We start from the raw sequence: 72,089 nt of genomic DNA, 5'->3' as shown, positions 1-72,089 counted from the left end.
TACAAAGAAAATTAATACTCTTTTATATATTTATCAGAGCCATTTATTTCAGGAACAGGAAACATTTTCTTTTCTGGCATGTATATGACAATTATATTACATCCTGTATGAATAGAATAGCCCACTTAAATGCAGAGCCAAGGCAACAAAACACAAAGTTTTATTTTAAAAGAAAAAAAAAAGACTATTGATTTTCTGAGAACCCACTGGAAATAATGGAATAAAAAGAGATACTTGGCTTCCAGCTTCCCGGCGTCGCTGGTCTCTGCTAACACAATGTTCCAACTGCTATAAAAGAAAAAAGAGCCATTGATTAGAGACCTGATGGATGAGCCCCTCAATTTAGTTCTTAAAAGACAAAAATTCCCTATCTTACAGCCAGAGACACATGAATTGCTGAAATCCAGATGACTAGGAGGATTCTTTATTGAAATGACAATGAAAGTAATTACATTCTTATCAGGGGCAACTTATTATTTTTTAAAACTCTTTTGGCGATGCAGACACACTGCGTTGACATCAGCAACAAAGAAAACGAACACTTTCATAAACAATGTCTCAAAACTCCACTGGAACATCCTTAAATGGCCATTTTGATGTGATTACTCAACAACAAAGACTGGATCTTGTTTGACAAATCAGGTAGTGTAAGGACACACGGACCGTTAGTACTTGTAGATTTAAAGTAAGGGAAAGTATTTCAATTGCTTGGAGGGCTTTCCCCCTCATTTTCAACATTCAGGTCATGAAAAGAATGATTAATATATGCTAAGAAGGATATTGGACAAAAGCACTATTGTTGGATAAATCTTCCTTTTGTTCATGCTTTTCACTTTTATTTTAAATATTAAAAAGGAAATAGAAAAATAGAGTGAAGATTGCAAATTATTACTTTTATTTGAATATGTCTCTGAGTCTTTCATGCTTGATGTCTGTTTTCTGGAGTGTAAGCCTGGAGGATATGCTAACCACAGTGTGAGAAGAACAGTTTCAGGTCAAAACACTAAAGTCAGGATACTCTTGTTGCATTTCTCTGGTACAAAGTCAGATAGGCATTTCGCATTTGAAGTTATATCCTTCATTTCTACATCTTGTGTTGGTAAATACATCCAGCATTAAAATATAATTGTTTATGACCAAATTCTGGGCTTTATCTGTCCTAACTGTGGGTGATTTATAAGCTTGGAACATAGATACTCTTAATTCACTTTAAATAGAAAAATCTTACTTTCAAAGGAAAAAAGTAAATAAAATATCGTTTCATGGAATGAAAGGAAGTATAAACTAGCAATTTCACATGTCAAGACCCAAGTTTTGCTGCAACTTTTAGTATTTCAAATGCATCTTTGTCAGTTAAAAAAACTAAATATAAAGTTTTCCTCTATGTAATCTTCATATCAAAGATCAAAAACTGGATGCGATAAACTTTTTTTAAATCTCCTTTTTCTATGTCTTAGGAGGATAAAGGACAGACTTTGATTTCCTTTTCTTTATGTCTATCTTGATGGTCATAATCTTTATTCATAGTTTCCCTCCTTGATTGGTCAGAAATTATTATGGATTATAAATTTCAAAGTCTCTCTGCTTCCTTAGGACAGATTTTTTTTTTAATTTACATTTTTATGGGAACTATGATTTGAATTGGTTCTCGACCCATCCTGTGAAAAATATGTAACTCATATTGTAATCTAGTAAAATAAATGTTGATTAACTATTTGACTCAGTAGTATATTTACCTACTAAAAATTCAGTGGCTAAATAGAAACCTCTTGCTACCCTAAAGTGCATCAAAACCAGGGCTGGGGCTGAACTAAGCCTGGGATCCCCTCCGCTCTTCCCCCATAGGGCCCATTTCCCCTGTGGTCAGCCACGCCCCTGTGGACACAGGCAGAGGTGCCTTCTTCTCTGGAAACCCAGGGAGCTCTCGTGGTGTCTCCAAGATCTTCTATTTTCTTGATACCAAAGAGGAAAGAGCAGTTGGCTGGGAGTCAAGTGGCTTGGTTTCTCCTCTAGTCTGTCACCAGTACTCCTAGAAATTTGGTCAAACCCTCTAATCCATCTCTTTCTCTACCTAGGTGTCTGTATTTGTGAAATGGGAGTGTTAGGCTTTAAGGTATTTCCAGATTGATCGAAAATTCAAAGTTGTGACTCTGTAAGAGTCTTCCCTATAACTCTCCTAGCCATCTTGAAAAATAACAGAAGCCTCTTCTTGCAAGCTGCTATGGAGTTCTTCTGACTGGCTAGACCTAAAGATTAATCTTCTGGATGATCCCAGTGATTACAATGCACTTAGTCTAATTAGGTGGCTCGCTTCTAAGATGAAAAAATCCCATTATAACCTTTAATGCTGGCAGGTATCTATGATTCAAAGAATATCATTCAATTTTCCTTGGAAGAGCAGAACGTTCTCTAATTACTCTAATTTAGGCCTATTACCTCATCTAAAGATCGACTCAAACTTGCTTTAAAATAGTGCTAATTGAAAGTTCACAAAAACGTATTCTTCCATTTAAGTGCTGTGAGAAAACAAAACCCACTCCAACATCTGATTTCCTTAAATTACATTTGACATTCTAACAATGAATGGTTGTGTCTTCAAAGTTAATTTTTGAAATGTCACTTTGGCGATGTTAGAGGACAGACTGGAGGACGACCTGAGTCGTCAGAGAGACCACGTCGCAGGGAATTGCTGGTGCACAGGAGAGAAGTATCACTGGGAAAGAAGGTGTCGATGGTGGCACTGACCACTCACCATGTGTGGGAAAGTTAAAGCAATGGCCAGACTGGATCTAGCATGAGAGAAGCATGACATCTGCAGTGACTTTCTGATATCGGACTTGGAAAATGGCATGGACTCTTGTGCCCCAAACAGCGATTTAAGATAAGAAGGATGTACTTTGACTTTAAAGTCTGCACTGAGAAGGTATGATATATACTAGATATATGATATGTCTATGATATAAATGAATCTTCCATAAAAGAGAAATCAATGGTTATTACTTTGATTACTAGAAAATGAAATGCAAATACAGAAAACACACAAAGCAAAGGTATTGCTCACTGAGACAGTTTGAGGTGGACGCCCCTGTGACTACCATGCGAATCTCAGTCAGTGGAACTTTGCCAGCCACCCAGAGGCGTCTCGTACACGAGTTCAGGTCTTCTTCTTGTCCTGAAAGTGCTCACTCTCCTCACTAGTCACTACTTCCTGCCTCTTCTTTGTAATGTTACATTCAAGTGACAATCCCACAATAACATACTTTAATAATGTTAAAATCTTTCTGTCTTTTAAATCTTTTATAGCCTGTTAAAGAACACTGGGTGTTTGCCCTGTAGAGTGTTTCATTATCTGGATTTTGTAGTGAGTATACCAATATCTGCACGTCTCTTTTTGGTGATGTTATCAGCAGTGATGCTTATTGCACAGATCCATTAATTTATTGGGGACTGCAAAAAAAAAATCGTGTTCCAATTCTGTAATTTCTATTTAATTTATCAATGTAATAGTTTTATACAGAGACACTCTTTGGCTACCCAGTGGAAAATTAAAAAGGAAAGGCATAATAAATGCTGGAGTCTCTCTTTTATGGACCCATTTCCAAGATAATTGATTCCCTATCATTCTTTAAAATTAGTCATTTAGATTCTAAATATATTATTATGGATAAATGTCTTTCCCATCATTGTCCAGGAAGAGCCTCTTGAAATTGGCTCTTAAATCATTTTGACATGACTGTAATGGTCTTTGAAGGCATCCCTGCTGTCTGATATGGAAATATTTTACTTCCATTTTGTACATTTTCTGCTTCAGGCGTGGAATCAGCCATTTCTCCATGAAATCCCAGTGTCTTTTAGTGATAAATGATAGTTTAAGACTTCAATCTGACAGTTAGGAGAGCTCATTGCAACTGGATTGCATCCCATAGTCTGCAAAACACAGTAGAAATGAGCATGTCAGGAGCTTGAGTCAATATAGATATTTCCAATCCAAATGCAGGTCTACAAGTTTTGAGGGGTTTTTTTTGTTTGTTTGTTTACTTAGCTCTTTTATAATACACCTGTATTTCCTGTCTCCTACTTTAAAAATCCTTATTCTCAGTATCACAAGTGATGACAGAATAACTCATAATTACTTCGTTTACACAACTTAGACATAAAATAATCTTAGAATAACAACACTAGTACTACCACCTCCTATATAATTAATGAGAATAGTTAAAAGTATTTATTTCATAAAAGCCCTTCTTATTTGTTCCATTATTTAAAAATATCTGAGCACATAGTCGTTCAAACAATACTCTCTCTATTTTAATTTTTATTTAACCTTTCTTATAGCTCCAAATATTCATAGGTTTAATGTTGGCCACCAGTTTTTACAATGATCTTTCAATATCATTTTAGTAGTCTGAAGTTCATTCTCTATTAAATTCCTCAGGAAGAGCTTATGTGAACAATATTTCTTGAGTTATTACATGTGATAATAGTTTGGACTCGTATAATTGAAATCAGTTTTGCTGGGTATAAAACCCTCACTTTTTTTCCTTTCAGAAATGAAATATGTTACTTTATTTTCTTTTCAGTTGGACTATGTTACTGTCAAAAAGATGAACAAATTTTCCCCCCTGAAGGTCAATTTCTTTTTTGTGCCAATATTAAAAAGGTTTTGTTTTGTTTTGTTTTGTTTTTTTTTTGGAAGCCTGGCATTTCTTGTCATTGATATTTTGGGACTAAACTCTCATGTGTGTGGTATGCTTTTTCAATATAGATTTTTAACTCTTTTATATGAGGAAGTTTTCCTGAATTGAATTTTTTTATATATATATATATTTAAAATTATATTTTCATAATATAATTAATATAATATATTAAAATATATATATTAAAAATTCAATTAATATATATATTAATTTTTTAAAAATATATATATTAAAAATTCAATTCAGGAAAACTTCCTCATATATATATATGTGTGTGTGTGTGTGTGTGTGTATATGTGTATATATATATGTATATATATATATATATAATTTTTATTTATTTAATTTTTTCCCTTATTCCTCCTCCATCTTTTGGTCTGCTGTTAATGTCTGGTGGACTTAGCCTATCTTCAATATTTGTAACTTTCTCTTTATTACAATTTTTCTTTTTTTTACCTCCTCTTGTATTTACTTCTGGTTTTTAAAGCTTTTCAGTTTTGGTTTCATTTATTTCTGTTTTTTCCCAAGTTCTGTCAATATGCTTGAGTTTTTCTTTCATGTTGCTTTTAATGTTGTTTTTTATGTCTTAAGTAATATTTATTTAATGTACTTTATCTCATTTTTAATTAGCATATTATATTCATTTATATCGTATGTTTTTGGTATGCTTTCACAGAAAAATTTTTTGTGGAATTTCACCTCAATGCTTTTTTTGGCTTTCTATTTTGAGTAACATTATTCATTTCTGAACTTTTAGCAGGAGGTATGTTTCTGGGAGATTTTCTAAACTTCCCTCAATTCCTTCTTCTCTTTTTTCATGTACCACCAAAATTATAGAGCCTTACTCTCTACAATTTCCTGATATGTTTTACTTTATTTTTTGTTCCTTTCTACTTTTCTCCTAAACTTCACTTTTCTTCTTCTCTGTTACCATTGTCCTGCTCAATTTTGATTTCACTCTAGGCAGTTTCTCAGCCTAAGAGACCTAAATGGTCAGTTTTGAGATTTCCCAGGGACCAAACTGCTCCGATCGTTTTAGATTATTTTCTTGTGAACCTTTCGACTTGCCTCACATTGGATTTGGCAAAAGCACTATCCGTTTCAGCTGCTGTTTTCAAGCTGTGCTGCTGCTGACTTGTGTGTTGCATATTTTGAATTCTTCTGTTCTTAGTTCTGTCAGAGACCTTGTAGCTCTGCTCTGCTTTCTCAGCACAAATGCTGATATATGTGGGTCTAGTGGTTGTTGGTGGTTGGTTCTCAACCAAATGAGGTTTATTAGAATACCCTGCCAGCTTCCTTTGTTGTAAATATAGTTTTGGGGTATACTGTCTAGTTGTTTTGTGTGTTTTACTATCTAGTTGCTCTGTGTTTGTGAAAATAAAAAATTATGTTACCTTAGCAATCTTCTTCCCATCTCCTCCTCCCCCCTTTTTGACAACATAGCGTAGTGGTTGAGAGTGTTGACTCTGGAATCAGAGTACCTCGGTTCACATCCCAACTCTAACTCTTATAAGCAGTGTGACTTTGGTACACTGTCTCCTGAACTCTAAAATTGTGATGATAATACATTGGTCTGAAAGAATTATAATAGGATTAATGAATTAATATTTTTAAAGGACTTATAATCATGCCTGGTATCTGATGACAACAATATATGTATTTATTAAATAAATTTTAGTTTTAATACATATTAGTCATTTAAAAATTCAATTACTATGTCATTCAAAGCAAAAAAAATATGATCATTGCCTTTCCTTTATTACTTTATCAAAACTGAAATTCATATTCTAATTAATTTAATACATAGGGTTGTTTTCTACTATGTTTCCCGGAAATAAGACCTACCCGGACAATCAGCTCTAATGCGTCTTTTGGAACCAAAATTAATATAAGATTCGATATTTATATTATATTATATTATGTCATACTGGATCTTATAGTAAAATAAGACTGGGCCATATTAATTTTTGCTCCAAAAGATGCATTAGAGCTGATGGTCTGGCTAGGTCTTATTTTTGGGGAAACATAAGGAAGAGACCAATGAGTCAATGAATGGTCAGGTGAATAAATTGCTAGCGATTAAAACACAAAAGTGTTAGATGGTATAATTAATTTAAAATAGTAAGTTTGCCATAATGTGTCAGCAATAACGACCTATTTAGATTACTGATGCTTTGAAGTATTATTCAAGAGAATAATTGTTAATTTTCCTGAAGTTATTTAGCTATTGACTTGACGGGCAAGACGAGGAATTTTCAGGGTATCTTCTGTCTTCATGATTCATGTGTCATCTGTTACATCTAAACGACTCCCTGATAATTCCATTCTTGATATCATTATATAGAAAATGTAACCAGTTGTTGCCTGTTCCCAGTGACCCACGGCGAATGGATCATTTATAATAGGAACGATTTGGGTTTTACATAAGGAAGAACTTCATGAATATGAAAGAATGAATGGATTTGGGAGTTAAGACATGAGACTGTAAAATCGCCTTTTGTTGTTCGATTAAAGAATAGGAGCGATAGTGTAGGATATATTGGTGGGGTCCCTTGGCTGCCCGTTTATTAAGACAATAATAATGTTAATAAGAATAACAACAGTAATGTTGGGCTGTACTATCCATTAAGCAATAGTATGATTATTAATACTAATAATGACTATAATATGCAAAGGTTAAATAATTATGAAGAACTAGGAAAACAATGTAAGTATTCTGTAAAGGATCACAGAAGCCAATCAAGTGGCATTTGGAAAGGAAGATATAAAATATTTTTAAAAAGAGACGAGCATAAAAGCATGTGAATTGAGAGGGCAGAAAAAAAGCCGGTTCCTCTAACCAGGACTGTAAAATCCTTGTTAGAGAAAAGTATGATGAGGCAATCAGAGTCAGTGTACTGGCCTACATGTGTCTTTTGATTGGTTGTTCCATCACTGGCCTATCAAGGTTAATTTCACGTGTGTTTCAACTCACCAGGGGCGATTGGTTTGTCTTCTTCCCCGCAGCAGAGTTCAGAATGAGCACAGCTTCTCCACAGAGCAAGTCCCCTGCTTCACCATCTCCTTTCTCTACCAGGTGTGTGGCTCAACATGAGGCCCCGAGTGTGGCTGTTTGTACTGAGAAGACTGCAGTGAGAACTCAAATGTTAGCAGGTGGCGGCAATGTGAGTCAGCTCTCCCTGTGGTTGCTTCAGGCTCTCTTCTGCCTGCCACGCCTTCTTCAAGGTCAGAAGAAAGGGCTCACTGTCTTTCTCTCTTCTTTAAATCCCTCCCCCTTATTCCATTTTCCAAATGCCCAATTTACAACGATGGCTAAGATAAACCTGCTCACTTACACTGTTTGGAATTCCAGAACATATTCCCTGGTATGGACAACTAAAGAATAATTAGCACGTGTAAAACAGAGTAGTGAACATAGGCAAGAAATTCCAATTCACAAAATGGCTCATTTTAATATTTGTTTTGAATTTGCCCTGAAATTCAGAGGAATAGGACACTCCAGCACCAGCTGTATCTATACACTCTAACTTTACATTTTCACAATCAACCCGCCAACCACATGTGATGTGCCTGTGCTTGTGGCAGATAATGTTGATGAAATTGTGGCATGAGCTTTGCAGGTGTGAGTAAGTAGTGAAAAATGCAATCAACTGTTTGCCAAATATCATAATATTTGAAATACCCTATATTTTTTTAGGTGTGTTGAACACTTTATAATTCATCATCACTGGTTGATTTTGGTCATGTTTGCATGTGACTTAATTGAATCAGATGCAATGGACTCAGGAGCATTTCTTATTCTCACTGCAAAGCCAATCTCATTAAATTTTGTGTCCCTTATTATTAGTGTTCATGACCATGTCTCCATTTCTGATTAGAAAATTAAGAACATTTGATTTTAACATTATGGCAATTGATTTTTTTGAAATGTTTTCATTCTAGAAAATGAGAATACACACCGTTTTTCTTGTTATTCCATGTTCACTATTTACATTAAAAATAACTTTTACATTTCCTATTGAACACCAGTTAGTGAATAATATTTTTATTGGTTTCTATTGAAGATGATAATTACATTGGTTCCCTAGTCTTTTATTCTTATAATGAATTATCAAAAGATTGACCCTCAATAACATCATATTACTTTTAAAATATGCTTTAGCAAGAAATATAGAATATGTCAATTATTTGCTAAGAGGATACCTCTGTGAATCTATGTGTCTGTATATACACTCATACAGAATATCCATATTCATACAATTTCAAAGGAAAGATAATTATTTCTTTTATAGAAGGTTGTAATTCATGTGATTGTAAATAATAATAAACCAAAAAGGTACCTTAAACTTAAGATATTAGGTATTGAATCAAATGATTTTTCTGCAGCAAAATAAGTCGTGGAATATTTTGGTATAAAGCTGAGGTATGGTTGGTGGGGAGTGGACAGGTAAGGAAGTGGTTCAACATAATTTATTAGAGAATTTACAAATGGTGAGACGAAACCTTCAAACTAGGCAAAACACTAAACCAGGTGACGATGTTTGTCATGTCCCAGCACCAATTTCCAGTCACCGCCGCCTCTCCTCCCTATGTTTAAAAAAGCTTCGTTCTTCTTTGATCATTTCTTTTCTCGGGGCATCGGACCCAGGCCTCACTTCATCTCCGCTTAAGCTCCCTGTCTCAGGGCAGAGAAACAATCTTCTTAGGCAATGATCCAAAACAGGAGACTTCAATATCAGTTCACACCTGGCAGCTCACTTCCCTGGGTACTGGGGTGACCCCTGACTCACCACTCAGAGTTTTCTCTTCATTGAAATTGTGTGTCCCGGAGTGACGAGGGACAGCATAAGTCACCATCCCTGGCAACGTCCCCCGTGCTAAGTGCAGTGCTCTTGTCTGCTTTCCATGCTGTTCTTCCTAAGGCTGTTCCACGTGCAAGCATGAAACTTAGGCAGTGATGAAGGGAATTTGCTGGCTGCCTAAGCGGCAGTCCTCGTATGGGTTCAGGCACAGCGGGACTCAGGCTCAGGCAATGATTTCGGTACCGCCTTTCATGTTGGTTCTGTCTGGCTTTTGGTCTCCTCCTAAGAGGCTGGGAAAGGCATGTTCACGGCTCTGATTCAGGCCCTCCCAAGGGCTACATGTGAATACGTACAGATATGCACACAGATGGCTAGTGCAACTTCTATGTCTTAGTGCTTTGCACTCATCACATCCCTATGAGGCAGATACTGGTTTGTGTTGTTGTTGTTTGTTTTAATCTCAATTTTAGATGTGAGAAAACTGGAACCCGGAGAAGTTTTCGTAGCTTATTCAAGGGCATACGGCCCCATAATGGTGGATCCAGGTTCCCCACACAAGGCGTGTGGTGTTGTGATCGATACTTTTCACCACTCCACTCCATTCGACCAGTGCTCAAACGGAAGTACAGGGAAGGTCTGTGATCGCACACCATTGTGTCCCAACTTCTGAGCTGATGACTCTGTGCCCTGAAATGGAGCAGTAATTCACCAGGAGAGACAGATGACGGACACATCAAAGCAAGAGGTGTCCCGATGTCACTGATCAGGACTCTAATCCGTCCTTGCTCGTGGCCTCGCGTGGGTCACGTGCTCACACCTTGGCCTGGGCGGGGGGTGCTGGCTGCTGGAGTGACGCTCCCACAGAACCCAGCCCAGGAGTCAAGGATACTCTCTTCAGAACAAAATAGTTTTCTTGTCACAGAAACTAAGACCTTGAATACTGTATGACACAGATAATATTTATTACTCTCAACTGTTGGACACCCACATACCTGTGGTGTGTATATGTGTCCACAAATGCTTTGATGCCCCTCCTTTCAACACATTGTCCTCCCTGGCCTGTCAACGTGGTGACTTACACCCAACGAGTGGATTGTGGAAAAAGTGAAGGTGTACGTGGCTTTGAAGTGGTAACGGGCGTTACAACTCAGGATGAGGTCCTACGCAGAATGGGTGTTACAGCTCCCTCCTCTCTCTCTCTCTGGGATCATTTGCTCGGAGGGAACCAGCAGCCGTGCTGTGAGGATACTCAAGCCACCTCACAGAGAGGTCCATGTGGCCGGAAGTGAGGGCCCTGATTCACTTCTGTCAATACGACTTCATCATCAACCATCTTCAAAGGGATGAACGCAAGAAATTTTATTTAGTGCTTACACATGTGTTTACCATTTCTGGTGCTCTTCATCTCCACGTGTAGTTCTAAATTTTCATCCAGTATCATTCTCCTTCCACTCAAGGAACTTCCTTTAACCTTTCTTGTATTTCAGTTCTTTAGAGATGAAACCTTTATGATTTTGTTTATCTGAAAAACTTCCTTTTGTCTTCGTTATTGTAAGATATTTTCACAGGTAAAATGTTCTAGGTTGACAGGTATTTTTCTTTCCTTGCTTTAACTATGTCTCCTGTTGTCTTCAGGCTCTTGGAGTTTCTGACATGAAGGCTGTTTGTTTTTGTTCGTTTTTATCAGTCTTTGGCAATTTGATTACAATGTGTGTTGACATTTTTTGTTGTTATTCTGATTGACGTTTTTTGAGCTTATTGGACTTCTGAGTTTATATTTTTCATCAAATTTGACATTTTTCAGCTATTCAGTATATATACACATATACATATGTATGCATATGTGTATACATATACAAGATATATATATACATATATGCATATATACGTATATATATACATATATACGTATATATATATATACGTATATATATATGTGTGTGTGTGTGTGTGTGTGTGTATATATATATATAAAATTGTTCTTCTCACTCCTCTTTTTTGGGACTTCAGTAAAATTATACCACTAGCTATTAGACCAATAGTTATTTTCCCTCATGTCCTGTTTACTTCAAAAATTGTTTTTATTTCTGTGTTTCACTTTGGGTGTTTCCTATTGTTATATCTTCAGGAGCAAAGATATTTTCTTCTGCACTGTCTATTCTACTGCTAATCTGATCCATGTATTTTTCATTTGTTACATTGTATCTCTATCTCTAGAAGTACTATTTTGAGTCTTTTTAAAATCTGTTATATATCATTTCATCTGCTTATGTTTTCCTCTACTTTCTTGATATGAGGAACACATTTATATTAGATATTTAATAACCCTGTCTTCAAACTTAATTATCTATATATTTCTGACTCTGTTATGGTGAGGGAAAAAAATAATAAACAATAAAAAAAGAGAACAAGAAAACTACCTTGTCCTGATCAGCCATCAAAAAGGAAAAACACCATAAACAACATTTTAGAAAAGGCAGACATTCCTCTGAATACATAGTATAGGTTTGTAGAATTTATACAGGGATCTTACATTGTCAATAATTTATAGGCATCCTTTTCTTCTAACTAGCTTAGATATTAATTTTCTTTTTTTTTTGACAATGATAAAACAATTTGAAAAATTTCTAACTTACCATTCAAGGCACCAATGTGAGTCAAAGGGTTTATTGGAGTTGGTTCATAATAGATAGTTGTACTCCCTCAGCCCAGTGTAATTAATTTCTAGTTCATACTGAAAGGAATAAATTTGTAACATAGATATGACCATGACTCTGGCTGAGAACATGGTGTATCCAGTTCATAAATTTGTGTACACAGAGGACAGTGTTATAGTCCTAAAATATACATAGTGGATCCACCTTTTCTCAGATCATGGCATATTTACAAATGGCAACTTCCTCTAGAGGTGGACTGTGACTAAATTGCCGTCTGCTTTACCTCCGGTGCCTAGAAGAAAAAGTGCATATAGTTCATCTTGGTTTAGACTATACTCGTGAGATATGTAAGCACGGGTCCTTTCCCTGTGACTTGCATTCCCTATGAACACAAAGGAAATATAGGAGATTTGATTTTCACCAGTGTAGCATGCATAATCTACAAACTCAGAAATGATATTAAAGCATAACTGAATATTTTAGGAAAATCTTTGCAGTGAGGTCACATTACCCACACACCAGCAAATAAGATTTTAGAAAACAAGTTCCTGGAAATTGGTGGGTATGGTAATTGCTACAAGAGGAAATCACAACTCTATAGTTACAGCTATGACTGTCTTCTCATGTCCTAAGGCCAATGGGAGCATGCAAATTTAGCGAATTCATTGCATGTTAGACACAGATTACACACATATGGAATGTGAGTTTATGGGGGAAAGAACATAGTTGGCTTGGAAAAAAATCTTTCTTATGTCTCCTACAAAGCAGTGATTCACAGGATGTTACAAAGGGACCCAGGAGATTGTTTCTTCAGGTTTCCCACTCCCTGCTTTCCGAGAGTATCTTCTACAACATGAGAAGGATATTCATTCATCATCAGGATGAATACTTCCCCTGCTGGAGAGCTAATCCACTTGACTTACTGAGTGCCTTCCACAGGCCAGACAATAGATTTTTATATTCATTAACACGCATAGAGAGAGCTCTTATGGCAAGGGCTGGACAGTGTAGTAACTCATTTGCTCCTCCACACACTCGGTAAGACAGGTGGAATTATTAACACCTTTTTACAAATAAAGAAAAGCTCGTAGCTGGTAGGGGAGGGATTGAAACTGGTGTAATCTGCAGCCACTGGCTCCCTTCTTCTTTCGCTCCACTATGCTGTCTCATATTACGCAATGTACTTTTACATACATCATTTAATTCACACAAGAATATCAATACCCACTAATATCAATATCAATATCAATTCTAATGCATAGAACACTAGACAGAGTAAGGGTATCAATATTTGAGACATGGGTCTCCCCTCGCTGTGTGATCTTGTACAAATTACTTAATCACTCTTAGCTCAGGTTTCCTTACCTATAACATGGGAACAGTTACTGCTTTGTCTCTCTTTTCGGGAAAAGAAAACACTTGGTATTGAAACACATTGGAGCTGGAAGAGCTACACTAATTTAAGACAGCTATTTTTTTCTTACAAAGTAGCTCATGCGAATAACTCTAATTCTTCAAATGTTTTTCTGAACAGAAACATTTCCTTGAGGGCCACTTTGAAACTCTGTTACTTCTTTTTAAGGATTGTGAGCTCTGGAGCCATCAAAGTTTTACATTAAAGCTTTTATGCCCTTCTGTATGCTCTCTGGTTTGAGAAAAATGTCCAGTACTGAAGATGTCCAGATATAGCACCGCCAGTACAGAGTATTATTGATTTCTGCACTGATCATTTTGTGTCATATCACATATATATCATGCCAGTTGTATGGGATAACATATTTCCATTAATAAATAAAGTAAATAAAGTCCACGTTTTTAAAAATTAGGACAGTCTCATCTAAGGGATAATGGATTTTAAACTTGCTGCCAACTGAAAAATCAAGTTTTCTTTTATATGAACTGCTAACGTTAGCTAGGCATAGTGTTACTGTGTCACAGACAGTGGTTTCGAGGTTGTTAAAAAACAAAATTCAACCGAGTAACTTGGAAGCTCTAATTGGCTTTATTAAACAGTTCCGAATTGGGCAGCACAGAAGGGAGCCCCCGGGGTTGTACAAAACAGAAGGTTTTTACAGGAAGAACGTGGGGAAAGGCAGCTATTAGCAAAAGAAAAGAAGGGATTATTTTTAGACCAGGATAGCATCTTTTTTTGGGGGGGAAGGGACTGGCAAGGGTTTTGTCATTCAGATAAAGGTCTTTTTTCTATGGAGGATGGAGACAGCCCACAAAGAGATTACCTCACGGAAGCTGACCAGAAAATTCCAGACTGGTTGACTAAGATTACATTTCTGGTGAAGGCTGAAACTGCGATCAGGTCAAGAATTTGGTCAAGGTTTGATAGCATGGGCTTTAGCGCAAGTGAACCCCATTTTTGGGGGGGAGTTCTCGCTAACAGGGTGGTAGGACGGTGTAATTTTGGAAGGAACTGTGTAAATTCTCAATTTTTTCTACATAACTTTTTTTCCCCCCTTTTTCTGCCATAGGCCCAAATTTGATCCCAGCAATGCAAATTGTAGAAATCTAAATAACTCCAATCATCCTTTGCCTAACCTAATCTTTCTCCTCCCCAACAGAGGCAATAATACTTACCTGTAGCATCTTCTGTTGCCCCCAACCAGTGAACCCCAAAGAGCAGTAAAACAAGCTAATTCTATGGCCTGCCCTTGTCTATTCTTCTGTGTATAAGCTTGAACCAGGGTGGAAGAAGTGAGACAGGTGGTGCCTTCCATTCTTACAAGGACGGCTGTACAATTCTCACTATTTTCCAAATGGCTTATCTGCAAAGGCGGTGCTCCGTGATGAAACGTTTGACTTTCTTTTCCCTCCTTCTGAAATAGTAAACTGTGTCGTATGTTTTGCAGTCCTAGTAGGGAAATGTTCATTATACCATCATTTTGTAAGCATCCTCTAACTCAACTTCTTCAATAAACATGATGTAAATTAACCTTTCAGATGAGCTTAAGCTACGGTATTAACAATACTATATGTCTGGAATTTGTACTTGGAATACAGTGTCAGGAATTCTATATTTGTAAATTGCTTCTGCTTAAAAAGGCATTATTTCCATTAAACTATGGTCAGAAGTGAGATGAAACCAGATGCCATAGCATGAGTTTAAATTATGGGAAATTTTAAATGACGTGTTTAACTTTGTGAGATTTCACTATAAGTGCAACTGTTTTACTTTATGTTATGTAGACTCATAGCTTTTAAACATTTTAAAACAATTATTATGTTCTGGCACTGCCAAGAGGCATATGAGATATTTAATAAACACCTTCAAGCCCATTTCCCTAGCACACGTCAATGAGACTATTTCCAGTAAAACAGAATGGGCCAGCATAGATTGCACTGCTGAATATAACTAGCATTTCAGAGTTGAACATCCCATGAATGATTAAAAGGAAGCATGTGTCAAACTTTGCTATTACGGATCATATTTAAAAGTGTGTTGTGCATGATTTGTTTTACAGGGAAGAGAGTGTCAGCATATTGTGTGACTACAAATGATATTTGTTTGTGCACACAGTAAAAAAAAGAAAAAATCCTTGGCTGGAAAGCCTCCTGGCTTCCTGGATATGCATCGAAAACATTTTCTTGTCAATAATTTTGAGATGTAAAATGTTGCTATTAACTTGACATCTTGTTCATTGATTTATTTTTTGAATTTTTATAAGACAAGAAACATGTTATACAAAAGACAGTTCTTGGTTGACCATGGCTATATTTTTAAATGAAGTAATTTCCTTAAATATAATTGCATATAGGTTTTTCAGAACTAAATTCAATCACATATATAGAATTTTTAGAAATAAAATGACTTTCTGGCCTAGTTTTCTTCAAAACAAGTCTGCTGTTTATTTTGTTTATCTGCCACGTTCAGGTCTAAGCGAACAACTAAATGGGTGGCAACTAAGTTGTAAGAAACTGAGTTTTAAGTTCACAAAACTGGACGATGTAAATTTTGACATGTTGATCTCAGATCAAAGTCCATCTCACAAGTTGTTTAAAGTCATGTTTTTGATGAATTGCAGAAAAAACATTTAAAGCAACACGGAATCACATTGGTGTGCACAGCGGCAGGAAAGTGGTCTTCTCTTGCTGGGCTTGTGAGTACTGAGCCTCCGGGAGTCCATCTTCACGGTGGGGCCGGGGTCTCCTGAAAACCCCAGGAGGATGGTGTCATGCGTCACGGTGTGTCAGATACTTACCTTGGTCCCGCGCGGATGGACGCTCCCCGTGGGATTGGGAAGACTCAGTGGTTTGTGACAGGCATCTCAGTGATTTGTATTTGTCATTTTCTCGTCCAGGTTTCTAGGGGGCACAGCACAAATGCTACTCTGTGACAAGGTAAGAATAAATGCTAGCTAGAAGGAGCAGTTTGGGATTATCAGTAATTTCATTGCGTCAGAAGGTAACTAGTGAGATTCTTTCGATCAAGAAAACTTGTCCCAGTCATGGTGCTTGATGTATTTATTAAAAGCCCCCAGATTTTTCTCAGACATTCTTTCAACTGGTCCTTTGAGACAGACTTATAAAGCTGGTTTTGTTTGAGTTGCTAGGAATGCCAGAGTGAAGAACAGAGATGGGAAAACTGCCCTGTATGTCTTTACCTCCTAGGGAGAGAGCCAATTACAACATAAATATGTGGAGGATTATGTTAGAATGTGATGGGGGCTCAGAAAACAATGTGGCTGTACCGGGGTCCTCACAGCCCGAGACTAGATGGTTCAGCCACACTGTAGTGATGTTTTGCTTGTTTTTATTAGTTTCAGGTGTACAAAACAATGCAATAGTTAGACAGTTCACCCCTCACAAAGTGGTAACCCCTCCCCCAATCCATTGCCCCTCTGACATCGTATAAGCTGTTACAATTCCATTGACTCTATTCCCTATGCTGTGGTCCATATCCCGTGACTATATGGTGTTTGTTTTTGAGTTGATAGCAGGAGCAGAGACACAGCATTCACCATTATCTACTTGTGAAAATAATTCATTACCTATGTATGAATTATCAGAGCAACAGTTTTCTAGAGGATAAGACACTTCTCCATTAAATTGTGTTTACCCTTAAAATGAACATATGTTTTTAGTTTTCCTCAAAATTAGGGTCCATTTGTGAACCTTGTTGTCATGATATGTCAAAAGATAATTTACTCAGAAACTGGTGGATAAGTATCTTTTATATACCATTTTATACCAAGCAGTAAACAGGCTGAGTAGTTGTAACAATGGCTCACTTAGCGAACATCCCGATACCGTCTTTATTTATTTTCCATGCCTGTGCAAGTCTTTGCTCTGTTTCGAACTGAGTTGGCTTTTTCTGATTTACTCAGAGGAATTCCTGCCTACATTCTGGGTATGAATCTTGGTCAGATATATGTGTATTGCAAGTATTTTCTCCCAGCCCTCTTCTTGCCTTTTCACTTTCTTAATAATGTTTCTTTTCTTTTTTCTTTTTTTTTTTTTAGTAGTTAAAATGTTTGCTCACACTTGTTAAGATCAGAACTGAAATGATAAAGGAATGTATAAAAGAACAGATAAAGTAGTCCTTTCACTGTAGTCCATTGAATCATTACTGTTCCTTCCCCTGCTTTCAGCTGATCAGGACATGTGGACAACACAGCAGTTCAGTGAACTCAACGTTGTCTCAGCTGAAAGCGCTCTCCGTTTCTTCACACGTGCCTGGCCCACTCTCATTCCGAAAGCTGGCCCGAGTGGTCTCCTCAGACTTTATGACTTGCTTTCTTCCTTGTCTTGTGGTATCATTTCCCAGATTGGCTCTTTGATGTGTTCTGGTAACCATTCTAATTTTGTCTTTGTAACTTCCATGGCAACTCCTTCAGGTAAATTCCGTTGAATGTATTCCACGCAGACATCTGCTGTACTTCCAGTTAGAGGTTGTAACTCTAAACATCCGTAAAGAGTACTCAGATCATACTGAACTCGGTGCTTCTTGAAAATATGCACTGATCTGAGAAGAGTAAATCACTCTATTTTCCTTGGAGGTTCATGTACTTTAATAGAGATACTGAATTCTTTAGCAGCAAGCACGGCAAAGCACTCATAACTGTCCAATCTAGCCTTATCGTGGCCTTTTACTAAAACTGACAGGCTTATGTAATGAGTCTGGCTCACCAGAAATGGTTGTTGTAGGCTTGGTCAAATCCTTGGGAACATCAACGTGTAGGTTTGAAAACTGTACCCACTTCCTGTTGGTACTGAGAAGAAAACCACCATTTTTGATTGTCCTGCTCTTAGAACTTTTGACAGAAAAATTCCTGGAACTCTGCCCCAGGCGCCCCTACACGGCCCCCAGCACCGCTGGCGCCGCTGTCTTGCTGTCCCGCTTAATGATGTTTTCATGAGTGAACTATTTTAATTTTAATGCATTTTAAACGTAGTAGGTGGATTGGGTTCTCCTGTGCTTTTTGAATATTTATTCACAACATTTCTGCCCTCCTCAAATACTTTTTGCTTCTTTTTTCTTTCATCTTTTCACGACGGCCCGATTTCACAGTCGATTTCATCACAATGGTGTCCACAGGTCCCCCACATTCTGTTCTGTTTAATATCATTTTTGCTCCACTTTGCATAATTTCTCCTGACGTGCAGTTCACTGATCCTATCTTCTGCTGTGTCCCGTCGGCTGTGAACCTCACCTGATACACCCCTAATTCACCTTATCACACATAGAATGGATCTCTATGTTGTTGTAAATGTTCTAGCATATCTCAAATTCCATTTCTGTTTAAATCCTCTGTCTTTTCATCTTAGTAATGGTGAATTTAGATACACATGCGCTAATTCCCACATCTGAGCTTCTGTGTTTGTGTCAGTTGACCCTACTTTCCCTTTGTTTTCTTTGCATGTCTTGAAATGTTTTATGTGTACCAGACATTTTGTATAAACAAGCCATATAAGCCTGTGGAACATTTTTCCCTGGAAAGGGCAAGCTCTTCTCTCTATCAGGCAACCTGGATGCGGGCCAGTCAAACAGGAATTTATCTGGACTAGAGCTTAGTTGCAACTTTACTTAATTTTGCCTGACCCTCGGCTTCTAATAATTTGGTGGCAAGATTTGTTTTATGTCTTGATTTTCAAAAGCATGATGGAAATCTTTGTCCTGTGTGCTTTGCACCATGCAGGGTGTTAAGGTCGAGGCCCCTAGAGAGTGACATCTGTCTGCTTTGTCATCTCATTGGCACGCAAAGCCTATGGCAGAGAACCAGCATCAGGGAGGACAGCTGAGAGTCTGGATTTCCTCCATGTCCCTGTGGCCACCTCAGATGAGATGGCATTAATGTCCCTGCCTGGTTCTTCCTTCCCTGAAGAGTCACTTTACCAATTACAGGCACAGCCTCCACCTCTACTAGAAAACACCCCATGCAGGTGGGCAGCCACCAATTTCTGCTAGCTGTTTGAGCATCAGTCAGTTTAGAATATTTTTGCAAACAAAGCTCTTAGATGCATTATTTTTTGTTTTGTTTTAATGTATATTTTTCCCCCGAGTTTTTACAATGGGAGTATGGGAATAATGACCTGCCCTGCTTTCTATACCCAAACCAAAATCTGAACTCCAAGTATGTCTTTTCAATTATTGCCCAAATTAATTTTTTTTTCTTTCTCACATTTTGTGTATAAATTCTATCTCTTCCTAATTTGGAAAAATAAATAGTCCTATTCCTTATCATCTCAATTATCATAAGAAATAAAACTGAGTTAGGGCAAAAATATAATTAACATTTTGACTTTAAGGAAATCATTCAAGAGTAGAAGAGAAAAAAGGTCACTACATAATTATAATGCAAGTTGTATATTTTAACTTGGTTTGGATTCAATTTAACAACATTCCTTCCAGATCTGCCATTTGATCTCATAGCACTGCTAATAGTTTAACAGAATGTAGCAAAATAAAAATGTAATACCTGCTTCTTTTCTGTCAAAGGAGTGATGTTTGTTCAGAAAGAAAGTGAAAGAAGCACCCTTAGTGCACAGCTCTGTGTCTGGGACCGAATCAGACTGAACTGAAACAATTGATTGCATGGTTTTCTTCCTGAGCTGCCCATTAGGCCTGCACACGCCCTGCTAAATGGACCTGGGGGCAAGGATCAAACCCTGGAGGCTCGCACCGATTTTTGCCCAGCTCATATAGAGCTGGTTAATAATTCGAATGGGCTAGAAAGCTTCAGGGCAGATTTTCAGGTTGTTAGTCATCATGTTGTTTTCTCTGCACAACTGTTATATTTATCATCTGGGTAAGTCTCTTGCATTGATGAGTTTTTGATTTCTTGGGGGAAATGATTGATTCAGAAAAATTCTAAACAGCATGCTCCTGGCAGAAAATAGATTTTGGTTATTTAAAGAACATTTATAGAGCTCCGGCTTCCCCGAGGCACAGCATGTTACTATGCAGCCGATATAACGTAATTTGAAAGTACGTTTTCTGTTCTTTATGACCATAGTAACATGAATTCTTGAAATAGTGTGCAAAATGCCATAAAACAACAAATCCAGAATTTGCAGCAATTTCTTACAAAGTGAAGATCTGAGAATCCAACAGTTATCTGCATGTTAGGTGAGGAGTCCTACAAGGAAAGAACTGAGTTTTAAGCTCGGCTTTGAAGGAGGAATTTGGGGTTGACAGGGAGGGATGGTTGGGGGCTAACCCCACACCAACATTCACGTGACACAGCAAAATTTTTACAAAGATTATTCCTTCTTAAATATTGAAATGTTATGAAAGTAGACTCCCAACAGGTAAAGACCTGTTGCGTAACTTTTTATATATACTATTCAAATGCAAACACTGAAAACCAATCTATGACCCATTTATGTTTCCTCTTAACCTTCCATGATTTTTATGGAGAAGAATGAAATGCTGGCCACTGATTATATCCTGTACAATTAATTTTACAGCTAACAGAGCAGATTTTACGTTAAAAGATTATGTATATGCATAATCTTTTTAAGTATTTGGACTTCGAAAGAAGAAATGCTGAATGGAAAATATGCTAGGAAATAATGAAAAAAAATAGGAAAAAAAATCAACGAAAGAAAGACCTTAAGAAATTCTGGAGAAATATACTTTATATAATGTCCTATTGTAAACTAATTGAAATATTACAGCTTACTCATCTGATGTCAAAAGTTCAACTCATTTCATGTAGTAACGAGTGAGACTCATTTTAGAGCCCTGTCCTATGCTGAGGCCAGCATCTCCACAGGGGAGGACTCAGTCACTCTCTTGACTTGTCTGATTGCACATTTTTCTAAATTAAAAAAACAAAAGAAAACAAAACAAAAAACTGACAAAAACTACGTGGAAATCTTTTTAGGAAATGTTTGGTTCATAGACCAAGTTTTAAAACAACTATCCACACTAATACTCCTGTTACTACGACTACCCAAGGAATCATGTGTTTATTGGACAAGAAATTAGAGACTTTCTGAGTCATTGTCTTTCTATCAGATATGCCATTGTCAGTGTTGATTCACAAATAAGTTTTATTTCATCAGCGTGTAATAACAAACAGTAATAGAAAGAGATGTCCCCACCAGTGCAAAAGCCCGGGTAGCAAAGGGTTACTCTTATTAAGACAAGTATTAACTATTACTATCTTGTTCTCCACTGTATAGCAAATGTAGCCTCTGCAGCCACCCTCTTCCTTTGAACAGGATTATTTATTGCTACTTAGCTTTCTTCTGCCTCTGTAGACAAACACATAACCTTGTCCCCGTGCCTTTGTACACTTGCACCCCGTATCCAGCCTCTGTGCTGCAGTGACTGCCCAAGTTACTGCTGAGGCCACCAGCAAGGAGAGGACAGTGCAGCCAGCCCAGAGCATCGTCTTGAGGCCAGGAGTGTGAAAGGGGTCACAGCGGTGTCTTAACGAGCTCATTCCCTGTAAGCCAAGTGCCTAGTTTCAACTCGCCCACAATTTCTGACAGTTCTGATGGGGGATCAGCATGGCATTTTCTTCCTGGGTACATGAGTGCCAAGTATCATCCAGTCATCTAGTGTTTTCAAAAGCTGCAGCGAGGAGGCTGAAGTGCTCTGTCTATGGAACACGTCTCAGGTGAAAAGTTGGAAGACCAAGGGCATCACACGGAAGTGGGATTCTTCGGCACACATTTGCTAGGCTGAAGAGGAATGTGTAAGGATGAACTGCACACGAATAAACAACCTGGGGATGTATAAAAATTCAAAGCATTCCAAGAAGGTACTCAAGGGATTCCAGCATCTGACGGGAATTGCAAAAGATCATCTGTAATTTGCTGAGTTAGTCCACATAACTTTGGATCATTTTTGAGATTGAAATTTGCAACCTAGAGGGTGGAATTTAGGTCTATTTATTATTCGCTTTTCAAAGCACCTGTGTCCAAAAATCAATCCCATTTCTACCCGGTGATGGTAAATCGGACAAACGGCTTCACCCTTTTGGGTCCCAAGTGCAACATCTGTAGATTGGAGGTAGCTGTAGTACGAGCCTTAAAGTTACTGTCACAGAATAGGTGACATTATTTATGCAAAGGGCTTGGCAAGTGCCTGTGCTCACATGTCCTACACACGTTAGCTACCAGTTTTGTGATACACCAAAGTGTAGTATTTTGCACAGTAAATAAGGTTTAAATAATTTATAGACGTTCCAGATTTGCAAATCAGTGATTGGCATATGCTCAATAATGTGGCTGATTGTTGTGATTTTGAGCTTCATGCTTATTTGAACAGATTTTAGACCTAAGCTTCCTAAGTACTAGATGCTACAGACTTGTAATTACATAAAGCTAAATATGTGACACGTGGGCTAGCAGTGCTTTCTGTAGTCTCTTCCTATCCATATGTCATTCACAATATGTCTGTCCTGTCTGGTGTTCAGCACGGGGGCGTTTCCAGGACATCAGGAAGTACTGCGAAGAGACGGCATGTATGCCAGTTCTTCCACCATTTCAAAGATGAGGGAGCAGAGAAGGGGAATAGAAAGTCAACTAGCTCTCAATCAGGAATTCCATCCTCTCAAAAGAGACGCAAAACAAAATTGCACTTTTCAAAAGATAAAACAAAGCCCCAGAGGAGCTCTCTTTGCTCAGAGAGCGCTTCTTTCCTCAGCATGGTCATTCACCAGGAAGGCATTTATTTATTAAGTCCTGTGGCCATAGAGGCTAAAATCTACCTGTCTCATGGGGGTCATGCGCTAAAATCCCATAAATCAGAACCGTCTGATTTCTGGCACCAGAAAGCTTGCACGGGTGAGATTCCCGCAAGCGCGGATGTAACAGCTGGGAGGTGCAGGGCCCTTAGGGTACCACCGAGAGGCAGCGGGGCTCTGTTTGGTTCTCTGGGAAGTCTGCTCTCAGGCAGGCGCCAGATGGATCACGCCTTAGCTAAGGTTTTATATGGAACACTTCCTGGTGTCATTGCCCAGGGCTTCTCAGGAGCTTTGACCACAGCGATCTCCAGCTGGGGCTCCTGACAGGAACCCAGAAAGGCTTTTTATCATTTCCATACTGGTGCTGGCAGCTCTGCATTTAAAAAAAAAAAAAAAAAGTCACCTCTTTCAATTACTGTATTTTGGGACCAGAATGTTGAGCATTTCGTAGGTCGGCATTGTGTTCAGAATGTAAATATAAAAGACACTGAGGTAACAGCATCAGTTACACCAGGGTATTTATTGCTTGGAAAGTGATGGAGTCAAATGGCATTGATCCCTGGCGAAACGGGCCGTGACCCTCATCCATCTGCTCAGCCCAAGGCAGAGATCAATACGCTCGTTTCGTGGGGAAGCCCGAGGCCTCCCGTGGGTTTAGACTTCTCGCTTCCTGGGTGCTAATGTGATCAAAGAATAATCGAGGCCAAAACCTCATTTTCCAACCTACTGTAAAAAGTTTTCCCTTCAAAGGAGCACATTCTGATCAAATGTTGTTATTCGGTTTATTTCTTTCATTCTTTGCAATTCAATGGCAGCACAGTTCTATGGATTATATCTTCTGAGACTCCCCGCTGAGTTCAAGTGAAAGCACATTTGCAGACTGGGTGCAAATCTGCTGGTGAAGTATGACTAGGCGTCAGTGAACACTTACGAAGACTGTGTCAAGGCTGTTAGACAAGGCTGTCTGCCCTCCGCTTTGGGCACTGGGGCGTGTGCGTTGCTTTAAGAGATACTCTAAAACCTTATAGATTTGGGTAGTATTTCAACTGTATCTAAAATTACTGATTGTTTTTTTCTTGGACTGAAAAAAAACCAAAAAATTTCAGAAATTTTATTGTGCTGAAATAATTTCATGTTGCTAATGCAGGAGCCTGAGCATCTGAAATATAGCTTGTGCTTCAGCAGTTAAAAAATATACATATGTATATGTATATATTTATTTATTCTCCACATAATTCTGAAAGGACTGTATTGGCCTGAATCAAGGAACTGAAGCATTGAAAGCAGGAGGAAGTGGTGCTCACCCCTCTGTGTGGTAAGGCCACAGCTCATCTGATGCTCCTCCCTGACCTAAGTGGGTGTTAGAAACGCGACTTTTGTAAATGCTGAGACAGCCCGTCTTTCCTACTTACCCATGTGCTTCTCTGTCCTGGGGTGGTTTTCAGTGTTCATAGCAGGGGTTCGAGAAAAGTCACTGTGCAAAAGTGTGTATGTAGTTGAGGAAATAATGTTGGTTAAAGAGCCAAATTCTTTGCAAATAGATTGACAGTGATCTTTGTAAAGTATTTATTATAGAAACCTTTGAAGAAAACAATCACATGTATGTAATATTTGTGTAAATGAATAGCCAGTCCCCAGCAAACAAAGGAGAATCCCAGAAAAAGGCCACATTGCCCGTGATACAGACACCTATGGCATGAGTCGGGCCCTTTTTGAATCGGCATCTATTCCTCTTTTGTGTGCATCGACCTCACGATAACCCCTGACATCTAAAGGTGCCACTCTCCTTGGGGGCAATGCCAGTATCTGACGAGAGCTGTGGCAACGTCTCGCTAGCGGCAGCAGTTAAGTTTTGTACAGTCACCGCAGACGCTGACTGAACCACTGTTCTTAGAAGAAATCTAGGCGGAGGCGCTTGTCAGCCTCTGCTCACAGAGTGTTCATCAGCTGATCAATGCACGGCCGTGCCCTGTGTGACTTTCTGTTTAAAGACGCCTCGTTTAATATACGTCAGGGAGACTTTACTATTGAAGTCACAGGGGACAGCACTGTCACTCGTTCCCCGTGAAGCTTCTCCAACACCCGCGTTCTCCGTATGGCAAGTCCCAGCCTTCTTGTGGCAGGACCACTAGACCCTTCAGTGCTGTACCTGGGCCATTTGAAACAGTGCAATCACCAACAAAACCCTCAAAAATGTGAAAACATGGCTCTAAAGACCCAAAAGGATCCTTGTGTATAGCAGGAGAGCTGAAACCAGCGGCCAGGACCTTGCCTTGGGGGGAAGCGGGCTCTATTCCCCCACCCAATCTTTCTTCAGTTCTTATAGCGGGGCTAGTTATCAAATAATACAACTGACACAGGACCAGGTTAACAGGAGAGAAAAAATTACTACGTGTGCACGGAAAAATCCCGATATGATGCTCAGATCACAAAATGAGGCTCAAAGAAGTGATCACACCGAGCACCTTTTACACTTTTGAGACAAGAAGCAATGAATCCGTGAGGAACTGAGGACAGTGAAAGCCAGCGCTCATCAGCTATGCAGGTCTGCATGTTCCTCAGTGAGGGCTCTAAGCCCGCTTTGGGCCTGGCTCGTACGTGAGCAAAGGCCTTACGGGGTTCATTTACGCACACCTTTTCGACTCTGGGTTTTATAACTTGTGATGAGGCTGGCTCAGTCTTCAGGAGCGGAGGGCACCTGTCATGGAGATTTATTTCTTGCTTTTGGGGAAAGAAGAGACTCAGAGGGCTCTTCCCGCTCCTCCTGCTTCTCGGGTGACCACAGTTCAAAATAGCCAGCGTGCCATTGTGGTGTACTTTGGGGCAGCCTGCCCTGCAGCCCGCCTGACCCCGTGACCTCAGCTAGGCCTGGAGGTGCCAGGGCCTCAAAGTGTGTGCTCTGGGGTCATCCACAAGGAATCCGAAAGCACCTTGATTTGGGGGCACAGATAGATTTTCGTGAGTAGGTAAGTTCACAAATATAGGATTCTTAAATAATGAGGATTGGCTGTAATCGGGTAAATCCTAATAGTTTTTATCCTTACTGTATGGCCCGGTCCTGCGTGGAATGCGCCGTTTTATAGCTGTAATCAGAATCTACAAACAAATGTTTTCGATGCGGCACTGTGTTATAGAAATACAAATCAGAGATTGTAGTAGGTGTTTCTACATGATTCAATTCCAGCTATATTGTCCACTAGCAGTGAGGAAAAAACTACCTTCTTACAAAAATTCTTTGTATTCAACCATACTTTTAGATTACAGCTCTAAGACCTTAGTTTTACTGGAGTCAATATGCACTTAAGGCAATGAAAAACTCAACGGAACACGAGATGATTGTTAAAACAATGTGGAAATTGCCAGAACTCTGTATCTTTTACTAAAACAATACATGAGTGCATCTGAAGAACAAATAATGTAAGAAGGCGGTTTTACACAGTTAAGTTGCTGCTCCATGTCTGATCAGATCGATAGTAACCAAGAGTTGCTCCCGTCTGTTTAGTGGCCGATGAGTGATCGCTGGTGTGAATTCACTTCCGAGGGGGTAGGTACTGGGAGTTGAAAGACCGTTTGTGAGAGACCTCAGTGCATGCTGCAAGTTGGCCCTGAGCAAGCTGAGCTGAACAAGGGCAGGATGCATGTCGGTTGTTGTCAGAGCAACGTTAAAGTACCTTGGTGAGTAGGACCCGAGTTCTGTTCAATATTCACGTCAACATAAAGATCCTTACCCGTGGAAGTTACTCATTAGACTAAAGTTTTACCAGTGACTTACAAGATACGAAGTGTTACCCGTGGATTCAGACGTGGGATGCTGTAGACATTACTAATTATTACTAAGCCAAGAATTATATATAAGCAGCCCTCTTTTTTGTGGTTTGGGTGAAGAGGGTTTTTTAAATTAACTTAATCATAAATACTTAACAGATACATATTATACAGTCTAAATTGATCCAATTTCAAAATTTTAAATGCAAAATTTACATAACAAAAGTTACAATACAAACAACACATTTTAAAACAAAAAATATTTAGCAGTTGCTCTTAGATCTTATAACAATTTGGAGATACAGCTATTGGTTTCATAGAACCTGCAAATGCCAGCTGAGTAGTTAAAGGATTTCCATTTTTCATGATAATAATTTAAATGTAATTTAGACATAAACTGTATATAGTAAATATGTGTAAAGGATCATCTAAGCTATATTATTGGAAATAATTCCCATTTTAAAATGCTACAACAGCAAAGCCTATATAACATATTATGCAACAAAAAATGTCAGAAATAAATGTCTGTGATCTTTTGGGGGAGGAGAAAAATATTAAATTATCCAGAAAGAGAGTCTTTCTTTTGCAGGGAGATGGGATCGGAGAGTCATGTGTGTCTGAACGTGAGCTCTCCTCCGAACCTAATTCTGGCGAGATGAGCCATCACAAATAACCTGCCTCACGAGCGCGTCTCTCAGCTGCCACAGACTGAGCATCTGTCTGTTATTTGGGAAAAAGAGCTACTTTAAAATTTTTCAGGATTTTCACATCTATGGAGTGCACTTCCGAGCTTTGCCCCCGACGGCTGCCCGTGGCCATTTGCAGGGACCCTGCCGTTCTGTGCCTCGCCCCACTGTCCCGGCTGGCCATGGCATCACCGCGTCCCGTCTTGGCAGAGACAGAAAAACCTTCTCAGCCCCTCCTCGCTCCCTCATCAGCGGATGGCAAGATGAGGCTCAGATTCAGATTGCCCAAAATGAAGAAAGTTCCGAGATTCTTAACCAATTAAAATAGAATTAATTTTAAAAGGGATTTACTTTTGAGTTGTTAGAAATAATAAGTCAAGGGGAAAATTTCAAAGCCACAGAAAACACAACTGGACAATAGGAGAATGAGTTGTGGCATTTTTATTTTTTTTTTTAAAGAAGATAATGGGAGCAATATAGTAATATTTACTAAAATATAGATTAAGTCTCGGGGTGTGGCTCATTTTCAGTTGATGGAACATGATGGGAGCACCCAGGCTCCCCCCGCTGGACCCACAAGCTCTCACAGGTACCCCTCGGGGGTGACTGTTTACTTGCCGTTCATACATTTTTTATATTTTGTTGATAGGTTCTCAGAATAACGTAATCTTATAGCTCTAAGGGACTATTTAGAGATGTGCTTAGAAGAACTCTTGTAATCTAGAAGTAAAACTAAATGAAAGACTCATGTATGCGAGTTAAACCCCAGATTGAGTGATGTCACCGTAGCGGCTTGAAGGGCCTTGTTTCTCTCAGGTGCACATGGTGTGTTTTCTTCCGCTGCACATGGAGCACCTCTTGTCTGTTTTAGTTTTCGTCTTATTAGACACTAATCATGTTGATATAATTCTCAGTATCTCAATAGCTTTAAGAAAATATCCACGTTCTTCTGGAGTAAATCCCGAGGGAACAGTGGAAGTGGCAAAGGGAGCTGTTAGAAGCTCAGGTCAGAATTCTAGAACTCAGGATTCGGATGTGCTTCGCCTGTGCAGATAGATCCTGAAGGCAGATATTATCACGGAAAGCAAGTTTGAAGGTCAGGATTATCTAAACACAAAGGTCGCTTGACTTGACCAGCGGCTCAGTGTCTCGAGTGGAGAGAAGTCAGCAGGATAACGGTAGTGTGTCCTTTGGGAATCTTTGTCTTTACTCATTTCCTCGCTGACATGTCATTTTGCATACGTCACAATAAATTAGCTACAAGGTGAAGTGAACAACATATTATCAGCAATCACCTACATTTCTTTTAGGCATGTAGTTTACTCAGCACTAATGAGCAAAAGAGAAACTAAAGTAAAGGAGCATTTCAGCAAAAATGTATATAATTATTTCCTAGCACTAGTAAAGGAAAAAAATGTTTCTCTGGGTCCTTCCTGCCTTCCTGTTTCTTTTAAAGATAATTAGGTATATTGGATTTCTAGAACGTTTTTCCTGATATCCTTTGTTTGTACAATGCCTTATAGAGTTGACTTCTAGCCAGCAGTATATTTCCAGATTAGTTCCGCATGGAGGTGTTTGAAGAGGTTGCACTTGTGCTGCAGGCTTTTAGCAAGCGATGTGAATGAAAATTATGAGTGATGTCATTAAATGATAACCATTTTCTTTTTTAAAAAAATGTTCTAACAGTAATCTGTGAACCCACCCCGGAGGGTCCGAAGATTGTTGTTAGTTTGTCAGCGCAGAATATTCTCCCTTCCTGGGACACACCTTGTCCCACCATTGAAGAAGCCCATTTTCCTTTGATCACAAGAAATTCAGTAAGGAGGCCATTTCACTGTTCTTTACAGTAGGACCGTGACGCGCAGAATCCACGGCTGAGAGGCCAGGGCTGTGGTGACCGTGCCCTAGTTCAGGGCCGGCAGTCCACGATGTTAAAGCATCGGGGCTGAAAGTCTCTCCAGTCTTCTAGTTGACAGAACACGAACTCGAAAGGAACCACCGGCCTCATGGACATCATAAATGGATGTTCCATGTCAGTGTGTATCTATGGGAAGCTTCCGGTTCCGCATAACAACATCACTTAAACAGTAGGACATACCGACAGTTCAGAAGTTGGGTGGGCTTCACGCTTCTTAGATTCAGCCTCCCGATTCTATCACTAAGGACCCAGACTCCTCCATCTCCGGTCTATACCATTCGATATGCACGTCTTTCCGCTGTCCTTCCCCCATGGTTGTACATCAGAAGACTGCTTGTCTTCTCGGGTATACATCTCTATTTCGCATCCATGGAATAAATCCCCCCTAATTTATCACTGAGCTCGTCACCTGCCAATTGCTGGGAAAACCTGTAATGACTGATGTGGGTTCCTCAGCCAACACCTGGCAGGGTAAACGGCTTTCCGAGGCAGGGACCATCCCTGGCTCGGGAGGCGATTCCCCAAAGTGTGTGCTTTTATCCATGAAGGAAGGCTGGAATGGATGCCGGAGACTTCGGTACTGAAACACGCTCGTTTTAAATATTTAGCGTCCTCCTCTTAATGAACACAAAAGAATCTCAGGAAAAGCTATTTAGGAAAATAAGACTATGAATAAATATGAAAGCGTCGGGGCTCTAAACTTCCTTCATTTTCACAAAAAGCCCCACTTCCCTAATGAGAGATAAGCAATAATGAGGACTAAATCTGTCATTAAAACCTGGTTTAGAACGGTTTTCTTCAGTCTGCATGAGTGCCCTGTGGGTAATTTATTCAGTGGAACTCCTACCACAGAGCCTCCCAGCCACAGGGTCCTGGCTCACCTGCTTCTCCTGACTCATGTCTGGGATCAGGGGGAGTGACATTAGCTCAGGTGTGGGCGGGTGCCCGTTGCACACAGCCGTTCTGTGACCCAGCCGTGGCTCCTCACTGCTGGGCTCGGGGTTGGAACCTGCTCTCACTATAGACTCTGCAGCTGGAGCCCCGCATTGCTCTCTGGGCCAGACACGGACGCCCAAGCGCTGGCCCACTGCTCTGGGCTGGCTGGCTGGCACCAGGCTGGCTCTGAGACCCACAGGGCCCCTGCCATCCGGCTGTGACTCCTGTTGGGCCGTGCATTCATTCGTGTGTCCCCTGTGTCATCAAATAGGCCTCCCATGCTCCCCGCTGGGGGTCTCCCTGGGACCTGCCCCAGGACTGGCCTGGCATCCCGAGTCTGTGGGGAGCCAGCCAAGGGTGTCTGAAGGCCGTTGGAGCTTGTCAGTGAAGGACCCACGACACTGGTGTGGAGTGGACGAGCAGGAGCTCGTTGGGTGAGCTCTGCTGGGACATTAAGTCTGACAGGGACCCAGGGGACTGTGCAGACTCACTGAGAGCGTGGCCCTTAGGAGCCTGGAGATTCCAAGAGCCCACCCTGAGTGACGGAGAAATGTCTGAGTCACTGTGGAGGGTGGTGGGGTGGGATCAGAGGACTCGGGGAGCCACGCGTGTTGGAATGCACCTGAAGTATGGAAAGCCACCGGCCCCACCAGAGGAGTGAGTGCCGGAGAGGTCAGAGGCCGCAGCGGGCACGGTACGTGGGGCACGCGGCCTGAGAGGAAGAGCAGCGGGCCCAAGACGCTCAGGGCCTGGGACCTAGGGCAGGAGAGGTGGTTCTGGAGTCGCCCGGGGGCTGGTGAGAGCCTGCAGCCACAGAGGCCGGGTCACGCTCAGCCCTCGCTGGGCTGCCAGTGTCTGAACAGCAAGGTCGCCAGTGTGTTTTTAAAGCCACTCAGACCCTGATGCATGTTTAGCACAGCAGCTAGGATTCTCCTCACACAGAAAAGCCCCTCAAGGGGCTGCCGTGGCAGAAAGCAATGTACGTGGTGCTGACTTAGAGGTTGGGTACCAGAAAGTGGGGAAATGTGAGAACTCTTTTTGGTAGGAATCCAGTTTTGAAAATCAGATGTTTTATGCAAAAAATGCTAACGAAGAGTCTGTATCTTATTTTGTTAAAAGGGATAAACTATAAAGAATTATGTATTAAATATATATATATTTATACGTACATATACACACACACATATCTCCGTTAGGTGCAGAATTATTGTGCTGTGACCTAGGCCCATGTGATTTCACCTATCCACCTGATAGCAGGTGATCCTTCTGGTCTGCACACTCCCATTTTCCTTCCTAGGGATTTTTGCTGTTACTGTTTGTTTCCTTAGCATCTCTCTTGTATACCTCCATTGTCCCTCACCTGGGCCGACGATATTAACTGTCTTGTTTCTTGCCCCACAAGGTTTCCATCTCCATGTGTATTTGTCCTGTGAGATCATGTTTGAACCTCAGCTTTCCTGAGGAGTAGGCTTTCCTTAAATCATGTATTCATTCCTTGGTTTGCTGAGATAAATGTGGCTCCAGAGTACCTTATTTTTGTGTGATGCATTCACTCTCCTTAAGTGCTTTATTATTTAGTTATTTAGATATCCGTACACCTGAAATGATTTAAACAATTCTTGTCTTTGATTTTTTGGATTTTTGTGTTCTGAAATCTGCCTCCCTTGTGATTAGACTCCTTTATTTGTTATTATCTATGAACATATTTTGGCTCAGATCTGGTTATTTTCGTGTTCTTTTCAGGATCCCAAAAGCGAGAGTTCCTACCATTTCTTTCCCCGAATCCCATTTATTTAGGGGTTTGTCATAAAATGGCAGACTTTTGTATTGATTTGTTTTATTTTGTAGTGATGTACAATCATGCTACTCCTATTTTTCTGCATCTTGTTTTTACTCACTGATATATCTTAGACATATTTAATTCTAAAGTCTTTTAAAGTTGGTACTTTTGAGGTCCTTACATGCCACACGTCCACGTTAAATGCTGGTCAAAATTAAAATCACTCATTAAATTAGAATACGCGGCACCAATAATTATTGGATGCCCCAAAGGAACAGAACTCAGGGTCAAGGAAAAAAATGTACTTTTCCTTGGCAGGTTTTCTGAGCATACACTTTGAATAGAGTTTTCTCTCCTAGGGGCTTTTAAATTTCAGTGCAGAACAATTTTATGAAACTACAGGTGAATCGGTTTAAAATAAACTGGCTGATGTGACAAATTGATCATAATGACACATTGCTCAATATGACAGTTTGGTCAAAAATGAATATGTCTGGTCATTGGCTTCCAATTATTTGTAATTGCGTGCACTATGGAGATGGTTTTGCAATTTTTATGCACCTTTAAGTATTTTCATCCTTTTATCAAAAGTTTGGAGGGAGGAGTAATTTTTTTGTGTGAACCCTGGGAGAGTTTAAAAAATTTTTACATGTTTCTGACCACTTTCTTTCAATATTCTTCTCTAAACACGTCACTGAGTGTGCATGGAGGTCACACGTACTGCTAACATTTCAAACTTGAAAGCAGAAATTGTTTGAAATTGAAGCAGTATGATGACACAGAAGGATAAATGTTATGCCTAAAATGTTGCTGGAAAAACTTACGTTAGAGTAAAATGCATATGCAATGGGAAAAGAGAAAAACATGATTCATATAAAAGAAGTAGACATCATTGACAGAATATGAATTAATTTTAAAATATAAAAAACTTTAGAAAGTGGAAAATGTTATCCAAATGATTTTTAGAGTTTGAAATTTGCCTTTGGACAAATCACCTGGAGCTAGAAATGAAATTAAACATTCATGAACACAAACAAAGCATATGGTTAAAAGAGAATCTTTAAAATATAGAAGGAACAGAAATACAAAAATGCATAGATGGTAAACACCTCTCTGTGCACAAAGGATATATGTGAAAGTACATGGTGTCTGGAAATACCTTTGTCATTTCAACTTGTTCACTCATGGCCTCACAACTGCCTCCAATTTATTTTTTGTATAAATTACTTTGCAGTTAGCCAGTGAGATGCCTAAGTATGCACACACACACAAAGGAAACCTTAAATATATGTTCTGTTTCTGTGGAAGTAACTAGATCTTCTCTACCGTTCACGAACAAAAGGGTTGTGTAAGTTCAAATTCCCATAGGAGGAAGGCGGCTAACATTTGATATGTGATTTGAGGTACTAAAATAGATTTTATTTGTGGCTTATCCGTTGACTTTTATCTTCACAGACAAAGTTACATATCCAATAAAATGAATGTTAATGAAAATTCATTTTATTGGATATGTAGTTTTCAGATCCTGCAACGGACAGATTGAACTCATGTTTCTTCTTGTTTTCCTGTCAGTCATGGCGGCAGCTGTGTCCCCCTTCTGTGTGCTCTTGCTTCCTTCTGTTTTCTGGAAGTGGCAGCGTATCACAGAGCAGGCACAAGACTAATGACAGACTATTCTGGGCAGCATTGACTTGAGGAGACAGCCTGCCATTTCCAAAGAATGCTCCTTTTAGAAACGAGACAAGAAGGAAAAAACCTGTTTAACTCTCTAGAAAATAAGGTGATTTCTTAAAATGAGAGGCAACATTAAGAAAACAATCGTCTTTCCTTAAAAACTAAAATTATTTTCAGAATTTTTTGACTATTTAAATAAAGTTCAATTTCTAAGAGAGGATTGAGAAATAGTTCCTTTCTAAAAAAAAAAAAAAAGTTTTACTTCAAACAAACCAGATATAACATAAAATCCACACTTATTCTTATATGAATCACATTCTTTTAAGTCTCCTAATATCCAAACGTTAAAATTGGGTGTAGAAAAGCAGAGCTCTTGTTATGGGTCCTGTGGCTTTAGTGTCATAAGCTGAGATGGCAGAGAACATTCCATTCCGTAATCAGTAAACATTAACTTAAGAAAACTTTACAGAAAAATGGAACGCAGTTTGACAGCGGATCTCAGAATAGCATCCCTATAATATTAATCAGGCATGGTTAAATACTGCCTAAGGGTACAGCTTGTTCCCACTGTCATCTCCCTGTTATTATACTCAGTTCTCAAGTACTTATAAATCTTCTCTATTGTAGAAAGTATTTTAAGAAAGATAATTCATCACTTTGACTTTCTTGAAGAATCAAATAGGAATGGTGCAATGCAGAATAGTCTTTCTATAAATAAGAAGAAAATTGATAAACTAGAAGAAAGTGAAAAAATAACAATATCACTGGGTAAATCTCAGGCATCTATGGAGGGTTACTGGGTGGAAAGTGTGTGTGTGTGTGTGTGTGTGTGTGTGTGTGTGTGTGTGTACTCTAAGATAGATAGATATAAATAGGTGATGGGGATGACAGATTACAGATAAAGAGATAGGAAGATAGATGATAGAAAGATAGACGGATAGATATAAATACACAATCGGTAGGGATGATAGATGTTAGATATAGAGATAGATGGGTAAATAGATGATAGATATTATAGATGATAGATAGATAGAAATAGATGATAGATAGGGATGATAGATGATAGATATAGAAATAGATGGGTAGATAGAATACATAGACAGATTCTAGAAAATAGATATAATACTCTATATTCTAGCTCCATAGTGACTGAGATCCTTTTTGCTTATTGAAAATCACAAAACAAAAACAGTTGGGATAATAATAGCATTTGCTTATATTAGCAACTTCTCAGGATTCCATAATAGATATATTAACTTGCGCTAGTCCACATTATGAAATAGAGTATTAGAAAAAAACCAAGAAACTCGCACATATACACTCACCATACAATAACCGACAATAAAACAGCATGACTTTTATCATCCTATCTTTATTTTGGTGTTACCGCTTTGTAAAAGCTGAATCTTTTGTGTCTGACTTCCGTCCCTGTACGTTGCGACCCCTTCACTCTCACTATGGAATGTTCCGTTTTATGATTAGACCACAGTTTACTGATAACATCTATTCTTCAAGGATATTTGGGCAGTTTCCATTTTTTGACACTTAGAACCAGGACTACTATAAACACTCGTGTACACGTTAACCCAACTGAGTGGGTTCATTGGCTTCAACTCCGAAGGCACGTTTTTGCCCAAACGGCATTTTGCAGCTTCAGTTTTTTCAAGTGGGATAAAAGCATTTGTGAAGCAATTGGCGTGCGGGACTTACTGAGATTTTTATGATTACCCTGCCCTCTCCCTCCGTCCTTTATTGTGGTCTGGCCTAGGAGTATTTTGAAAACCATTTTAATCAACAGACTCACATTTATCTAGTGGTGTTAAATATTTCACTTAGTTTTTATAAAAGCAGCCATCTTTGTTTCACATTAATAATTTTTTATGTGCTTAATATTTATGGAAACAACGAGGGTTTGAAGCAGGCACAACTGAGTGCTGGTAAACATAAGACTTGTGAGAGCAGACTTGTTTCAAACCCCCACCCTGCTGTGGGCACCATTCGTGGTCCGCTCAGCAGAATGCAGCATAATTGTACATCCAGAAAGTCTGTTATTGCAAAAGACAAGCCTGTTTTGCTTTTTTGAATTTTATTATTTTACTTTATTGTTCTTTTTTTTTTTTTTCAACATATGCTCTTTTGGTAAGCTGCCTATGAAACAAGGTGGCTACAAAGAAAAGAGGGAGCTCCACAGAAGTAGGGGAGAGGAGGGAAAACGTGTATGGACACTTTCCTATCCAGTTATTTATGGCAAACTTTAAATTCCAGGCCACCTTCTGAAGCCATTTATCTTCCTCCTGACCGCTTCTCTCAGCTGTGAGGTGATATAAAGCAAGGAACTCCAGCAGTGTTTTATCAGTGTAACCGAAACAAAAATAACCAGGAAGGTAAATTGCTTCCACGACGAGACCATGAGCTCCCAATCGGTGGCAGAGAAGCTGGCATTGCACATGTTCCCTCTAGTGTAGATGTGATGACCTTACCATCAGCGATGGTGTCTTTTTATTAAACAAATAATAGCTAAAATGTACTGAGCACTTCAAATGGGCCAGGGAACGTTCTACTTACTTCCTTGTTCTGAACTTATTTAATTCCCCCAACAGTGTTTGATGTACTATTATTCTTCACCCCCATTTCACAGATAATGGAACCATAACGAGTTTTAGTCACTTACTCATTGTCACTGAGCTCAGGAGACTGAGCTGGGCTGTCAGTCACGAATCTGGGAGGCAACTCACGGACAGCTGGTCCTGCAGGACGGGGTGATGCTCCCTTGATATTAATCGATGTGAATGGGGGCTGAATGGCTTCCTTCCAAAGGTTGTGCCCGTGTTTAATGTTCAGAACCTTTGGAAGTTACTCCATTTGTAAAAAGCTCTCTGTAGATGGCATTAAGGATCTTGAGATGCGATCGCCCTGGATTATCTGGTTGGGCTCTAAATGCAATGACAAGTGTCTTTATAAGAGACATTCAGAGGAGAAGCTGTGTGAACATGGGGGCAGAGACTGGAGGGACGTGACCCCCACTCAAAGAACGCCCACGGGCACCGGAAGCCAGAAGAGGCAAGGAAACAGGCTCCCAGGAGCCCACAGGCAGAGCCATTGGCTGGCCCTGGCTTTGGGGCTTCTGGCTCAAGAGCTGTGAAAGAATAAGGGTCTCTGTTAATTTGTTACAGTGGCCACAGAAAACATGCAATATAAGAAATAAATAAAAAAAGAACTGAAGAAGCATATTGAGAGGCCAGCACATTTGTATCCATTATAATTAGATTTTTACATAAACTATTTCAAATCTCATTTTCCTAGTGAATAAATATTTTTATCCACCTCTGAGATAGTCACTGATATAAATTTGCATGTTATTTTTAAGAGTTTGTCGTTGTCTATTTTTAATGCAGTAATTTTGTAAAAGAAATACATAAAATCGTCCAAATCAAAGCAAATGTAATAATAATCAGGGTGAACTCTTCTATAAAGATGCTATGCTTTGAGCAGCTCGCTTGGTAACCCCAAGTTAAAAGACTTAGGGTTTCTATCACTTGTCTCAGCTACATTTATTGACTTTTTTCCCTCTAAGTTTTGGAACAATAAAGTGGTATCTAGTGGGAGAGATCAGTGAACCCCTTTCACCTGACACTCAAGCCTATATGAAATCAAACTGTGTGTTTTGCCTCTCTGTGTACCGTATCATTATTTATTGAGAGCAGACATGGTGACCAGGTGACCGGGACTGCTGGGACAGGCTCCAGTGACCTGGTGGTGACTCAGGGCAGGGAGCTCTCTGGTCCCCTGACTAGGACTCAGTCTCACTGAGCCTGTGTCTCTGGGCGGTGAGCCTCACACCTGTTTCTAATTTCTTCCTTCCCCGCTCACGTGGGAGGAGGTGGGTGGGACTTGCTGGGCCTGAGTATTTCCTCCCCCAGGTGAGTCAGGCTCTGATACAAATCCAGCAGGCCCGGCTCAGGTTGGTTTCTCCGGAGCTCAGGCCGCCTTGAGAACAGGGTGCTCCGAGCTGTTTGAAGATGCGCCCTTGCCCCCTGTCCCTGTGGGGTGCTAAGGGGATTTTTCTCTGCTATTTACTGGTCAAGCTCATGGTGGTTAATCTCCAAAACTAGGGGGCCCCTACGACTTGGACTTCCAGCAAATTCCTCAAGTTGAGGTCTGGTTTTTCTGGCAGCCCTGGGTCCAGCGGTGCTTTGTGCACGAGTCTGATCCGGTGAGTTCCTCTCTGTGCCCCTCTGGTGGTCCCCCCAATCTTGGGGGCAGCGGTTCCCTGTTTCCTTGTCTCTCCTGGGGATCCCAGAAGAGCTGTTGGTGTGTCAGTCCCTGAGCTGTTGGCATCCCAGCTCTTGTATATGGGACCAGAGACCAGACTGGTGTTCCTTTTCTCTTCCCTCTGAGAATTTCCGTCTCCGCGTCCATTACCCAGGTGGTCCAGCACGTTGCCTGCTTTCCATCAGAGCCCTTAGCATATTGAGCAGATTTGGTAGAATCCCTGGTCCCGTAAATAATCCCAGTGCCCTGCCATGTCTGTTCTCCCACGGTTCAGTCTCTTCAGCTGAGTTTTTCATCTTGTGACTTCCTGATGAGAGGTGTGTTTGGTGACTTGGGGGAAAGGCAGTGTCATAAAGAGGCCACAGTGATGGAGAGGAATGGGGAACCCTCCTGTGGTCCTAGGACGATCTTAGCCTTTGGGGAACTCTCCCCCTGAACTGTGAGCTTTACCAGGGCCTCTCAGGTGCCCCCTTCCTGGGACAGGGTGGGTGGGTGGGAGTGTGGAGCTGGTCTTTCCTCCCCACATGGAACGTTAGAGCCAGCTGCAGTTGGGTGTCACCGGCCCCAGATGGGTCCAGCTCTGCTCAGACTGTTCTCCGGAGGGCAGGCCTGGTTAGAACCATGGAAGGTTCCAGCACATTTCAAAATGGCTCCTTTCCTTCCCTGTGCGGAAGGAAGTAGTGGCCTTGGCTCTGGTGGTTACTGAGCACCTGGCCAGGCTCCTGGAAGTAAATCTCCCCCATGACTGGGTGCCGAGGAGGTTTGAACTTAGACCTGTCCTCCCTGAGCTCCGGCTCTTCTCAATTCCATTTCAGGTCCTGCCGTCCCCACACGCTCCTGCAGAGTCCCGCCCCTGACGTTCTGCTGCGGTAAGTAGGAGTTTTTCGTGTCTGTCTCGTTTTGGGGCCAGAGTGTTGCCCTGCAGCCTCACTTCTGTACGGATTTAAGAAGATTTGATTTTTTGGTCTGTTCAGCTTTTTACTTGATAGGACAGCTCCTTAAACAAGGAATCAGAAGTCCCCCAAGTTTGACTAATGTCGACACAAATGTAGCCACATAACAAACAACTCAATCAAACTAGGAAAGATTTCTATCATCCTGAACATTCCTTTGTGCTCCCATCCAGTCCACTCCAATGCCCACAACAAAGGCTCCTCTTGTTAGCGCTGGAAGTGAATTTCACCTGTCGTTGGTATTCAGACACGGTCGTTTTTTGGGTTTGGTTTCATTCACTCACTAGGATGGTTTTGAGGTTCACCAGTGTTGTTCCACATCCTAGTATATTGCTCCTCCTTTTTACAGCTGTGTATCATTGTAAGAATACAGGACACGCATTCTTTTTGATGTTGAGAACATCTGGTTGTTTCCATTGCTACATAGTTCAGTTACAGTCAATGTCTGCTGTGGGCATTGTGAGCATTTTTGTGGGCGTATGTCTTAATTCCTCTAGGATAAATGCCTGAAAGTGGGATTTCTAGGTCATATGGTAGCTGCATGTTTAACTTGATAAGAAGCCAAAGACTGTCTTCGTGAATAATTGAACCATCTTATATTCCTAGGAAAGCGTGAAGAGTCCATGCCCTAATCAATTCTTGGTGTCTTTAGTCCTTTGAATTTGAGTTATTCCGGTGTTTCTAAACTGGTGGTTTTGATGTGCATATCGCTCAATATTAATGTTATCCAGGGGGGTTTTACGGGGCCGTTGCCTTTTTATGGATTTGTTAAACTATATTATATATTGTGGATACCATTCCTTAGATATATGTACCGATACATTGTCTTCCTTTTTATTTCTTAAGTATTGCCTTTTGATGAGGGCATGTGTTGAATTTTGATGAAGTCAAGTTTATTGGCCACTCATACTACATTTTGTGTCCTCACTCAGGTGTGTTTGCTGACCCCACGGCCTCAGATGTACTTTTCTGTGTTTTCCCAGAGAATCTGTAGTTCTACCTGCACCTTTTCCGTCTATAATCCATTGTGAGATAATTGTGTGTGGTGCAAGGTATGGATTGGAGTTCAGTTTTTCCCACAGATTGATTCTGTTGTTTCATGTGATCTGCAAGTACACTTTCTTTGTATTCCCTAAATTTGTTTGCCACTTTGGTTGAAAAAGCAAAGTGTGTGATTTCTGGGTTTTCCATTCTGTTCCACTGATATTTTTGTCTAATTTTGTGCGGGTACCACAGTGCCACGAAGAGGACAGCTTTTTAATAAGCATTGAAATATACTAATGCCAATCGTGTACCCTGGTCTTTCTCCTTTTATTGATGGTTTTTCCTGTTCTAGGACCTTGCCCTTTCCACACATGTATCAGAACCTGGTAGCTTACTTTTACCAACAAAAAGCCTGTTGAGATTTTGACTAAATGACATTGACTTTCTGGGCCAGTTAGGTTAGAATAGAATCTATGACGTGTTTGCAGTTCTCACTGTGAAAGCCTGGCAGGCCCAGGCCCACCTGGGAGACCCTGCGGTTTGGCTCCAGGCCACCACAGTAGAGTGGGCATTACAGTAAAGTGAGGCATCACCTTTCTTAAAATCATCTTCATAAATCAGAAACGTCCCCTCATTGAACAACCTAAATTGTCACTGGTTGGGTCCACCAAGGGTTGGCTGTGGGAACCACAGCCTATCTGTTGTCAGCTGAGTTTAAATCCTGTCCTGTGTCACTTTGGAGAGAGGGAGTTGCTAACTGCATACTGAGGGTGAGTGTGTGGTGTCAGGATGATGAGAGGGACCTTCCCTCCGGAGGCCTCCGTGGGAACTGCCTTCTGTGACCAGGACAACGCGCTGTCCGCCAGTTGGCTGGCAGGCCTTGCCACCTGCTGACCCTTATCATGGCGCGGTCTGCCCGGATGTCCCTCAGCATGTGACAGCTCCACGTGCCCTGGGATCCTGATGCTCCATCTATTAACCTGTGCCTGAAGGTTTAGAGCTGATGGATGGTCAGAGGATGTGCCGCCATATTCATCTGACTGATGACCTTTGCAAGTCTTACTGTGAAAGGCTTAGCAATGTAGCCCATGATAGAAATCGCTTGGTATCCTCTCTGTCTCTTCTGAGTTGCCAGTCGGAGCTCTGTGAGGGGCATTGCATGCAAATGGTGGCCCTTCTTACCCCCCATTTGTTCCATAAGCACTTCCTGTTACTTCCCCCACATTGCTCAGATGCCTGTGAGAAGAGATGGAACAGTAAACCACAAATTAAACCCCATGTGGTGGATGGTGTGAAGAAAGTTGAAGTCTGCCTTCCTGAGGGAAGGGGGTCCTGTAGGTGCTTGTATGGGTGTGAGGGTGGGAAGGAAGTGACGAAGGGGTGGGGCTTGTGCTCTGTTGTAGGAAGCACTGGGTGGCTTTACTAAAAGACCAGGCTCTCCTCGATGGGCTAGTGATTCTGAGAAATCCTGATACGTAGACATAATGACATAATTAGACATAATTAGGACAGGCAGGATTATGGTACAGTGGAAAACTGTCCCTTAATCTCCTGGTCGAATGGAATTCTGCTGTCATTGTCTTTGCTCAGACCCAGGCGGGCAGGGTCACCTCTGTCTGGACAACGCTGGGGGTCATGCAGAGTAAAGAGAGAGTGTGGGGAACCCTGGCATGGTCCTGGCATTCTGCTGAGAGGTGGCGTGTGTCACTTCTACTCACAGTCGTCTCATAAAAGCAAGTCACCAAACCAAGCTTGAGGTTTGTGCAGCAGAGAAGTATTAATCCTGCCAAAGACAGGAGGTGGTATTCTTGAGCGAGAGTGTACCAAATAAAGCTTCATGTCGCTGAAGCACTTCAATAATTAACTGTATCGTAGTACTTGCGGTTGCATGGTAATATTGCATATTATTTTTAGGCAGCATATTTTTAGTCCATTTACCAGAGTAGATCTGGTCTCATTCCTATAACTAATAATATATGTATATAATATATATAAGTATGTATAAGTGTGTATGTGGAGACTTAGGAACATTATATGGAATATCTTTTAAAATCTGCCACATAAAAATTACTAATATTAAAGAAACTCATGAAATACCACGGGCTTTCCTATTTTCTCCTCTCAACAGAGACTCTGGATTTAGGTAATTAAAGATCAGATTTGGGAAAGGGGAGTAAAAACTATGGTAATGTAGAGAAAATACAGCAAACAACCCTGGGTATTTTGAATATCTATTATTCTTTTCCAATGTGACGTAGCTGCTGACTTAGGCTGGGCACATGGCTAATGAGGGTGGTGACCCCATTTCTCACACTCCTTTCCCCTCAGATGGGGATAAATGGCAAAATTTTGGCCAAAGATAGGTAACAGGAAGTGTCTCATGGTAGCTTCCAGAAGCTTAAAAAATAAAGGCATCTCCCCCCTTTCTTTTTCTGTATTCCTTAATCCTACTGCCTTCCATGTAGGTTCTTCTCTAAACCATGAAGATAAGAGGTACATGCTGGGGAGGGGGGCCCGGGAGCTGGAGAAACCATGGCTCTTATACACATGTGCCCTACTGCCGTGCCTCTGAACCCACACTTACTGAGAGCAAAATCAACCCCTACTTTCTATGTTAGAACATATCTAAAAGGGGGCAAAGAAACAACCTGTTGTCAGAAATATATGTTACTGTTTTGTAGGGGAAAAATAGTGTCCAAAAATCATATCAAGTGGTCTTCCACTGCTCCCCTTTCTTACGGATAAAAGTAAGAGATTATGAGGTTCCAGGTCCTTTGAGTTTTAACAGCTGAGAAGAGCACTCAGTTGAAGACATTTTCATTGTGACACAGAATTCAAAGGAAAGCCTTTAATTGTCATTTAAAATAGTCTTGGTAGTCATTGGCTTTCTTTGTGTAGATTATTATACATTTGAAGCTTGAATGACAAAGATGAGATAAAGCCCCAATTCACTGCCTGATTGGCAGCCAGTTCTATGGCTCCGAGTCAGGAATCAATAGCCTTACAGTCACTCATGCTATTCAGTTCATCAGGACTGGAAAACAGACAAAAACTACCAAAACCAACTAGCAAATGCCTTAGAATAATAGCCTTCCGGATGATTATATATAGAAATATATTAAAAGTTAGCTTTCTCAATTCGATCCCAAGTGGTATATTTTTATTTGCAGAATGAAATGATGGGGTTTGTGTGAGGCAGGGCCGTCTCCTGACAAGAAATTGTGGTGTTTTGTAAAGTAAAGGGGGAACTAAAAATAAACAGAGATCCCTATAGGGAGACTAGATTTCGTTCCCTTTTCATCCTGATTTCCTTAACACTTCCTTGAAGTTTAGTTTAGCTAAATCAACACTTTTAGCTTTGCTTTTTTTTTCATCTCCTGTAGCCACACACACTGAATTTTCTAGAATGTCTGGTTATACTAGTTTTGGTGAATTAGAGGTTAGTTAATTCTGACTTTAACCAATTATCCTGTGTTCTGAGAATCAAATGATAAGTCTTGACCCTTTTAAATGTATAACTAGTGCCTTGATGGATATTGATGAACAATTCTATGAGTTAGAGCGCAGTGCATTCTTTTCAGCTTTACAATGGTAGCCCCCGGTTATAGTGAAAGATAATTTCAGAATTCCAGATTTAATTGTATTTTGGTGGCATTTCATTCTCTCTCTGTCTCTCTCTGTCTTTCTCTCTCTCTGTCATACACACACCCACCCCCCATGTTTTCCAAGTGTACATACTTGAATTGTGTACTAAAACTTGATCATGCTTGAGGTTAGGAAGCAGGAGCAGCCTTTCATTGCATCTGAGGGAAATTGAGGCCCCCCTCCGCCCCCGCAAAGAGAAAGCCCACGGCTGATTGTGAGAATCCACCTGCACGTGGAGACCCGACGGGCAGGGGCACTGTCTCTCCTTCTCCAGCCCCCTCCTCCTCCTCTCCTCACCCTCTCCCTCCATCTCCGCACCCCTCACCGTCTCCTACACTGTTTTCTTTTTCTCCATCCCTCCCTTTCCTTTTCTTCCTCCTTTTGTTGCTGCTTTTCTTCTGCCCTTTGATCCTCCTTTCCACCTTCTCCTTCTGCTCCTGGTCCCTCCTCCCTCCGCCATTTCCACCATTCCTCCCGCCCCATTTTTTCTTTCTTTGTTTCTAAGAGAAATACAAATACTCTGAGGTTAGGATCTTTTGATGAAAGACATGTTGGTTCTAATAGTTTATGTGACTCAGACCACATGATTCTGACAGTTGCTTTGTTTCTTATTTCTCTCTTAGAAATAAAATGTTGCATGATCAGTGATATGAAATATTTCACTGGCAGAGCACTAAGAGATGGAGATTAGGAAATAAGAAATAGCCAACACCCAAAGCCTTTCACGGCATTTCCTACCATATTTTCATTACTCTGTTCCTAAATACATATTTTTGGCACAAAAATCTTTGTATGTGAAATTATTTCATAAAGCTTGTCCCTTGTGTCTAAATGTGTTTGTTTTTTCCCTCTTGGCTCCAGGCAACTGCTTCATTTTCTGAGGCATAATAGTACGTTCTTTTTATTATTTTTCTTCCCTATAACTTTTTATAAATTTATAGTCAGTCTAACGTTTATTCTACTCTTACTAAATTTTAATAATTTTAACACTTTCTTACTAATACACACACACATTTTCCAATCTCCCTCCACAGGCTAAAACAAATCTGTTGTAAAAAGTAGAAAAACCTCTAAATCCCAGAACTCTTCTTTTTAGCAGATGTTCCCAAAATGCTAAAATATGTTAAAGCACATGTTACAGACTTTAAAAATTGCCTCATCTAAACCATCAATATCGCGAATGAAAGCAAATCACCACTTCAGTGAGGGGAAGGGATTCGCTCAGGATCAAATTATGAGTGTGCAGAGGGGTCACGGCCGGGCCACAGCCTGTGGGAGCCATCATCAGTGCTCCCTGTCATCTGATTCTTAGCACTTGTGTCAATGGCAGGGTCATGTCTTCAGCGGACCGCTAGGATGCGATGAGCGTGGTAGACCAGTAGGCTCACTTGGTCAAGGTGTGCTACAGCATCTTCCTGGGGTGTTTCCCTCTGCTGCAGAGACAGGCAAAAGAAAAATGGTGAGCTCCAAGCTTGTAGCAGAGACTCTAGTGAAAACTAGGTTCTGACAATAAGGTTTGCTCACATACTTGATTTGTGTGCTAAGTGGGGTAAGAGCCAATAGATCATGAGACCCATTTTGAGGGTTCAGATTTCGCAGTAAACTAGCACTGCCAGCTCTGACAGAGCACCCAGTCAGCACAGGTGTCCTGTTCCTGACGCTCAGTGCTCACATAGCACCTTGATGATCCTAAATCCCTGCTTTCAGTACAAAATCCTCTTCCTTCTGAGCACAGTTTAGTCACGCTATTCCAGGCGTGATTCCTGGAGGCAGAGGATGGGAAGTACTCTTCCAGTGCTTTCAATGAATGTAAGTAGCTCACTCTTCTTAAAATAGTTTCAGACATTTTTGTCATCTGCAACTGAGAGTTGCTTGACAGTTGCGTACCAGAAGTGTCGTGATCTTCCGTGGGTACCAGAACTGTCGTGATCCTGGAAGATAAGCCGTGATCTTCCAGGTTTGGGATCTGGAAAATTATTGGATTCTGTTGTGTCCCAGTGAAGTCACGATCCAGTTACTGTTGGAAGGTGGGACACTGGTAGCCTATTGTGCGCTATGGCAGAAGTCACAATGTCAGTAGAAAAGACACACTAATTTATATTAATAATCCTGGGAAATATGTGTGGGGATTAAGTGTTGTGGTGCTAGGTAAGGAAAGGGAAAACATAATTTAGGTGGGGATGATTTTTAATAATATGCACTTACTAATGATTCGGGGTTCAATGTGCAACATTGAGCATGTGGGAGCAATATCATTTGTGTGGCTGTTAAACAGAATCCTGGACTCCGTGATGGCTTACAATGAACGAGTTGAGAAGACAAATAATTCTTAGATAAAGTGGACATTGAAGGACTCAGTAAATTGGTAGAGAGGAGTGGTACAGTGGGTTCAGCAGGAACTGTTGGCGTAAGCACTTCCCAAACTCGTCTTCCAAGAGTTCTCAGAAGTCTTCCTTCAACGAGACATGAGGACACCCGGTGAAAGGAAGTGGTCATGTCCTCAAACAAGGTGCTAGTGGGAGATGGGGTCCCAAATTTCAATGCAGATGCTAAGATGTCGGTAAGGAAGAAGGCAGGCGACAGTGCCTGACTCCAGAGGAAGAGCAAAGACAGTTGGCGGTCAGTGCAGGAGGAGTGCAGTAGTCACAGACCAGCCGTGGAGTCCGAGACTAAAGGGCCATCTTCTAAGGTTTTTTTCATCTGTGTAACACCGTGAACTCTGATGAACCAAGGCTGGTAGTCACAGTGATGGACCGGCTTTGCTGTCACCTAACCCCAGCTTCAGTCGGGTTATGAATTCCATGTCCTTCGGGATGGCCAGGTACTTTGGCAAGAGGACCCTGAGAACACACCCTAAATCTTCCTCCTGATTTGTCACTGAGGCATCCGTGTCTTGTTAAGAAAACGTGCATTTGAGAAAAGGAAATACATAGAACTTTGTGAAGAGAGTAGATGCTAGCTGAGTTAACACAGTTCCTGGTGAGTGAGGACCAGTATAGTGTGTGTGGTTTTGAGTGTTTAGGTGATAAAGTTTTGGCTAAAAATGACTCAAGTTAGTATGGTGTTTCCATGAAACTATTTCCTGTTTAGTTTCTCTCTCCAAGGGAAGAACTCCATCCAGCTTATATTTGAGGAAGGGAGGAACGTGTGATTCTAATGGAGAAAGGAAGTTACAAATACCAGCTACGACCTTGTGACAATGAAAAACCAAGGTGTATAGGAGTGTGAGAGCCATGTGTGTTTCTTCCTCTCTCAAATTGTGTGTGTGTGTGTGTGTGTGTGTGTGTGTGTGTGTGTGTGGAGAGGGAGGGAGGCAGGGAGGGCGCGAGACAGAGAGAGAGAGAGAGAGAGACTGAGAGAGAGAGAAGAGTAAAAGTAAAGAGAGCCAAGGTGTAATATAGAGTCTACACTCTGTGCTGGGTAACGTTCATAAATGGGCCCACAGGCTGGAGATGTCAATATGGAATTATGACTCGAGTATAGGGAAATGAATATTATCCAGAGATAAATACAGTGACAGAGGGGAATTAGGTCTTTCCTTCCCTTTTAGGACGAGTGTGATAATGTTGTTATTTTATGCGGTACAGTGGTGATATTTTCAGCTGGAACATGTTGTTGTTATCGTAGAGAATAAATGTGAGAAGTCTGTGGTCCTCTGCAAAGCTGAGAGGTGGACTGAGGCTCACAGGTTAGAAGGGTTCACACCTGGCCCACCTTCTTCTGGTGTGCCAGCTGGTACCACAGAGCCTGGAAAGGGAAGCACAGGGATCTTTATAGCTAGGCTTCCCCTTCTGTGAACTGTCTTCCATCAGTCATACGCACTTGAACAAGATTTGAGTTTGCAAACTACAGGAGGAGAATCTGTGAGTCGCAGGTGGGGTGTCCTGCACCAGCAGTCGTTGCTTCTCCACCTCCCTAGTTATTAAAACCTGGAATTGCTTATAGATGTGAAAAATTAATAAAGTTAATCACAGGAACTCAAATGACTGAGACTATGGTCCTACAGCTCTAAGGCTTTGCTTGTCAGCGGGTGGCGTTAAAAATAGATTCCTTATGCTGCTGTACTTCCAGTTTGTATTGAAATTTCATTTCTGTTTCTTATATAACATTTTCCCAAGTGTCAATGCAGCTAACAGATTTAGTAATAGCATACCTTGACCAAACACCTGATATTATTGTGTAATTATGTCAAATGTCTATTGCTTTTGAAAATTGTTACTTCGTAGTAAAAAACACATTAGCTTTTAAACCCATAATCTAAAAAAATCCACCTTTACCCGGTTTATTTACATAATTGTATTATGGAAAAATAAAAAAAATATAGCTTGCCACTATTTTATATGATATGGTAATTATATTTAAATACCACTTTATAGTATAAAGGTACTTTTGTATACATCAGCTTTGATATGTGTGAGTGTGGATTACAGACCTGTGAAATTTGAAGCGTATGTAAATATTGTGTATTTTACAAAAGGAAAAAAATAATGAAATTCAAGAAATTTCTGTACAACACCTAGGACATAAATCCATAAATCTTGAGTGAGAATCTTCAAAGGGTGTTTACTGTTTTATTGTTGTAACAAAAATTTTCAGGCTTTTATTAAGCAAACTCCCTAGTTCCTCACAATTCCAAAATGCATCAAAACTTGGGTATGTATAATAAACATAAGTGATTAAAAGTTCATGATTTATTTTCTGGAGTCGCATTATAGGACGGGTTGATATTTTATATAAATATTTAGTTTTATGTTCAGTAGTTAGATAATAACTATTAATTTGACCCAAGTACATCACTATGTGAAGTAAAAACCAATTTTACTCCGCAGTAGAGTATTGAAAAGCAGGTGACTTTTTAATATTATATTTATGACTGTATCTAAACCATCTGATCTTAGGTTTTTTTCAGTACTACTGATATATCCCATGCCAGCTGGATGGACCATTGACCTACTCTGGTTTGCAGTTTTCTGTGCGTGTTTCATCTCAGTATTAAGGTCACCACGCCCCCCGGAGCTCCTCTTGCAAACACTCGCAGGCCCTGGCTCTGTAAGTGAATGACATCTAGGTGGGGGGTGGGCAGTGCAGAGATGCACAAACATGCTTAGATCTGTTGCACGGAAGGTTGGCTAGGTGCTAACCGGCTTCTCCACTCTCAAGAATTCCTTGTCGCTGTTTGGGATGGAACCTGACACGCCACATGGAAATGCAAGTACCCACCAGATTCAGAAACACGCCCCTGTGACCCGATGCCCGCTCAGGTGAGCTGAAGGTTGATGAGTTCTGTCATTGCAAATTATGGTCCCTTTCTCCATGCCCGCAGCCACACGAATAAAGTACACCACTGATGAGTGCGGTTATTGAATCCTTTCATGCAGAAAGCACTCAAGTGATTTCTGTTGACAACAAATCACCATAATCCACACAACTCGCACTGATCTTTGTCTCAATCGCAACAGGATGAATTTTTCTTGCTAAATAATCCAGTTCATTTTCAAACAGGCACATGGATATCTCCCCATCCTGTGTAGTCACTGAAGATAAAGCAAAATGTAAAGAGACACTGGACTCATATGGCAATCTATATTTACAAAAATGGTGGTATGTGTGACTTTACTCATACATGTACATATAGAGATGCACATATACATACATGTAAAGTATATGCCCTAGTTAGAGAAATGAAGATTTTATACTAAAACACAGTTATTCTCATGTGCAATGTTTCAGTGATAAAGAGCAAAAGGATTTATAATGACGTTCCTGTCATTTATAGGAATGCCTTAACAGCATAAAAATGTTATTAAATATACAAATATTATATATAAAGTATAATTTATATAAATTATATATAAATTGAAAATAAATTATTACATATTTAAAATAAATGGAAACTATTAAAGCAGAACAATATGAATACACGGGCATCAAAAGGGTACTAAGTTGTACCAAGAGCTTAAACAGAAGGAAATGGGCATGTCCTTACGGGGACAGCTGTCTGGTCAGGCCAGAAGCATAACCCACCTATCCTCACTCTGGCAAGGACAATTGATCGACATTAAGACAAAACATATATTTCTTTCAATTTTAGATGATAAAATACGTCCTAAGAAATTATTCTTCGAAATACCCCTACAAACCTAGCTTAGTAAACCGTTTCTTCCCGTGTCCAACTCCATTTGTGACACGTGTCCCCTCCCCTTCACATAAACCCTTCTCGCAATGTGCCTATTCCTTTCCAATCAGCAGATACTGTCAGAATATTTTAGGTAAAAGACATAACTATTGCTTTCAGTTAGTTTCTTAAGCTGCACACACATGCACCATTTTAGACAAACTTTCTATGTTTTCTACACTCGTGTAAAAATATGTCATAAAGGAAGCTCTCTTTGCTTTTACACACAGATGCTCAGAACCTTTTTCACATTGTGATGCCTCATCTTTTATGACCCAAAAGTCAACTTTCCTGGGAAGCGTTCCTTGGCTGTTCTAAGTCAAGTGTTTTTGTTTAGTTTATTTGGTTTTAACTTATTTTCATTCTTCTATTCCCATAATTCTTTTGCCTGGTCATCCTACCTAGATTTCTAAATGTGAGGTCGGGAACTCTGTCATCCTGGGTCCACAGCATTTAGCAAACAAGCTGCCACACTGTGACTACTTAACACATTTATTTTTAGAAATCTGTTGATAAGAAGGAAAAGGAAGTGAGCTCTCGTAATGTCATTATGTAGTTGCATAACAGGAGTGACACTGAAAAAGTAAGGAAATCATTTGCAATATATATATATATTTTTTTGCTATCTTTGGGTTATTCATTATATGAGGCATAAGGTTGATAACATCTGACATTTGTTCTCATAGAACAAATACTATTTGATACACTTCCACCCTCATTTACCAACTGGTATATGACTTCTGTACAGAGATGTGATTTCAAATGGTCTTCTAAAAAAACCTCACTGTAGTTTAAGAGAAAAAATAATGCCAGATCGTACTCTGGTGGGGCGTAATGCTGAGAAAATTGTTCTAGAGTGTGAATGCTGGCTGCTTCTTCATCAGCAGGGATAAAGACGAACACAAACGTGAAGCAGGCAAACAGCTGATGTTTATGGATACGTGAGGCAAACCGAGCATGTGCAGGAGGTCTCACAAAGGCCACGCCCTGGAGGGCCTTAGGGTTTTGTCCTGCTCAGGCTGACTGGCTGAAAGGTGACCAAAACGGTGGTTTGTTCCAGAGCACACTGACAAAGTTATCGGGTTTTCTCACCGTTTTTATCTTCGCACGGTTTTCTGATAAAATACATCCCTTATGAATTCAGCTGTGGAGATGATACGCTGTGTGTCTCTGTGTCACGGCAGCTAGATCGTGTCTGTCTCTAAGTGCCTCCCTCTTAATTGGGTCGGGGTGATGTAAAATGTTTTCTTGGCCAATGTGCTCATGGGGAAACTTTGTTTCTATAGTCAGGGTTCTCTGTTGTGACTTACACGTGTGAGTTGAACTCTACTAGTTAGAGTCCTATAATGGAATTCACGTATTTATCTTTCTATAATAGTGTCACAATGAACTGAATCCACAGAGCTTACCATTGATGCTCTGATTCAAATCTTAACAACCAATGTCTTCACTGTTTGTTGCCGAGATGCCCGTTGGGTTCTCCATCTGTTTCAGCCCAGTGGTGAATGCCATCTCTAGCTGTTTGGCTTACGACATCACTTTCATTATATTATTCTCCTGCTTACCATTTTTAAATGGCTTCTATTTTCTGAGAGATGAATTTGAAACTTTTATTGATGTCTTCTCACTCTTGAGCAACCGCATTTCATTCCACCTTTACACTTTTTGGCAGTACTCCCATATGTAAGGCAGAACGCTTGATTTCTCTGACCCTTTTCTGCACGTCCCTGTCCCTGTCCCTGAGCCTTTGCTTATGACATTTTTTCCTTCAGGAAACGTCTCTTGATCACCCAAGACCTAAGCAGACTGCCCTTTTATTTTTCTGTAGTGCTTCTTGATTGCATGTTACTCAGCAATAATCATGTAATGATTTCTAGAAGTGGTTTTCTCTGTAATCGTATGACACGTATTTCAACTGCGTTTTAAAGAGATGAGAGAGTGACAGAGGTCTTTTGTCATCCCCACTAATTAACAATACATTTTATGCAAAGTCTCTTCATACATATGAAGGGTTTCTGTAATAACCTCCTTTCTTCCCCTGTATTGCTTCCCCCCACACCCAACTTCTTCCCTCCCTGGGACTGAAGTTCATATTCAGAGAAACCACAATTCCCGAAACAAGATGTAACATGAGAGATCCTAAAATTATTTACTATTTTTTATTTTGAGCTTTCATCCTTCATAATTATTAAAAGCTGGTTATACTACTGTTGTCATCACTTTGGTATCGGATCCTCCGACCCATCAGGGCTGCTGGGCTTGGTCGGTGGAGCGCAGTGGGGTGCCCGGGGGTAGCACACTTCCTGAGTGCCTTCAGCGCCCTGGGCGGCAGCTGCCTGGAGGAGACAGAGGGCTGGGGACGCTGGTGAGGAACTTAGCTGGGTGGTTTTGCCATCCTCATCCTGTCAGGTGACATCACCCTGCCAACAGCTGACCCAGGTGAGAGTCCAGAGGAGGAGATGCTAAACTCTACTCTCAAGCATGATCTCTGTTTTTGAAAGGAAACCCCTAAGTTACTCTCTAAATGTAGTGATATTTTTAGTAAAAAAAGTTGTCTTTTATATTGTCGGCTCTTGCCATTAATTCGACAATTAATAGAATACACTTTAAAGATTTTCCCTGTCATTTTCTGAACCTTGTGTAAGGTGGCCATTGTTGCTTGCTTATTATTATTATTATTATTTTTATTGTGTTGTATTTAAATGAAACTTTTTTCTTTTTCTGTTGTAAGGTGGTATACTTTGTGTTTCGGCAATGTGACTGATTTGCTCTAGTTTGGTTTGCTCATGTGTATGCACTTCAGGATGGCTGAGCTGTATGGGTTGGGGTTTATTCTTGCAAAATTTAGAGAAATTCAACCCATGTTGTTTCTAATATATTTTCTACTACTTCTCTTCTTTTGAAATCCAATTACATGTAACTTCAGTATTGAGAATATCCCACAGGTTACTCATACTTTATCTGCTGCCATTTTGTTTTGTTTTGAATATTTCTTCTCTCTTTGTTTTATTTTGGAAAAAAACTGATGAATTATCTTCAAGTTTACTAATCTTTGTTTTCCAATGTCTAATCTCCATTAAATGTCACATGTCTGTACGAATGTGTGTTTGTGTGTTTATAATTCTTTTTACAGAATAATTTTCTTTGTTTTAATTCTAGAATTTCCACTCATTTCATTCTTAGCTTCCACTTCTTTTTGAAATACTTATCTAACTATTAGGTCTACTTGTTCCTACAATTTAAAAAATATATTTTAATAATTGTTGCAAAGTCCTTGTCTGCTAATTCTAATAACTGGGTTCTTTGTGCTTATACTTTAAAACACTGTCTTTCCTCTTGATTATGTCATATATATATATATATATATATATATATATATATATATATATATATATATTTTTTTTTTTGGGTGTGTGTGTGTGTGTGTGTGTGTGGTGGTTTCTCATCAATTTTACTTATATTCACAACATTGCATATAAAATAACAAATACATTGAAGCATAATACTGCTTTGTCTCATTCATCTATCAGAGAATGCAGGCTCTTTCCTCTATGTGGTAGTTTGGGTGGGCGAGTAAATGCAGCGATTCTTTTTAATGTCGAGTTAGATCTGAACCGTGGATGTAATTAGAGTCTCTGCCACTTCACTTTTTTGGAAATATGTGTGGCACGGGACACCTCTTTTGGGTCCAAGAGGTGTGATATGAAGAAGATTCAAAATACAGGTGAAATAATAAAATGAGACTTTTTTATAAAAAGAAAAAAACAACCAAATTCACCTTGATAGAAGAATGGTTAATAAAAACAAAACAGGAGGGAGGGCAACACAGTCCAGAGGAGAGAGGAACTGTCTCCTGGTGTCTAGTCGGGGTTCTCCAGTAGGGGACGGGACCCATAGCAAGTAGGTGTGCCCCATTATGTGTTGTGGAGGTGGCCAACCCAACATTTGTAGGGCAAGCAGGCAGCTGGGGATTCGGGTATAGGGTTGAGTCTGACAGCTGGAGACTCAGGCAGAACGTCCATGTTCTAACGTGGAGGCAGAATTCCTCCTGGGGAACCCTCAGGTTTTGCTCTGAAGGCCTTCACGTGATTGGATGAGGCCCATGCACAATATGGAGGCTAAGCTGCTTTATTTACAATCGATTGAGTGTCAATATTGATCACACCTACAAATTTACAATAAAGTCTAGACTAGTGTTTGACCAAGCAGCTGGTCCCCATAATCTAGTCAAGCTGACACATAAAATTAACCATCACACCTGGAGAGTCAAGGAAAACTTTGCACAGCGAGGACAAGCCAGAAGCTCCTACAGGGATGATGGAAACATGGAAGTAGATTACGGGCAGACATTTATCATGAAATAGCAAGAACAAAATTCCGGCAACCACTAAAATTTCCAGTCACATAGTGAAATTCTCTTGTGCTAATGCTTGCAGTTCAATTCCACTCCTTTCCAAGGTCATCTGTCCAGCTGACTGGAGAAAGAAAAGGCAAATTTATGTACATAACCAAATCATAAAACCTTAAAAGTTAAAAATATTGGTAATCATCTATTGTAAAATTTCAATTAGGGTAGAATTTCTAAGTTATCTACCTGTCCTTTGGGGACCCATTTTCCCCTTGGTATTTCCAGTTTGGACATCAAATCCCCTTATGAGTGTGATAATGTCAGATTTGTATGTGATTTCTAGAACAGAACCCACTCTGCAGAGTGGCAGTGCCACAGTGGCTGGGAGGCTGCAGTCCATACTTCTTGGCTCTCATCCAAGTCCTTGCACTTCTGAGCAGTGTGTCCATGCGTGCATTCTGTATCCTTCCTGCATCTCCAGTAATGTCGTGTGTGCAGTGTGGGAACAGTAACACGTGCCTTCTGGGAATGTGGTTCTCAATACCCGAGGGTGCCCAGGAAAAGGGCAGGCATCTTGCCCATGTAACAATCTACATCCGCTACTATTGCTATTAATTATTATAACAATACAATGTAACATTAATATTAATAATGTAGCAATAATCCAAGCATAATAATAGAACACCATTACATTGAGGCAAGATGACATCCCCCGAGTAGTGCAGCCGGAGCAGGGTTAGAGGAAATCCCTCCCTTGTTCACAAGAAAAACGCTTTGATAATCATTTTCTTTTCTACTCTAAACATTTTCAATTCATTCAATGAGTATTCACAAGGTAGTTTGCAAACCTTTAAGGTCCCAGTCATTCTTCAGGATGTATTGCATTTGCCAATATCCTTCTTGAAATGTGGCCTAGAAATTAAAGTTTTCCCAGACATGCCCTGATCAGAGGGCAGCGTTCCTAACTATTTATTCCTCGAGAAAACACTTTATTTCTGCTAATGCTTAGTAAGTTTTGTTTCGTTTACAGTAAATTGATGGCTCCATGGAATTTATAATCCACTAAAACTCATAAGTCTCTTCACATGATCCATTATTATGTCACATTCCTCACTGTTATTTATCAGTTGTTACTGTGGAGTTTTTCTTTATCCATACAAAGGTCCACCTATTTACAGGTCGACCTCGACCAGAGATATTACTGGTTTGGTTTCAGACCATCGCAATAAAGTGAGTTGTAATCTTTTCACTTTCAATTTGTCAGAATTGCAACATCTGTGAAGCACAGTGAGGAGAATCGCAGTAGAAGGAGGTCTGCCTGGATTATTTATTCAACAAACCATTTGTTAAAGGTCCATGTCACAACCAGTTCTGATTCTCTTACCTTATTAAGCTTTACTCCACTTGGTGGCAGTCACAGTTTGATAAATAAAAGATCTACATCTTAATGTGAGGCATCTAGAGACACATCTCTGCCTGCAGGATCCAGGGGAAGTCCTTAGAACACCATCGCAGACACGCCCCCAGGCGCTGCTGATATGGTTAGACCCTTTGGGCCAAGGTTGTCAGAATAGGTCATAATTTATCTAACTCATCTTCACTTCTTTCTCTCTCTTGAATAATGCAATATCTTAAAGCACTTTTCCAAAGTCCCTGCCAAATTAGATCTCTAATTTGGAGAGAAACGCAAAGAAAGAAGCTGTTAGCTTCCCATGCCGACTTCTTAGTAAATCCGTGGGTCTCCCCACTGATACCCTCACCTGCATCGTGCCGAGAACCATTGCTCACAGGTGGGATGGGCTCATGGAGGACGTTCCAGGGGATGAAACGCCACCAGCTCCCCAGCACAGCGCAGGCCTGCTTCTTTCCGAGCCACCACCTTGCTTTTCCAGCTGCTGTGCAGGTAGATGGAGCCGAACGATTGGGCTCTAAACAGTGGAATTTGAGTGGAAGTGTTTATCTGCTCTCCAAGGACGAAGACTGAGAAGCAGAAGTGTCCCCTCCACATTCTCTCGTGCTTTCTGCCTATTCTGATGTAGAGATCAAAATGTTCTAGGGATGGCAGAGCTGTAAGATGAATGGATACTGTTTTCTGAGTCAGGACGAGGTCGAAGCAGCCAGCCACCTTTTCGGTACAATATAAGGTTATCTAGCGTGAGGCAGACATAAACTTATTCTGCGTTTGCTTCTTTTACGCATTTGGGTTTATTTAATATAGCAGTTAAGCCAGACACACTAATACAGCTCAAATCCATTCTGTGATTACCATACAAAAAGATTTTTAGCCCATGCATAAAGAGCTTCAACAATGGGGAAAACCTCAATTTAGTGCTATGCCCAGGCAATGCAGAGCTCTGATCATAAGGAAATTCATCTTTGTTTAGCCTTCATGATTTCCTGAGCAGTCCCTGTGGAATCCTGTCCTTTCAAAGAACCACTCTTTGTGTTTGCACAGTGGGTAAGACTGTTGCCTCCTTCCTAAGTGATGTGTTGGTGTCTCACTTCTCCCCACAAAATGAAAACAGCTCCATCTTCTAGATCAAGCAACCCAGGAGGACCCGTTGTCACAGTGCAGCTACCGGGTTTCAGATGTGGCAGCTGTTGTCCTGTATCCTCAGACGTTGCAGCTCACTCTCTGGAATCTGAGGTGTGAGGGTCACATGCCGGCCATGCCGGGCGCCATAGTGGGCGCTGAGGAAACCTGTGGTGTTTGCCCTCCTGAGCTGCAGACAGCGCCTGGCTCCCCTGTACCCCACTGATCCTGACTCAGACTGAGGAACTGCTCTCCGGGTTCCTTCAATCAGAGTTTAAAACAAACCATCGTCCATTCTCTCTCCACCGAGAACATCTCAGAATCTCCTCCGCTGTTAAGCAGAGGACCCCTTCACGTTTCCCTGGTGGGGAAAAGGTCTCTGAGGAAGGGATGCTTATTATTTGAGGTCTTAGCCTTTTAATTGAATGACCGAGTCATTAGACATACTTTCATGAGTCCATGAAAATAAGCCGCAAACACTTAGGTTTTCTGAGAAACTGTGTGAAAATGTCATGTGCCCTGACATTACTCCTAATATTGTTGTCACGTATTTGCCTAGCCTTCTGGCCCTGCATCACTGGCCATTATTACCTGGGTATTTGTGACAGGGTCCACTGGACTACCCTCCCTTCTGCAATCAAGTTTTGGGGTTCCCAAGATTATCTTTAGTTTTGATCAATCATTAGAAGGACCCACTGGTTGCTCTTCTGCTCCTGGTTCTGATTTATGGCAGTGACAGGATACAGACTGAAGTTAGCAGAGGGAAGGGGTGTGTGAGGTGGGCTCCGAACGTCACCTTCCAGGTGTCCTCCAGCGGATGGACACACAGCACTGACTTCTTCCAGCAACAGTGGGACGACCTGCGTGGAGTCGTGACAACCAGGCAGGTTCCCCCACACCTCGGTGTCCAGAGCTTTGCTGGGCCGTGGTCACGTAGACGTGATGGGCTGCCCAGATGGCTGGCCTTGGTCTCCAGTGGCTCTGAAGGGGCAGCTGAGGCAGAGTGCCCCGCCCCCACCGTGACAAAGCCAAGGCCCCAGCTCAGCCAAGACATTCTCATCAGGTGAGACAGTCCCGAGGCCAGGGGTCACCTCCTGGAGGCCGAGGCTAGAGCTTTCTGCGGGCAACATCAGCCCGTGCTGCACACAGCTGTACTCTGGCCTCCCCTGTGTGTCAGCAGCAGGGTGAATGAGAGATGGAGAGAAGTCTATTGACTCGTCAGTTCGTCTGTCAGCTACGGGACACCCACTGGGTGCCAAGCTGTTGTACACTCGCCCTGCTCTTTGCACGTCAGCTTTCTCCATGGCTTTTTCTTGGCTTCTTCCCTTGACTTTGAAGTTTTCCGTTGACAATGACGATACCCCACTCTGATCCTATTAGAAGGAAGGCTGTCATCCCCTGTAGCGTTCTGTCGGCACTAATTTGCCTGGCACATAACTGACCCTCCACGCCCGCCCACCTTTGCAATCCAGCCTGACTCCGCTCTCGTCTTCCACTCGCCACCCCGCTCAGTGCTTCCCAGCGTCCTTCAGACGTTCTGCAGACACTTCCGCGTTAGGGATTTTGCACGAGCTAGTTTCTGTGTTTGAAGTTTCATACCACAGATACCATTCCATTCCCTTTTTTGACTCCTTCACGTCTTTACCCAGGAGTCTTTTTCTTGGGAAGGCTTTCCAAATACTCTATCTGAAATAGTAAGCCTCATCCCCAAACTTTCCATATCTGTTTCCTGCTTCATTTTTTCTCCTTAGCGTATAATTCAACTTTAATATGTTGTATATTTTAGTAATTATAATATTTAACTGCCTCTTCTCTAGAGGTAGATATCAAATGCTAGGAATTTTTATGTTTTGTTCATTATTTTATCTTGAGTGCTTAGAATAAAACTTGATGGATAATAAATGTTCAATAGGTAATTGTTTAATGAGTGCATAAATGATTGAATAAACCTCTATGTATTCTTACACAAAATGAGCTGTTATTGAACAAAAACTTTCCTCTTTTTGTGTAATTGGATGTTTTAAAATGTGTGTCTTAAAGTGTATGCTTTTACACTTACCCCTTTTAGCCACATCTTTGAAAGTATAAGCTGCACCTGTTCAAGCCCATCCAAGCTTTGGAAGTAGTAAGCTGTAGATTTGAATCTGTTTTTCCATCACCAGCCGAATGTCCCCGTACGGATGAACAATTCCCTCTAACACTTAAGTTTCTCAACTTTATGTACAATAGTTCCCTCACGGAGTTGTTAGAGTCACATCACGTGATATTTTCTAAATAAATTTGTTCCTTTTCCTCTTTCCACTGGTATATTTTTAGACATGTATTTCATCCGTTAATTGCTTCTGTAATATCTCACTTACATGTGCTTGAAAACCCCGGAATCTTGCTTTCAGTCCCTCTCTCTCTCTCCAGATCATTACTGTAAATTCTTACCGTGAAAAGATTGTAAAATATTGAATAGAAAATACTATGAATGTCTTCCTAATGAATCCATCTGGCTTCTAGTAGTCAGCTGTCCTTTTCAAAATATTAACTAATCTGGTCTATCAGGAGTCTTTAAAAAACGTAACTAAATTTGCCCCTTCCCAGTGTTTTGCTGTTTCTTCCCTTCCTCGTGATTAGTCAGAATTTGCTTGTGATGATCAACCTGTTCCACTTTCAGTCACTTTTTCGTCTCTTGGGATGACCTTTTTCAGAGGCAGGAGACCTTCTAGACGGCAGTGAGGCACACGCTTAACTTCTCTTGTTTTATTGTTCAGTTTCCTCTTACACCTGTTTGCTGTCTTTTAGTTTGTAAATTCTCTCCCTTTATTTTCCTTCTTACATGTAATTGCGCAGCCGATACACTTTCTCTGAGAGCATTACAGACAGCTGGAATCATTGTGCACTTCTGAGATGTGAATTATTACGTTCCTTACACCTGAACTTTTCAATCTGTCTTCCAAAAGTCTAGGAAACATTCATCAATTCCATGGCTATCAAAATTCTATGATGACAAAATTACTTTCTGCCTAGGTTGCCATCATTTCTTCCTCACCAGCTAATTCCTGCTTTTCCTGGGTAAGAAGTCCTGAGAAATAAATCACTGAATAATTCAGTAACTGCTCCCTTAGTCCCACAAAGGACACTTTCTCATTATTTCTCCATCGGAATGCATTGTTTTTCAATACTGTATTTCCAAACTGAAATAGTAGCTGTGTTGTTATTCTTAAATGTTTAATTGTTTGTAAGCATTTTAAAATAGTGAAAGTAAGCGAAGGACCTCCATCATTATTTTTAGAAGTCCCTGGTTTTATTGTCTGATTGGACACATTTCCAACACCTGGGAAAATAAAACTTTCAACGAAATCGGCATGTTTAGTAAATGTGTGGGGAGATGGCGTCCCACAATAACTATCATAGTTTTCCTCCAAGTCAATTTTGTAATCTCTGTTAGGCAAGTGTTCCTGGGACTTTCTCGATCACTGAATTTTTAAATGTATATTTCTGCAATAATAACACTGTCTCTTGAATCTTTCTAAGCAGTGCATTAACTATGGTAAATAATGTGGTGACAGATGACATAATTATGTTGCACTCACTCAGAACCAAAATACTCTTCCTCAGATTTTACTGTTGCCAAGGTTTTATTTCAACTGTATATATTCTTAATATATTCCCTTCCACCTCATTTTCTACTGGATGTATTTCAAATAGGACTAAAAGTGTATTTCCATCAACTATTCAGTATAGAGTTGGGGCTTGTGAATGCAGGAGGAGGGGATGGAGCCGGGGAGAGAGTGGGTGGAGGTGTGATGAAGGTCGGGAGGGTCAAACCCAGCTGCAATGACATTGGCTGAAGCACTGCACCAGATGGCCCCAGAGCTGTTGGGGAAACCGCTGCCACTTTTGGAAAGGACCCTGGGAGCTCGGTCGGTCCACGGAGAAGCAGATCAGGGGGCAGCTGAGAAGCCCAGTGAGAGGTCATGATGACCTCCTGCCCCAGTTCTTCCGATGGTTCAGCTCTCACTGGAAACATACCTGGTGGTCTTCTGGAAACGTCCTTCCTGGCTTCTCTGCGGTGTACGAGTCTGGGTGCTGGTGGTGTGACGTGGACCTCGAATGTGGCAGGTGGGCACCATGTCCCGTAGGCAGGACTTGGACTTGCTATTCAATGATAAAAACATTTAAATTTATTTTATGGTAAGAAAGTGAACATTTTAGCTATGCTTAGAAATGTGCATGTTTTCTCACCAGATTCTTAATATTTTGAAATTGAATGGCTAATAAAGAATATTATGTTGTCTTCACATGTAAGAAATCAAACAGAAATAAGCTTTGTATACAGAATAGCACTATACTGAAAAACATTACTTATCTAAGACAACTTTTTCTAAAAACTATCTTAACATATTTAAATATATCAGCTTCCTCTTTGCTTAAGCTGAAGATGTGACGAAACTGTACTGATTCTGTGTGTCACTAAATATATTATGGTAAGAATGTGTGTGCTTTTATTCACCTGTATGGTCTAGTCAGAGGGCCATTTCTCTCTCTAAAATCTTTTTCCTGAACGTGTGTGTGTATCTCCATATATACACATATATGTATGTAGGGGTCTGTGCATGTGTGTATAAATATGTTCTATAATATCAAGCTGATGAAAATTCTGTCCATACTTTTAGCTAATGGTAGCAGTGGAGTTTATTTATAGCAGTTCAATTCTTTAATAAACACGATTGTTGTCTGTTCTGGGCCAAGTCCAATACCCGAAACTAGTAAAAATGCGTTATTTTTAATACTCTCACTGTTCCTGGAGGTAGAGCAGTGATGCTTTTCCTATAAAACTTCTGCCTTTGGGGCATCCATGTTTTTCAGCTTTAAGTGAGACAAAATAGATTTTGTTGCAGCAGCCCAGTTTTTTTATGTAGACCTATGTTAAGATCCTTTTTTAAAATTAAATGTCAAATCCACGCGGCGCTGCAGACACAGTGTGTGCTTGACAGTTGAGGAGAAGCGCCAGCCTTTGTCTCCCTGTTGAAGCGCCAGCTGCATGGCGGTGATGAGTTCCAGCTCCAGGATCACAGTGGGGCAGGACTTCCTAGTGTCACAAATGGCTCGGTGCCTGGATTTGGGGGGAAATGGGGGGCAATGCATTTGTCTTGGGGAGATTGAATTTTGCACCTCTAATTACTTACGGTTATTTTAGGTACTTTTCTTTGCAATGCACCAGTAAATCAGCAACTCTGTTCAGAATTAGGGATGAAAAGAGAAGTTGAAGTCCTTTGAGTAGCGTTTCCTATGAATCCTAGCGTCTGCTGCTGTAATTAGACTGGAAGAGGTTTATCCTGTTTGTCATGGCAACGTTTTATGTTGATACTTTTTAGTTTGGAAAATTCCCAGCCAGAGTGCCATAGGTCCTCAGGTGCAAACACCTGCAGAACCGGACACAGTCTTTACAACAGCTCATTCCCTGTGGGGATGGTTTTTGTGAGGTTGTGAACCGCTAATAAATTGGAAATAGTCTCTGGATAATTAAAGCCTCCATGTCCCCCAGATGAACCAAAGAGAGAGAGGAAACATCATTGGCACAATCGGCATCGACGGCATTGACGCTGCTTCAGTTCCTAGGACAGCTGGGGACCAGGACGTGGGGATGAAGGGGGCACTGGGGGGAGGGGTGCGCGGGCAGTGAGTACCCAGCCACTGGCCGGGCGGCCTGTGCACAGCACAGACGCCAGGGGCCGAACTGGGGTCCTGCTTGTGTCTTCAATTTATGTTTCTGTTTACTTAGCTGCGCCAGGTTTCTTTCAGTTAGAATTTCCTTGTTTCTAATTTCCCATCTTGTGCTTTCAGTCTTGGTCTGCCTTTGAGCATCTTCTCTGAAGGGTGCACAACTGCAGTTTTAAAAATTCGGTCTGATCATATTTAATTTTTATGGGAGGCTTTTGTCCATTTACATGCAATATAATTGCTAATAGGTTTATTTGCATTTTTATTTATAATCTGATTTTGAGTTTTGTATTTGTTTTAGTTTCTCTCTCTCTCTCTCTCTCTCTCTCTCCTTCCCTCACCCTCCCCCTCTCCCTGTCTCTCCCTCTCTTCTTTGGGATTGATTATTCTTATTCTTCATTATTTTCCCTTTTCCTACTGTGGAATGTATATATGTGCTGTAGATTGCTAGAAATTACAATAGAAATATTAAACTTATTTATCTTCCTCCCAGAAAACAAGGATGCAGACCCGTTCATTACTCTATGCCTGGGTGTCCAAACTTTCTTCAACGGTGTTCACCAAGGGCCATATGAGGTAAAATACACAAACAGCCGGGCCACTCACTCGAGGTGAAGTACGTGTTGCCTCACCTGGTTTATTTAAGTAAACTAAATATATTTTTGGAATTTGCTGCAGTTTGGACACCCCTGCTTTATGCAAATGTTGTGTATTTACTAGTTTTACCCTGCAGTATACTATTCTTATTATTGCATAAAGGCAGTATTTATTTATTTATTTTAATGTTTTGTTTCAGGTGTACAAAGCAATGTACTTTTTCTTGTCCTGCAGTCTTTATTTCACTGAATGGCATTACCAGTTAGTATAGAACTTGAATATAATTTATTTTTAACCCTGTTTTATTTACCTATCCATATGAAGAAGCGCATGACCTTCTCAGAAAGTAACTTTTTCTTTTATATTTAAAAGCTTTACTGAGATATAATTCACATGCCATACAATCACCCACTTAAAGTGTGCAGTCTCAGTGTGTGTCCCTCACTCCAATCACAACACTTTTATTACCCCAGAAAGAAGCTGCACGCCACTGCACTGTCACCCGTGACCCCTCGTGTGCCACAGCCCTAGGCGACCACTACTTTCTTCTCTATGGAGTCATCTATCCTGCATGTTTCATATAAACAGAATTATACGCAATGTGGTCCCTTGTGACTAACTTCTTTCACGTCGTGTAATGTTTGTCCATGTTGTGACGTGTAGTGGTATTTCACTTCTTTGTATGGTCGAATTATTTCTCAGTGTATAGATATACCACAATGTATTATCCATTTGTGTATTCATGGACTGTCAGGTGTTTCCACTTTTCGGCCATTACGAGTAACACTGCTGGAGTCATTCATGTACCAGTCGTTGTGTGGCTGTGTTTTCATTTCTCTTGGGCGCACACCTAGGACTGGGGTTGGGGTCATCTGGTGGCTCTGTGTGTCACCCTCTGAAGGACTACCAGGTGGCTTTCCCCAACAGCTGCAGCAGCTGGCATTCCCAGCAGCAGCACGTGAGTATCCCAGTGTCTTCACGTCCACCTGAGCGTTTTTATTATTTATCTTCTGGATACAGTCATCCCCTTGAGTGTGATTGGCGTCTCGGTATGGTTTTGATTCACATCTGCGTGAAAGCTAATGATTCTGAGCAGCTTTTTGTGCATCATTTGCCATTTGTATATTCTGTGGAGACATGACTATTCAGACCTTTGCCCATTTTTAAATTGGTTTGTCTTTTAGTTTTGAGTGGTAGTTGTTGTTTACGTATTCCAGATGCAAATACCAGTCGTGTATGTCACCCAACATGGCCTTCTGTGTTTGCGTCTAGGTCGTTTCCTTCTTCATGGCACGTTGAGGCGTATTAGCTCAAAAGCCCATTCACTGGTGCCAAACTCTAATTTTCAAACATTATTTATTTTATTTGTTTTTTAACTAGCCCAAATGAGCCAAGTTTTAGCCATTTAGAGTCTGTATGCTTGGCAGACCCCACAAGACCTCACCGAACATCTGCTAGCAATAGATGAGATAGTCTGGGGCTGCAAAGACACCAAACTGCCACCACCTTTTGCAGCTCTGAGTCTGACCCAGAGGTTCCCTCCCCCACCCCCAGCCTACCAGGAGTCCCCTTGCCCTTCCCACTTCGTAGCAGCCCCCACCCTTTAGCCAGCTACCTCAATAATGTATGTGCTACTCCCCATCCCTGCAGCCATGTCTTTCTTCTCAATTAGTCCCAAATTGCTCCTTAGCAGACACAGGATTTGCAAAAATTTTCTCCCAATCTGTGAGTTGTCTCTTCACTTTCTTGACGGTGTCCTTTGAAACATAAAAGTTTTAAATTTTGATGATGTTCAGTTTACCTCTTTTTTTTTCTTTTGCTGCTTGTGTTTTTGGTGTCATGTCTGAGAAACCACTGCCTCATGTAAGCTCACTGATATTTATACTTATACTTTCTTCTAAGAGTTTTGTAGTTTCAGCTCTTATATTTAGGTCTCTGCTCCATTGTGAGTTAAATTCTGGTGTGCTGTGAGGTACGTGCGACTTCACTCTTTGTGTGTGGGTATCTAGCCGTCCCAGCACAGTTGGTTAACAAGGCAGTGGTGTTTTGAATACTGTTTGTATTGGTCCTCTTCCCCCGACACCGCCCTGACATACACACATTCTTACTGCTGTTACTTTAGTTCACAGCACAGATTTTTTTTCTGCTTGTATATGAAATAGTCCCCTAATTAACTTTTGGTTGTTTCGTCCTTTCCCAATTATTTTCTCTATTACAACCAGTGACCTTTCTCACATAAAAATTTGGTTGTGTCCCTCTCTTGTTTACAACTTGTAAATGAAGCTTCTCTTACTTTAGACAAAGCAGACGTGTCTGCTTTAGACAAAACAGGCTTCGCCTTGTCTTCCACTTTCCTCTGTGCCACAGCTACATTTTTCGTACATCAGGTACAGCCCTTCCGGTTCGGTGCCTTTTCATACACTGTTCCTTCTTCCTTCTTCCTGGAAAAGTCATCCTTATCCTCCTTCAGCTCTAGCTTTCACATCGATGATTTGAGAGCGATTTCCTTAAGCAGCACAAGATAGTTCGCTGCTCCCATGAAATTGGAGTGTTCTTGTCATGGTGTTTGTCACAGAATAGTGCCACTGCCTCACAGCTGTCTCTCCGCTGGTCTGTGAATTCAGTGAATTGAGGGGCCACTTTTTTACTCTGGGGTTTTAGGGCTGAGCATAGTAGAGGGCACAAAGTCGATATTCCGTTAGTATTTGCAGTGTTGAATTATTGTTTACATTAAACAAAGTCAAAAAGGAAAGATAATTTGAGTCCATTCATGAAAGACATGACACCGCATGCTGTAGAAGTAAGAGTATGGATTAGTTAATGAAGAATAAGATTGCTTCTCTCATTGTATTGTGTGATTGGCCATGCTAGATGTAAACCCAGGAAGCAGAATGAGCCATGTGTCGTTTATATATTTCCATAAAAAGTGTTAGAGATGTATAGCTGCTGCTCTTGAATAAGTTTAGAATACTTTTATATTAGGTAGTTATATCTATTGGGAGGCAGAAAGACATAGAATTAGATCATTATCATGCATGCTGGTGGCTGAAATGATCACGTTTGTGGCTGGGCCTGGATTAGCTTAAATATCTATAAATCTGTGACACATTTGGGAAAATAAATGGCAAAATAATTATTTTTGGCAACTGGATAGTAATACATGAAGAAAATAAAACATGAGTATAATCATTATGAGTATTTCATCTAAACTTTTTCAATGATATTTAGAAGCAGAAAAACCTGTTAACGTTCCAAAACAGGGAACGTTATGGAGGGATGTTGTGGGTGTCTCCATTGTGTCCCTAGGTAGTTCGATCTCATGGTGCTTCCTTGTGTGGATTACCTTTCAGCAAAGCCTTCAATTGCACACTGGCTATTTTTCTTTGGCTTTAATTATTTTATGCCACAGTGTGGAAATTAACCAGAAATTGAATGATAGTGAAACCTTAATAGCATTTGTAGTTTAAGGCTATTCAAATAATTACACAGGGGAGCAGCTCTGAAAAAAAAAATCAAAATTTACAGGACTGTATTAGTCACAAGATATTTCTTTTTTATAAGTTCTCCAATATTGTAAAATTGTGTGTGTGTGTGTGTGTGTGTGTGTGTGTGTGTGTAAAATCTTGATACAAGGGTATTTTCCTTCTCTTTTAGTATTCTCAAAAGTAGAACAATTAGTTTTGGCTGTTTTTGAATCCATGTGTAAGATTTTATTATATATGAAATAATTCCCAACATTTGCCAACTATCTTCCTTTAAAGGAATAATTAGTGAAAACAAAAACAAAAACCAGTGTGAACATGAGCTTGGAGAAGCAGTACTGTGTTGTAGCAAAAGGCACAGTACCCACACCAGCTTTGCGAAGCCAGGTTCTCCTTAAGCCACGGGCCAACAGACCGGAAGAAATAGTACTTCCCCGGAAGTAGGATGCATGTTGCTGGCCTATGGTGACATGCGGTGATGCTGAATGGACTGGAGGCCATGGCAATACCAGTGCCCCAGGGAGGGATCCTCTCATGCTGACATTGATTTTTCTGCTACTGCCTGTCAATGTGTCACACTTTCCGTTGAGTCTATTTTCGGTCTGCACAACTTGGGGGTCACAGACCACAACTTGGGGTCGGCTGTACATCTGTAATAGTGTCACGTAGTGACTCAGATGAGGGGACTATTAATGGTTCAAGAATTCATAGAAAAATATTATAGGAAGATGGGAAGTGATGTGATAAAGTCATAGTCCGAACAGGGGAATTCGTATTTAATTCCAATAGATCACAGGATGTTTCCGACATAGAATAGATAGAGAATAGATAGATACATACATATCTAGAAATTATTTCTAATTTTCAAATATTCCTGTGCTGACAGTTATTCCCAAACAAGCTATTTTAAAATATAATTCTACTTTAATGAAAATAGAAGTCACAAGCTGGGAGAAAATATTTGCAAATTGCCTACCTAAGGAAAGACTAGTATCTGGAATACGTAAGAAACTTTAAAAGTTCAGTAATGAGAAAAAAGCAACCTAATGTAAAATGAATGGATGACATGCATAGGCACTCCAACAAAGATAAACCAGGACCCATAAGCACGCGGGGAGATGCACGGTCCCATTCATCATTGAGGGGATGCAGATGTGGGAAAATGAGGTGTCACTGCACAGTTTTTAGAACGTCTAAAATTTAAGACAGACCATACCACGTATTGGCACAGATGCGCAAACAGACCTCTCAGACTGCTGGTGGGCCTGCAAAGGCTCCCACCACTTGGGAAAATAATTGGGCAGTTTTTTAAAAATTTAAATAAACACACGCTGTTGACCCAGCTGTTCCACTCTTAGGTACCCACCTGAGAGAAACGAATGCATATGTACATAAGGCTGCTACATGAATGTTCACAGCATACAAACAAGGGAGAGGATAAACACATTTGGGTACATCCGTACAATGTAATACAAAGGAATAGACTTCTGTACAACTTGTAAGGACAGCAAAATCATTATGGCAAGTGAAGGAAGCTATACACACACACAAGAATTCATGCTGTGTGGTTCCTCTCATATACAATTTTGGACTATGGAAACTTATTGTGAAAGAAAGCCATCAGTGCTTGCCTGGAAATGGGGTGTGGCTGGATAAGAGGGCAGGGAAGGAAGGAGAAAGGAGGATTACAAACGAATAAGGAGCGTGTACCAGGTGGGGGGAAGTGTATACACATGTCAGCGGTCCCTATTATATTAAGTAGGTACGTGCATGTTGTATAGAATCTCAATGGTGGCAAGGATTTCAACAGCTTATCAAATCGGACCCTTTAACCATGTGCGTTTTATTCCTTATCACAAGGAGAGTTCTGCCTACATTTAGGTTAAACACTCTTCTTAATTTTTGAAATCGTTTCTACATGTCTTTTTAGTGTCTGTTTCATGTTTGTTTGTGGTTTCAATGAACCTTTTGTTAAAAAGAAAAACTCTCCAGGCCTCGTGGCCAAGGAGGTAAATTATCCTTCAGGAACCTCCTTGGCAGTTCGGGTCCCCTGTGGTTCCCCTTCAGAAACCTGGGGTTCTTTGGCGTTTTCGCCCCCTCTCTGGAGCAGGGCCTGGCAGCCTTTCTCTGTAAGGGCCAGATGGTGACTATTTTAGGCTCTGCGGCACAGAAGGCCTGACTTCTTGCTGCTTCCTCTCTCACTCGGTCGTCCTCCTTGTTCTTTGCAGCCCCTGTAAAACCATTCTTAGCTATTGGCCATTCAAAAACCGGCCACCGGCTGGATGTGGCCTGTAGCCCATCCTGTGCCAGCCTGACACACACTAGCCAGTTTGGTGGAAATGTCCTTCCCACTGCCCCTCCGTTTGCTTCGTGTCACCACAGGCTGTTCTGCGGGGCCCTGGTGGGAGCTTTCCCACCATCCCCTTTCTCCTGGACCGCAGCTGCACTCCAGGTGGCTGGCGAGTTCTCTCTCTATTCCCTGGTCCTCGACCCCGCCAGTTTCGTTCACCCCTCTGCTGGAAACCCCCTCGGGTCCACGCCCGACACATCTGCCTTTTCCTTCTGAGCCGGTCACACCTCCGTGGAGGCCTCATTGCACGGCTCGCGGCAGGAGTTGTCTACTCTGCAAGCTCAAGTTCATTATTCCCCCCGCACTGCTGTGTGCTTCCCAGCTGCTGTCTGACCGCACATCTACGAGGCTCCTGCACCTCGTGCCAACCCAGATTCTTTGGCTGCTATTGTCACGTGGCTACCAAACTCCACTTGGTTTTCTATTTACCCAGGACTTGGCCTAGAATTTGTTATTTAAGCCACTTAAGTCCACCATCACTGCCCGTTTCAAGTTCTACCCTCCTTCATGTGAACGGCACAATACACGTGTTTAGAAGCTAAAATTCAGTAGTGGAATGTTCAGTTTATCTAGAGCTTTGATCCCTGGACAGAATACACTTGCCAATAAGGGGTATGGATAGGAACAGATTCAAGTGACAGGCGTGACACTGGAACTGGAGCCACCATTCCCCAAGACCCCTTCCCTCCCCCCCGCCCCCGTGCTGTTGCTGAATCTGATTATCCAAGAAGTCTCCCCTTGGATGGTCAGTGCCCTCATTTGCTCCAGGCTTGCCTTGTTTTGGACCTCTGTCTCCTTCCTTCCCACATGCGTGTAACTCAGCAGGTACACCCCGTGTCCCCAGCCCCCCTACGGACAGGAGCTGTGCTCCTTTCCCTGGGGTCTCCTTGTGCCCTTAAAATCGGTTGGTACAAGTAAATATGGGACTGGGCAGGGTTCAAACGTTTTACATAGCACATACCAAAATGTCAGGGTGGCCTCGTTTGTAATTCTGCATGGCTAACGTAAGTATTAGTAAAATAGTTTATGTGTGGGTATATACATCCTCAATATTGAAAAGCACAAAACCCAATGGTTCTGCTTTTACCTTTGTGTTGTCATTTACTCCTTGAACAAAGTTTGTGTCACGCATCTTATGTCATGATTCTTCAGCTCCAGATACAGTGAATGTCTTGAAGGTAGAAGGAAACCATTGTGGCCATTCATGAATATTGTCACTTGAACACTTGGACACTAGTTCACTTGTCTTGAAAATAAATGTGCAGGAACACAGCACATGCCACATTTAATTTGACTATTAATTCTTTTTGTAGCGAAGACCGGTCTCCAGCAGTGAGTATCTGTCAAAATTTCAGGTGGGCGTGGGTTTAAAAGGATGCACTTAGCATGAGGTCACGCAGGCAAACAACACCGATCACGTGAAAACTACACTTGCTGATTTATGATGTTGGATGCTAATGGGTGTAACAAAGAGTACACGTAAGACTTTTTAAAGCATGTGCATGCTATTAAATTAAAGGCTTACCAATTTTAAGTGTAAAATGTCTGAATTATATGCAAAAAAATGATGCTTGATTGAAAGACATGCTAATGAAACGTTAGAAGAAAGCACAAAGAAACAATTTGCTGAAAATTAAACAATGCAGATAATGAAGATAGAGATCACGGAGGAAAGATAACAAATTTGAAAATTAATGGAAAAATATGCTGCAGAACCAAATAGAAGGCAAGTGATCAACAAATGATAATATGTGAACAGAGATCACGGGGATAGACATTTAAATATAGGCATAATATGCCTATAATATCTGAAACCCATATATATTTGTTTTGTGTTCTGGAGTTCGATTATTAGACTTGCTAAGTGGTTTCTATGGTAACAGAAGTTCTAATTGCATTTCAGTGAAAATTACAATTATGTAAATAAAATGGAATATAAATATTCAAAGCTGATATTGACATATATCATTTTCTGGAGATATGCGTGTGTGTATGTAATATGTACCCACATATATCTATCAATATCCATATATATCAATATCCATAATCACTTTAGTATTCCACTGTGAGTATAAATAGAATTGAGTGTCACTTCTAATCTATTTTCAAATGGAAAAAAATTATGTTCAAAATATTTTTGAGCTGTCAGACCACAATAGCTTTTAGACCCAGACTCTAAAATGTATAACTCCGTGAGATTTTAAAATGGTGCCACCGAGTTCCACAACTCAGTTGGAAACCTTAGTGTTATCATACGTTATGCACATGGATGTCTGCACAGTAGTTAATGGGTTTTTGACTAGTTGCTGTAAGTTTTAAATGAAGCCTTTTGCAATATCACAAGTTTTAGTGCCAGCAGTGGTGATAATTAGAGACTAGAACCAAAAACTTACCTTGATACTGAGATCTACAGGTATCTGAGGATCTGATGAATGCTCACCCCTTGGAAGTCCATTCGATGATCAGACGGTGTTGGAAGTAGGAAAAGAGAAAAGGTGTTAGGTCACAATACAGTCACAACACGGGCACACGAGGCCACCGTGTTCCGATGTGGAGGTGACAGCAGCATCGCTGGACTCCACGACCCCGCCTGCTCACAGACGTGTCTGTACAGTTGTGCCTTAGGAGATAACGCACATGTGCCCGGACTCTGGCACCATTAGGTCTCCGTAAAGGAGGCCGTTACAGAACCCCCCTTTTTATTGATGTTAAAGACACGAGAGGCCAAACAGAAGTCAGTTTGTCTGGTAGACGTACGTCTTATTTAGTCATACAGGTTTCAGCAGTCCTATGAGAAGACAGGAAACTGAAGGCATTCGGTTACACATAGGAAATCGTGCTCTCAGTCTGGAAGGCCCTGGCAGTGTAAACAGCTCCAGAAAAGTTCTGTGTTGGAAGCCTCTGCATTTTGTGTTTTCATTTCCTGGAGATTAAGCCATTTTCTGTTAAGCCTTAGAAGGAAGCCAGCGATTT

The 72,089-nt window shown here is 40.7% G+C and overlaps 1 pseudogene; it reads right to left on the bottom strand.

The window, feature by feature from the left end:
• Positions 1-17,889: 17,889 nt before the first annotated feature.
• On the bottom strand, positions 17,890-56,208 carry LOC117037853 (28S ribosomal protein S10, mitochondrial-like; annotated as a pseudogene).
• Positions 56,209-72,089: the final 15,881 nt, after the last annotated feature.

The sequence above is a fragment of the Rhinolophus ferrumequinum genome, chromosome 18 (assembly GCF_004115265.2).
Source record: "Rhinolophus ferrumequinum isolate MPI-CBG mRhiFer1 chromosome 18, mRhiFer1_v1.p, whole genome shotgun sequence".
Classification (NCBI taxonomy): domain Eukaryota; kingdom Metazoa; phylum Chordata; class Mammalia; order Chiroptera; family Rhinolophidae; genus Rhinolophus; species Rhinolophus ferrumequinum.
This window is presented reverse-complemented; position numbering and strand designations above follow the sequence as displayed.